The 68,374-nt window shown below is 61.7% G+C and overlaps 2 protein-coding genes across 2 annotated transcripts in view; one reads left to right on the top strand and one right to left on the bottom strand.

Annotated features, from left to right (window-relative positions):
• The first annotated feature begins 241 nt into the window (after positions 1 to 241).
• Positions 242 to 20,520, top strand: WNT9A (Wnt family member 9A). Its single transcript, XM_028095929.1, has 4 exons — positions 242 to 336; positions 17,119 to 17,375; positions 18,333 to 18,595; positions 20,038 to 20,520. The coding sequence occupies exons 1-4, from the start codon at positions 242 to 244 to the stop codon at positions 20,518 to 20,520; spliced, it is 1,098 nt and encodes a 365-aa protein (XP_027951730.1).
• Positions 20,521 to 66,430: 45,910 nt separating this feature from the next.
• The window catches only part of PRSS38 (serine protease 38), an 11,959-nt gene continuing 10,015 nt past the window's right edge, over positions 66,431 to 68,374 (bottom strand). Inside the window, exons 4-5 of the mRNA XM_088020486.1 lie at positions 67,115 to 67,257; positions 66,431 to 66,685 (exon numbers count right to left, since the gene is read on the bottom strand). Of these exons, the coding sequence (XP_087876612.1) occupies positions 66,431 to 66,685; positions 67,115 to 67,257 (398 nt within the window). The remainder of the gene's footprint in view (positions 66,686 to 67,114; positions 67,258 to 68,374) is intronic.

The following is a 68,374-nucleotide window of genomic DNA, read 5'->3' on the forward strand; positions in this document are numbered from 1 at the left end:
CGCGGGGCGCGCCCCGACACCCGAGGGGCCGGGCGGCGGCGCGGCGGAGCCGCGCGCTCGGCTCGGGTTTCGGCCCGCCCCCGGCGCCGGCGTGACCCCTCCTTGGGCGCGGGCGGGCCGGGCCCAGCTGGCCGGCGCCCCGCCCCCGGCCCGGAGCTCCGGGCGCTATAAGAGGGCAGCGGCCGCGGGGCGCCCTGCACGGGGCCGGGAGCGCGATGGTCAGCCGCCGAGGCGCGGCAAGATGCTGGATGGGCCCCTGCTGGCGCGCTGGCTGGCCGCGGCCTTCGCGCTGACGCTGCTGCTCGCCGCGCTGCGCCCCTCGGCCGCCTACTTCGGGTAGGTGCCTCGGCGGCCCGGCCGGCAGGCGGGCGGGCGGGCGGCGCGGGGACGGGGCGCGGGGCGGGCGGCCCAGGTGCGCGGGCCCGGGCCCGCTGGCGCGGGCCAACGGGTTGCCGGGCACTGTTTGCGGCGTGCGCGTCGCTCCGTCAGCGGGTCAGTGTCCTCGCGGCGCTGCGTGGGGAGAGGGGCCGGCATACCCGACGGGCTGGCACGGGGCAGTGGTCCTCGGTGACCCCGAAGTCGTCGTCGCTGACACGCGCCCGTGCGTGGGGCTCCCTGGAGCTCGGGGACCAAGTCTGGTCCTGGCGCTCTGTTAGGCCGCCGAGTTCTGGCGGAACGGCTGGAGCCTCTCCTGGCCCCTACCCACCCACCCCCCTTGCTGCTTCCCCCTCCTTTCTCTCCTCGAGAAGTTAATTTAACAACAACAAAAAAATACGTACAAAATCCAGATGTTCCCTGCACTGAGCCCCAAAGGGAAAAAAAAAATAACTCCAAGCTGGAGGAATTTATTTTTCTTGCGCTTTGCTTCTTACGCCCGCTCGGGCCCCGGCAGGAGCGCTTCTGTGGGACCCGGCCGGCTGCACAGGGCCCGACCCGGGCGTGAACGCGGCCCCCCGCTGCTGTCTCAGGGGTCGCTGCCCCCGCGCGCTTCTCCGTAGTAGCAGTCTGCGTGGTTTCGGCGCGTCGCTCTCCGTCGTTCATTCCTGCCCTTCCTCGTCCCTGTCTCCCAGATCTGGGATGTCCAGCCCAGAGACCTTTGGGGACCCTCCGTCGCTGTGCCACGCAGACGGGACCCTGAGGTCCGGGGTGGCACGGCGCGAACAGCCCTCTGGGCCCCTCAGCGTCAGCTCCTGCCGCCCAGGCACCGCCCCTGGAGCCGCGGCCCACCCTCGCGCCCTGGCCCCTGCGCTGGGCGCCCGGCGCCGCTCCTGGCCGCCGCCCTCTGCCCGTCACCTGTTCCCTCGCCCTGGGCCCGGGCGCAGTCGCGCGGCAGCTGGCCGGCAGAGGGCCCCGTTGGTCCAGAAATGTGCCACGGCCAGGGCGGGGAGAGGCCACTGGGCGAGGAGCCCTGCAGGTGTATCCTGTTCTCAAAGAAAATAAAATATTTTCATGGGAAACTTTCCCTTTGTGTTTTTCTTTCCCCCCTTTCTCCTTCTGTTCCTCTCTCCTGGGTCGTCTTCCAGGGTCAGCTCCGTGTCTCCTTCCCCTGGAGACCCCACCCGGCAGGCTCTCCTGGCTCCGGCTGTGGGCCCGGCCCTGCCTGGGGCCTGGGCTGTGCAGAGGCTCGCACGCCCCTGCGCGCCATCTGTGCAGCCTCGCCTCGCCCTCGCGCGCAGAGGGAGGGTCAGAGGATGGCCGTCTGGCCGCAGGTCCTCGGTGAGTCAGCCAGCTGTGCCTTCCCGCTCCGTCTGCTCACCAGGCTTCAGACACACCCTAGGCTTGTCTGCTCTGCGAGTCTCCCTGCTGCCGGCCCACAGAGGGGAGGTGGGGGTCCTGGCTCCTGGCTCCCACCCCCCACCCCTACCCCCGGCAGCATCGGGCACTTTGCACCCCTGGGGGAGTCTCTGAGCTCTGCCATTTAGCCAGTGGGCGAGTGGGTGGGATGCAGGGAGGCCTTGGTGCCCCTGTCACCCCTCTGGCCAACTCTCTTGCCCAGCACTTTGGCCCCAAAGGCTGTCCTGTGGGGAGCATAGGGGGCAGACGTGCTGCCCTAGGGATAGCTGGCTCCGCTGGGGCCCCTGCCACCTCCGGCACCGGGCAGGAGAGCTGGGTTCTGCATGATGGACAGAGGTCCTGGGGCGGGGGCAGGCCTGGTGCCAGCTGGACGGGCAGGGGAGGGTAGGGACCCAGCGCTGGAGGGGTCCTTACCCAGCAAGCTCCTCGGGGAGGTGATTCCCAAGGTGGAGCCAGATGCAGAAGGAGCGGAGGGGGCAAGATGTGCTCTGAGCTGGTGGTCTGTGTGTGGAGGCCCAGCCCTTCTGCTCTGGGGCCCTTTCTCCCGGCCCAGCAAAGTGGCAGAAGCTGGAGGGCTGGAGGGAGGAGATGGCCCAAGGTGGGCAGGGCAGGGCTGAGACCGGGGGCTTCCCTCCCAACCCAACCTGCAGTGCCAAAGGAGTAGGAGGACGGAGCGGGGATTGAGGCCCGCCTTCTCCCTTCCCCCCTCTCCAAAAGCTCTGCCTGGCACGGAGGCTCACAGGCAGGCAGGGTAGCTCCAGTTACAGCCCAGAAACCCAGAGAGGCTGGCCTGGGTGGGGGGGGGGGCGTGTCACGTGGTCGGCAGAGCCCTCCCTGCCCCCCTCCCCTGGGCTGCAACCCAACCCGCCCTGCTCCGGTTGCCCTCTCTGTCTATGGCCACTAGGCAAGACCCTCCAGGCCGCCGCCTGGCCGTGGGGAAGGGGCTCTTCCCTCTTCCTCTGTGGCCTGGCCCTGCTTCTTGGCAGTGTGATTAGCAGGTGGCGTTTCCATCTGGTTCTCCAGGGGCCTAGACAGCTTGGCCTGATGCCCTCCTGGAAGGAGGGGGTGCCTGGCTCCCAGCAGAAAGGGGCCGACTCGAGGTCTCCGGGCGAGTTTGGGAAACAGACTCAGACCCCCACCTCCCCATGCCCCGTGCACCTGGGTGGGCTGAAAGTTTGCCTGCGTCCGGCCCTGCCTCGGGCCTTAGAGGGGAGAAGAGGGAGCTGAGGGGTGTTCTGTGTATGCTGAAAATCTGTTCAGGAAGGGCTGCCCCTAAACCCAGGGTGAGGGGCCCTGCTGCCCCCCTGAGCATGGAGCCAGGGGCTGGGTCCAGCAGAGTGGGTACCTCAGTGCCCTTTTCCTCCCCACGTGTGTCAAGCCGACCCCAGCGGAGGCTCCCAGGGCGGCTACTAGACTTGCCTCCAGGGGCTGCCAGGGGAGCAGAGGCCTCAGGCTTCCAACGTAGGCCCTCTTCCGAGAACTAGGGCAGGCTGTCGTGGGCCCTGAGGCCCTTTCTTGGGATTGGTCCCAGCACCCCACATTCTACGGGAAACCTTTGCAGGCTGGCTTGGGGAAGCCGGTCTGGCTGTGGTGGGTGTGGTACCAGAGGGCTCCCTCCGCCAGGCCACACGTCAGTGCAGGAGGCGCTCCGAGCGGCGTGAAAGGCAGCTAAGGTGCCCTGGGCCACTGCGAATGGGGCTGGTTAGGGCCCACGTTCTTTCTGTGATGGAAATATAACTCCCGTCCCGTAAACTCACCCTGGTAGAGCATGCAGTGCAGTGGGATTTGGTACATCTACAAGGCGGTGTGGCCAGCACCACTATCTAATTCCAGAGTGTTCCATCACCCCAGAAACCTCACATCCTGTCTCCCCCTCCCCCCAGCCCCTGGCAACCGCTAATCCAATTTCTGTCTCTGTGGATTTGCCTGTTCTGGACATTTTACGTAAGTGGAATCATACAGCATGTGGCCTTTGTGCCTGGCTTATTTCAGCAAGGATAACATTTTCAAGATTCATCCACGCTGTAGCGTGAATCCATGCGCCTTTCCCTCTGTGACCGAATGATATTCGATTGTGCGGACACGGACTAGTTTTTCTTCCGTGCATCTGCTGGCGGACACCTGGGTGGGTTCCGCCGTTTGGCTCTTGTCATGCTGCAGTGAGCACTGGTGTACAAGCTTCTCTGTGTTTTCCGTTCTGCTGGGTAATCCCTGGAGGTGGAATTTCTGGATCCCGTGGTAACTCTGTTTCTGCTTTGGAAGAATGCTCCCACCGGCCACGCACCTCCACACAGTCGCTAGTTCTAATTGTTTCTGGCTTTTTGTTTTGTTCTGCTTTTTAGTCTAGCCTTCCTAGGGGGTGTGGGTTGGTATCTCATCCTGGTTTGATTTGCACTTCCCTGATGACTAGCGATGTTGGGCCTCCTTCGTGGGGATCTTACTCATCTGTACGTCGTCTTTGGAGAAATCTCTACTCAGTTTCGCTGCCCAGCCCTTGGCTGGGTTGTGGGTCTTTGTTGTTGATTTGTAAGAGCTCTTTATATGTGTGGATCTGTTCTTGGACAGAGGACAAGCTGAACCGTGAGCCGCAGACTGTCTCTCACGCGTGCGTGCAGAGGCTACTCGCGTGGGCCTTCACAGGCTACTGCTTGGCCCCCGGCATGACTGTGTGGTGCAGGTGACCATCTGTTTGCTGGGGTCTGGTCTAGGGGCCTGGTCAGGGGTTCTGGGGACTTGCAGAGGAGGCTTCCCTGGCCCTGCCCTCAGGCACTGCTGTCCTGGTGGGGGTGGCTGTGTGTGTGGGGTTTGCGTCAGGGTGTGGGTGCACCCTCTGTATGAGCCTGGGGCCCAGCTGGGGTCCTGTGTGGCCACATGCCTGCTGGCTGCCGAGAGGAGGGGTGCCCGGCCGGTCCCTGGAGGTGGTAGAAGAGGGAGGGGCTCCAGGGCAGGAGGAGGGAGCCCTGGCATGTTAGGCCTATGGAAGGCTGGGGGCTCAGGCTCAGCAGTGGGGGAAGCCAGCCCCGCGTGGTGAAGCTGGGGTGACCCAGAGCCCCCTGGGGCTGGGGCTGGGGAGGGGCTGCCCAGTGGGGAGGTGTCCCCAGTGATCCTGTGGTGGGGGGCCCGGGGTGGTGGAGCCATGAGCTGAGTAAGCAGCAGTCCAGGCTGACGCCCAGAGGACCCACCTCAGGACAGACATGCCGGGAGCAGCCCTGAGAGGCCTCAGGTCCAGCGTTTGGTGGGGAGGCCATGGAGAACTCCAGAGGCTCTGGAGAGCGTAGGCCTGCAGTGGGAGCTGAGGGAGAGGGAGGGTCCAGGCGAGTGGCCTTCTCCACAGTGTCCGGGGCAGCCGAGTGGCCAGCAGGGAGAGTGGCCCTGTGGGTGAGACCTCAGAGTGGTGAGCAAGGGGGGACGTGAGGTGGGGAGGGAGCTCCGGGAGGGAGAGCATGGAGGGGCCTGGACCCTGGGGCTGGGGCAGGTGTGGGGAGGCAGGTGGAAGGAGCAGGGGGGCAAGGGTGGGGACGCGCCCCTGGATCTCGGCTCTCCAGAGTCTGTCCTTCCTCCTCCCTCTCCTCCTGGCCAGTCGGTTCTGCGGGCTCTGCCCCCCCCCACCGCCCAGCACAGAGGCCAGTAGAGAGAGGCAGGTGCGAGCCTCAGCCCAGACAAGGCCTCTGGGCTGGGGGCCTCCCGAGGCTTCGTGGGGAACCTGAGGTGAGGAGGAAGCCACGGCCACCTGGCCCCCCTCAGCTGTGGGAGCAGATGTCCTGCCACAGCCGGCGGCCGTCTGGACAGGGGGACAGCTGGCCTAATCTTGCACTGTGGCCGGGACCCCACTCCAGAGCCGAGGGCACCCTGGCCCAGGGCACCGCCCGCTGCCTGCCCCGGGGGGCCCCCCATGTCGAGGACAATGGGAGAAGTGTGTGGGCAGCTTTTCTCCTGGAAAAGAATGCGTGCACACGATTCCTCCCCGGGGGGCAGTGGGACCTGGACTCGGGAGGCACGATGAGCTGATAAGGGGCCTGGGCTGGTTTTCCTGGCCCTCGAAAAATGACACCTGTCAGCACGGCCAGCACCCGGCCCCCTTAATCCTGGAGGGGCACGAGCTCCCTTTGTGTATTGTCCTGGTGGGCAGTGCGGGGCCCCTGCAGGGCCCGCCCAGGCTCGGGGAGGCACAGTTGTCTGGGAAGTGGGCAAGGCCAGGCCCCTGCGGGCTGTGGAACAGGGCTGTTGGCCTCCCCCTGCTCCAGGGTCTGCTTCAGCTGTCACCTCCTCCAGGAAGCCAGCCGCAGCCTCCCTGCAGCCGACCTCTAGCCAGCCCAGAGCTCTCCTCCAAGCTGCCCTGGGCTGGTGTGTCCACGGCCCGTGGGGGGCCCCGTTGCCCCTCTGCTCCCTCGCTCTGCACTCGGGAGCCCCTGTGCGGTCTGAGGGGCTCCTTTCCCAGGCTGGCCAGCCCCCTGCCCACCCCTGGCCCTGACTTCCCCAGCTGCACCCCCCACCCCACCCTCTGGCCTGCAGACAGTGGGCCAAGGTGCCCCGGACCTGCGCCTTGGGCCGTCAGATGGGGGCTTTGTGGGCCCCGTGCTGAGGGGTGGAGGCCCCTCTGGAGCCCCCAGGGCAGGGGTGTGGATCGAGGGCTTGGAGCACCCCCGGGTATGGGCGGAGGAGGTGGGGGCCATGGTCTGGGCTGGATGCAGGGCAGCGTCTTCCTGCAGGGGCTCATCATTAGGGCATATCCGGGGGGCCGGCCAGTGGCAGGTGGGCCGCGCAGGGGCCTCCACAGGGGGGCAGCGCCGACCTGGGTGGCGTGCTGGCCGCCTGGCTCCGCGACCCGTGGGCCCGGCCCGCCGTCCTCCCCGGCCCCTCCCAGCGCGGTTCCTGGCTGGCCTTGCGCCCTGGCCACAGGAGGAAACCTGGCCGCCCAGCTGGCAGGCCCTGCTCCTCGAGACCGGCAGCCGGACGAGGGAATGGAAAAAGGCAAGCCTCAAGCTGCGTTTGTTTTTCTTAGCGATACCTGAGGTAGACGCGGCCAGGGAAGTGGTCTGGCCCGGGACGAGAGGCTGCCAGGGCTCCCAGACCAGAGCACGTCAGAGCCGGCGCCCTCCCGGGCACCCGGGCAGCAGCTGTCCCAGGCGACCCCGTCCGCGCTGGGCGCGTGGGAGGCCAGCCCCAGGCAGCGAGGTGGTCATGGAGCTGACAGTCCTGGTGGCCTTCCCAGCGCGCCCACCCCACCTCCTGCCCGTCCCTCCTTGTGGCAGCTCGTGGGGACTTGGGCCAGGCCGATGGGGGCACCGGGACGGCCTGGGGACCCCTGTCCCTCCGTGAAGCCACAGCTCCCCGACCTCTCCCCTCGGCTGTCCGTGAGTCTGGGGCCCCTTCAGCCCGCCATCCCGGGCTCCAGGAAGAGGCCTGCAGGGCCTGGGGTCCCGGGAGTTCCCTTGCCCTGCTGGGGCTGAGCTCACGGACAGCAGGCCTCGCGTGGTGCAGTTCGCCAGGCGTGGCTGAGCCCTGCATCTGCCGGCCGACCCCCAGGCCTCACCAGCTTGAGCCAGGAGCTCCCCTGAAGCATCCAGGCTGCAGGCTCGCTGCGCCCGCGTGGACGCAGCCCATCAGTGAGGGAGCAGGGAGGGGGCGCCCTGGAATGGCGGGGCCCCGCGGCTCTCACAGCTGACGGAGGGGACAGGCTGTCGTAGACGCAGGGGTGCTCGGCCCGTCATCGGCATGGGCCCACCCTCCCACCCTGCTCCCCGGGGCCCGTGGCCCCTGCCTCCCCCTTGGCATGTCTGGGCACCAGATAACAGTGCCGCCTGCAGGGAGCGCCCAGGCTCTGGTGCTGTCAGCACCCCCACGTCCTGCGTGCTTGGCGGGGAGACCGGACAGGGCTCTGTCAGGCAGCAGGCCTGGGGAGGATGGAGGGTTAATCTCAGAACCAGCGTCTCAGCATTGGAATTTGTTTTGAATTTGATTCACACAGAAATTAAACGCCGTCTGGTGGGGCTGAGGTTTCCTTGGCTGGGCGCTGTGGCTTCGGCAACTCTGGCCTCTTCTCCCTCCGCCCAGCCCAGGGAGCTGGGTGTGTGGGCAGGGTGGCCCTTGAGATGGCCGGGCCTGTTGGCAGGAGGAAGGGCTGTTGGGATCTGCCCCCACTGCAGAGCAGAAAGAGCAAGAGCTCTGGGGACCAGGCCGACCGGGGCCCCGTGGCTCCCAGGCTCCTGCCTGAGGACAAGGACATCCCACACCCCTTGGCAGCAGCCCCCGTCCAGTCACCTAGCTGCCCCTGGGGGCAGGTTTGGGAGCGTGTGTGACCCGCTAGGTGCTCAGAGGGGTGGCCCTGTCCCCAGGCCGCCAAGCATGGCAGTCTCAGACCTGGCCCACGTGGGGAGATGGGTGCCTCGACTTGGCCGTGTCTGTCCTGGGTTATTTCCACTCCTGGTGGGACTGGGGTGGGGTCTCCTCGGAGCTGCAGCAGGCTGGTCCTCAGCAGCACAGAACCTAGTCCAGGGTGACCGTGCCTCAAGATCCTTATCTTAATTACATCCACAAAGGTCCTTATTCCAAACAGGGCGCATTCCAAGCTTCCAGAGGGTGTGACTTTGGGGACCTTTGTCTCCTGCCTCTGTGTTCAGTGACCAGTACAGGTCAGGGGTAGCTGGTGGGCGTGCATGGAGATGCCTCTGTGGGCCTCGGCAAGCGTGGCAGTGGACCTGTGAGCTGAACGTTGCAGGCCAAATGGAAGTTCTTGGTGTGCTTTCTGGAGTGCGATAAGCCTGGAATTTCTGCAAGGAGTAAGAGACCACAAAAACTGACCCAGCAGGTTTGGAAAAACCAAGTGGAACTGGGGGGAAACATGTGAGGTGCTGGTCGATTGGAAAGCAGATTAGAAATAGCCGAAGAGCATTAGCAAATTTGGAAGATGGGGCAGGAAAGGTTACCCCAGGCGTGGCCCGTGGGGGAGCCTTCACGCCTCCATGGAGGCCAGAGGCCGGACTCAGGGACTGGCGGACAGGGGTCCCATCTGAAGAGAATGCCGAGCATTTTCTGAAATTCTGAGAATTTGTCAGTATCATCTACAGGATTCAGGAGGAGTCCTGAGCAGAAAACACAAAAATCATACCAAAACATACAGAACCGGAACCACAAGATGCCCAACACAAAGAACCGTAAGAGCAGAGTCCGGGAAGACAAACACAGATGACCTCTCAAGGCTGGTCAGCCTGGTGGCGGGCTGCAGGGTGGCCAGCCAGGAACCTGCTGGGGGGTGGCTACCCTGCAAGGAGCTGAAAGAAAGGCATTTCTGACAAGCTACGAGCCGCTCTGAGGACAGTGTCCAGGAGCAGGTAACCGGGTGCTGAACAGCTTCTTGTCAGCTCCTGACAATGGGACTAAAATGCACACTAGCATGCAATTCGGGGAGTCCGCAGGGTTGTGTCCTCAGGCCTGGCATCGGCCACCCTCAGGCGTGTCCTTGTGAGGCAGCCATGAAGGTAATGGGAATGTGACTTCAGACTGCCAGGCGGAGATGGGGTAACAAGAAATAACCCGAAATGAGGCAAGACAGGAGGAACAGAAACAACGGGCAGGGCCAGCAGACAGTGGAGGACATGCCCCAGCTGTGAGGCTGAACACATCGGGGTTATAGGGGTGTCTTGGGTCTGATCACCGGTTCTGGGAGAGACACAGGGAAGCAGTTAGCATGGAGAATGCAGGAGGGTGGAGAGAGAACACACCAACTCAGTGGACCATAGGGAGAGAGCAAAGCCAGAGAAGAGACAGAGAAGAATGCACCACGATCCCGTCTCTGCACGGCCACCTGGGCCTTGATGCAGGCTCTGCACGGTGATGTGAGCTGTGATCCAGGCTCTGCACGGTGATGTGAGCTGTGATTGAGGTTGTACACAGTCTCCAGGCTATGACCCAGGCTCTGCACAGTCACATGAGTTGTGATCCAGGCTCTGCACAGTGACCCATGCTGTGATCCAGGCTCTGCGTGGTGACCTGAGCATGACTGAGGTTGTACACAGTCTCTAGGCTGTGATCCAGGCTCTGCACAGTCATATGAGTTGTGACCCAGGCTCTGCATGGTGACCTGAGCATGACTGAGGTTGTACACAGTCTCCAGGCTATGACCCAGGCTCTGCACAGTCACATGAGTTGTGATCCAGGCTCTGCACAGTGACCCATGCTGTGATCCAGGCTCTGCATGGTGACCTGAGCATGACTGAGGTTGTACACAGTCTCTAGGCTGTGATCCAGGCCCTGCACAGTCACATGAGTTGTGACCCAGGCTCTGCACAGTGACCTGAGCTGTGACTGAGGCCGTACACAGTATCCAGGCTGTGACTCAGGCTCTGCACAGTGATCTGATCTGGAGGCAGGTGCAGTAGGAGCTGGAATGCATTATTTGAGAAGTGGAGAGAAGCCTGGAAGCACTCAGCAAGTGTCGGTCACAGATCTGAGGAAACGAACAGTAGGCTAAATCCAGAGAAAGCAGAGGGAAGAAATTAGGAGCAACAAAACCCTACCTGTGCATTGGAGACGAAAGGAGCCCTGTGTGGCAAGACCCGCAGAGTTGGGCGCGGTGAATGCCTGCAGGAGCTGTAGACATGCGCACACACAGACATGTGGATGACTCCAGTGCAGGGCTTGAGCACTAGCTGAGCAGGACACGGTCTGTCCCTGTGCTGGGATGGTATTTGAAATGCAAGGGAGTGAAGCACCCGCTAACAGCAGCATGGGTGCACCCCGAAAACATGATGCTGCTGGTGCGAGTGCACTGTTACAGGCCACGTGCCGTATGGTTCCCTTCGTGCGAAATGTCCAGCACAGGCAAACCCACAGAGATAAAGTGGATTACTGGTGGCCAGGGGCTGGGGGGCTGGGAGCTAAAGGGGTGCATTTCTTTTTAAGACCATGAAATGCCCCAAAAATGACCGTGGCAGTGTTTGCACCCGTCTGAGATTATACTGCAAAACCCTGAATTGTAGACCTTACATGGGTGATTTTATAGCATATGATTTATATCTCAATAAAGCTGTTTGGAAAAGAGAAGGAAAAAGAAAAAAAGAAAAGTGATTGGATCAGAAGGGAGATCTTTTCATTCAGAAAAGGTCGGGCTGCGTGGCTTCGTGGCAAGTTCTCCTGAGCAGTTAAGAAGACGTGATTCTAACCTGACCCGTCTTCTAGGAAATTTAAAAAGCGAATTCTCTTGAAGGCACTGACACCCAGCAGGATGAGCACGGAAGAGAAAATTGCAAACGCAGCTGTGAAAGGCCTAGACACAACATCTTGGGGTTACAGCTGAGGGCATGGAGGAAGGACAAGGACACTGATGCCTAGCCTCAGGAAAACCAGTGGGTGGGATTCCTTGTTTTAGCAGATTAAAGCGGAAAAATCCCATGCCAACAGAGGCAGGGACCACATCTGCTGACCTTCGACATCCGTTGGTGAGTTTTGAAAAGCTCTTAGCAAACGAAAAGCAGAGGGGAGCTTTAACTTGCTGTGGGGTGCCCAGGAGACAGCCAGCGAACCTCAGGTTTGTCGGCGAAATGGCCGGAGCTTCCCTTTTATGTCCAGGAGTCAGACAGGGATGGCCGCTGCCACCCTCGTCTGAACCCGTGTGATGCCCGCTGTCCTCACAGACCCTCAGGCAGGATGGGGGTGTGTCTGTCCCGTGACAAATGGGCACATTCCCTGGCTCTGGCCTCTGGTCCTCCACCTGCCTGCAGGGCGTGGGCGTCTCCCACTGGCCGGGTCTGGGTGGCAGAGATGTGAGTTTGGGGGCATGCAGGGGGTGAGCGAGGGGGGAGTTCCTGGCACTGATGCCCATGGTTCTCTCCCACGCGGGGCCGCCTGCCCACAAGCTCCCTGGATGGCTCTGTGCCAGTGGGCGGCTGCAGAGCCAGGATCAGGGCACTGGGCCCCGGGGGGCAGTTGGCAGATTCTGCACCATGGCGCTCAAAGCCCTTGCTGTGGCAGGATGGCCTGGGGTAGAAAGAGAAAGAAAGCAGCCTTGTGTCTCGCCAGACCTACGGCTGTACACAGAGCATCTGAAAGCCATCCGAGGTGAATCACGGCCGGGGCGGTAAGTTGCACTTCTGTAGGTCCCACGTCATCACCCCTGGAATCTGGGGCAGACCTCAGGTGGGGAATCTACCTGAAGACCCTGGAGAGCAGCAGGAGGGACTTCCCAGCAGAGACTCAGTCTTGCTGCCCAGCAAGCCCATCGCACCTATGAGCCTCCAGCAGGTTCTCGGACCCCCCGCGAGCGTCAGCCCCCTGCCGGTTCTCAGACCTCCCCTGACTGTCAGCCCCCAGCGGGTTCTCAGACCTCCCGTGACCGTCAGCCCGGAGCGGGTTCTCTGACCTCCCGGGATCGTCAGCCCCCAGTGGGTTCTTGGACCTCCTGTGAGTGTCAGCCCCCAGTGGGTGCTCAGACCCCCCATGAGCGCCAGCCCCCAGCAGATTCTCTGACCCCCTGCAGGTGTCAGTCCCCAGCGGGTTCTCGGACCCCCTGCAAGCGTCAGACCCCTGTGGGTTCTCGGACCTCCTGTGACTGTCAGCCCCCAGCGGGTTCTCAGACCTCCTGTGACTGTCAGCCCCCAGCAGATTCTCAGACCTCCCCTGACTGTCAGCCCAGCGGGTTCTCAGACCCCCCATGAGCGTCAGCCTCCAGCAGGTTCTCAGACCTCCCCTGACTGTCAGCCCCCAGCAGGTTCTCAGAACCCCCATGAGTGTCAGCCCCCAGCGGGTTCTTGGACCCCCGCTCCCGCAAGTATCAGCCTCCAGCGGGTTCTCTGACCCCCCTGTGAGCGTCAGCCCCCAGCGGGTTCTCGGACCTCCCGCGACTGTCAGCCCCCAGCGGGTTTCTCAGACCTCCCAAGAGCATCAGCCCCCAGCAGGTCCTCTGACCTCTCGTGACTGTCAGCCCCCAGCAGGTCCTCGGAACCCCGCGAACGTCAGCCCCCAGCGGGTCCTCGGACCCCCTGCAACCATCAGACCCCAATGGGTTCTCGGACCCCCCGTGAGCGTCAGACCCCAGCAGGTCCTCGGACCCCCTGTGACCCTCAGCCCCCAGCGGGTCCTCAGACGCCCCGCGACCGTCAACCCCCAGCGGCCCCTCGGACCTCCCGCGACCGTCAGCCCCCAGCGGGCCCTCGGACGCCCCGCGACCGTCAACCCCCAGTGGCCCCTCGGACCTCCCGCGACCGTCAGCCCCCAGCGGACCCTCGGACCTCCCACGACCCTCAGCCCCCAGCGGGTCCTCGGACGCCCCGCGACCGTCAACCCCCAGTGGCCCCTCAGACCTCCCGCGACCGTCAGCTCCCAGCGGGCCCTCGGACCTCCCACGACCCTCAGCCCCCAGCGGGCGCTCAGATCCCCCGCAACCGTCAGACCCCAGCGGGTCCTTGGACCTCCCGTGCAAAAGCAGAGGCAGCAGGTGCCTGCAGGACAGGCCCCAGTCACATAGCAGGCCACGGATCACCCGCCCAGGGCAGAGCTCAGAGTGAGGTGCCGTGAGGCTGCAGTGGCATTGCAGGGCAGCGTGGAGACGGGGCCCTCAGGACCCTGCCCAGCCTGACATGCCGACCTTGGCGCCAGTGGATAGAGCGCGGGTGTCCCGGCGTTTAGGAGAAGGCGCTCATGACATTATGGTAGAGGCGGGTTTCCAAAGTGGGGTGGAAGAAGGGGCACCTACAGAAGAAAGTTGGACAGGAGAGAGCTTCAGTTTATGGGGAGACACTGTGAGGAGAAGGCCCGTGCTGTCTGGCCAAGGCATGTGCCCGTGTGGTCACTGTGGGGATCGGAGTGCAGTCCCCTCTGACTTGGGCAGGAAGGGACTCGGAGCTCCCAACGCCAGGCTGTTTCTTGAGTGACCTCTGCCTGGTTCCCAGTGTGTCACTCTGTCTTCTGAAAATACCTGTCACAAAGCACTGGGCTGCTGCCGAGACCTCCCGTGATGTCTCCCTGGAAAGTGCCGGCACTGGCCGAGGGCAGCGGGATGGGGTGGGGACGGGGAGGGTCCTGCTGCCCGCCCGCCGAGGGGCTGCTGCCTGTGGGCAGCCTGCCCGGGCTCACCTCCTCCGCGTGCTGCCTGCGCCCCTACGTCTGCCCACCTGTCCTGGGCCAGACGCCCGGTGGCGGGGGCAGCAGCTGCGTTGAGCCTGGTGGCAGGTGTGCTGGCGTGGGGTGGGCAGCTGGGCAGGGGCCTGTGCTGGGCCAGGTGGCCTGGGGCATTCTCTGGCCTGGAAGGTGCAGCCTCCAGACACGGGCCCCATGGTTAGAGGCTGGCTGCCCCAGCCCGGCATGCAGGGCCAAGGGCTTGTATGTGGAGCCTTGCTGTTTTAAATAGGCCAGCCATTGTCCCACCCATGTGTGATAAGCTCACAGGTGGCAGAGATAGGAGGGTGGTTCTTCTGCCCCAGGCCTCCTCTGTCCTGGGCTGCCCCATGCCTGCAGGCCCTCTGGTGCAGCCGGCCGGCTTTCTGGCCTCCACAAATACTCCACGGAACAGATGGACCCATTTGTTCAGCCCGGCCCTGGTCTCATGCTTCCGGGGATCTCGCGTCACTGTGGGTATTGGGTGCTGTGTGAACGATGTGAGTCTGTATGTTTTACGATTATACATCTGTAGCCTGTAATTCCAGAAGGAGCATTGTTGGGTGAGCTTTCCAGAATTCCAGCCGTGGAGGAGCATCTCTTCCCGTGTCCAAGACAGTCTTGATTTGTGCTCATCTGAGGAGTGAAAAATAACACCAGGATGGCTCGATTGCGTGTTTATGACTGGGGGAGAGCCTCTTACAACTCTGGACAGATGTGTTCCCTATCCCGTGTGCACTTGCAGCCGCTTCCTTTTGCTACTGATGCACAGGAAAAGCGCGCTCACGCACACCTACACGCGTGAACGAAGTCGGCTCTGGGTCTGAGATCCCAGAAGCAGCATTTCCCTGAAAATTGTCTCCTTTGCTGTGCAGACGCTCCTGCACTTTGAGAGGGTCACACTTACTACCGGATTCTGAGTGTCCCTGACAAAAGCCTTCCTGCCCTAAGAGTGTTCTGTGAACCTTTTGCCTTTCCCGCCCCCGGCACTTCTGTGGGCTCCTCTCCAATTTTGGGTTTCTGTCCTGGATGCCGCCCCCCCCTTCCCTCTTCCCCATGCACCGTCTGCCTGCTTACCCTCACCACCTGCCACCTCCATGTGGGTCTGTCCTCTGCCACTGCAGCCCCAGGCTGCTCTTGAGCTGAGCACACCGCAGTAGTTACGGGGGCTTGGGGCAGAGGCCAGCCTAAGTGTGGACACAGGCTGGATCCTGTGTGCAGCGCGGGCGCAGGCTGGGCCCTGGGTGCGGTATGGACCTAGGCAGCCAAGCACATCTAGGTGGGTTGCGGGGCTGGGTTGCCCACCATCTCTCCCCCTCCCCTTGCTCACACTCACCACTACCCTTACCCGCACAGCCCTAGGTACCCCTGGGGCGGCCTTGCCGTTGTTGGTCCTTTTGGACACAGGAATGTCTTGGCAGCAGCCTGGAGCTTGGCTAATCTCGGAGAATCTGGTCTGGGGGACGTGCAGGTTGTGGGCTCCAGCTCTGCCGAAGCACGGTGGCACACTGTTCTGGGCACAGCTGTTGACATTCCTGTCTGGGGACAAGTCTCCACCGTGTGAGCTGCCTTTGTGTGAGGACAGTGGTTCTTCCAGCCTCCAGTGCGGGTCCTCGGGCCCCTGACTGCCCCTGGCCCAGCTCGGCAGTGGTCCTTGTGCTTGGGGCTGTCTGAGCTCCGGCATGAGCCTGAAAGCATACGATGCTGCCCGACATTGACCCCTGCCACATCCCTGCGCCCTTGGGCATGAAGCCCGGACCCTGGGATGAGAAATGGGGGTGCAGGTCACTGCCTCCTCCCTCACCCACTGCTTTCCAGCAGTGTCCTGGCTCCGAGCTCACAGGTACCTTCTCCCCAAAGGCCTTGCTGCCCACATGGGGCTTGTCTGTGCCTTGGGGACCTTTGGGGCTTCTCCCCCAGCCCGTACCCATGCGGGTCACAGGCCAAGCTAGCCCTCTTGGCTCGAAGTGCCCCAGGCATGTGTCTGCAGTGTCTATAGGACTCAAGCTTGTAGGAACCCACCTCGAGTTCTGCTCACCAACACCCTTGTCTTCAGGGCCAGTTGGAGCCCCGCTCCCCTGCAGCTTCTCTCTCAACCCCGCAGAGCTCTCTGGTGCCGTGCTGACTCAGGGCACTCCTGGGGAGTAGGGCCAAAGCCTGGGGTAGGTCTTCCCAGGGTGCACACTACATCTGAGTGGGAAGAGGCTGGGAGGCATTGGTTCTTTCCCCTCTGTGTCCATCATAGGCCTCCGGCCTGCTTTCGTGGCTTCACCCTCCACAGTGTGTGTGCAGAAATGCCTCTCTCCCACCTGCCTGCCTGCTTCCCTCTGCACCCCAGGCCCAGCCCCAAAGGCAGGGGTTTCAAAAGCCAGGAGCCCAGGTTGTCTCCAGGGAGCCTGGCCTGCAGTGTTGCTGCTGGGGTCTGCTAGAGGGTGGGGTTCAAGGAAGCCCTGCCTGATTCTCTTCCCCAGTAGAAAGGTGCTGGGAGCCCACCCAGTGGCTACCATGCCCTTGAGGGGGCTTTTGAGGGGCAGCAGGAGGAGGGATGGGGCAAGGTGTGGGGATGCCTGGCACCCCTGGCTCCTCTGGGTTGGCTGGCTGGGATGGGGATGCTTGTTTCCTGTGATGCTCATGTGAGGGGATCTGAGCCCCACCCATGTCCAGCTGGGCACCTCTCCCTCCTGAGGGCTAAGGGTCTGGCCCAGGCTGGGCATGGGTGTGCCTGGAGCCCAGATGGGGCTTCACCCATATGGGGAAACTGAGAACTGTGGGTTGGAGCACACAGCAGACAGGAGGTCAGATCAATCCATCCCGGATGGAGCACACGGAATGGCTTGGAGGAGCCCGAGAGCAGGTGACTGGCTCAGATAAGAGCTGGAGCTGCAGGAGAGCCAGGAGCCTGGGTCCCGCCGGGAGGTCCTCGGTGGCCCAGGAGTTCTGGGAGACCCCACTGGGACCTGCAGGGCAAGCTGAGCAGGCTGCAGGAGAGCAAGGAGTGAGCCGGGACCCTCTCCAAGAGGCTTCAGGGTCGTGGTGAGGCTGGGCCATCCCAGCCGGTGTGTCGGCGGAGGGTGGGGGTCCTGCTGGGGTGTGTCGGATGTGGTCCGCTTGTGGCCTGGGATCCGGCAACCCTCCCTGCCCTTGGCGCACACCCTGTGCTGGGCTGTCCTCCGTGTGTGTGCCAGTCGGCGCTTGCCTCCGGGGCGGCCCTCACCCTGGCCTCTCTGTGCCCAGGCTGACGGGCAGCGAGCCCCTGACCATCCTCCCGCTGACCCTGGAGCCAGAGGCCGCCGCCCAGGCGCACTACAAGGCCTGCGACCGGCTGAAGCTGGAGCGCAAGCAGAGACGCATGTGCCGCAGAGACCCAGGCGTGGCGGAGACGCTGGTGGAGGCGGTCAGCATGAGCGCGCTGGAGTGCCAGTACCAGTTCCGGTTCGAGCGCTGGAACTGCACTTTGGAGGGCCGGTACCGGGCCAGCCTACTCAAGCGAGGTGAGTGCGCGAGGGGAGCGGGCCGTGGGGGCAGGACCTCCCTGCCTGCTCTGTGCCCCTGGCTGGGTCCCCGGGGACCTGCGGTGGGGTGGGGGCCTGCGGGGCTTGCCTTTCCTCCTGCCCCGCTCCCTCGTGGCTCCTTCTCCACTTGATGCGCCCTCCTAACCCATCCCTCCCTCCTCCGGACCCCAACCACCTGCAGCTCGGTCCTCCTCATGCTCCACCCTGCTACATCCACCTGCCCGCTCCCGTCTCCCGCCCCGCCCCCCGCCCCTCCCCCTGTAGCCTCCTCCTCCCTGCCCCGCCCCTTCCTTCTGGCCCTCCCCTAACTCCTACCCTGCCCTCTTCCCACCCCGCCTCCCGCCAAGCCCCTCCTCGGGGAACAGTTGCTGGCCGCACGAGGGGCATTTGGGCAGCTTTGGCAGCTTTGACGCGGCCGAGGCCGCTCTGATGGCTCTTGCCACGTGGTGGTGACCGAGGCCCAGCGGCTGGGCATGAGGGGCAGAGGTCCAGCTGGTGCCCTGAGGAGGGAGCCTTCTTTCTCATGTCTCCTTGGGACTCTCATCTGAGCTTCTCAACAGCCTCGTTTAAAAACTGGGGCCCTGAGGCCTGGGGCAGGGCAGGGCGGGGTTCGCCAAGGCCCCTCGGCCAGTCTGGTGGGTGGGAGACCCAGAGGACGGAGTCGCTGATCCCTGAGCAGAGCCTAGGTCTCCGTGCGCCTTGAGTTCTCTCTACCCCGCCACATCCTGTGCCTGGGGCACATAGGAGCGCCTCCTCCCTGCAGGTGCTCAGGGCAGCCCAGGCAGGTATGCCCACCCCCCCCCCCCCCGCCCCTGGGAACACCAGCAAGGATCCTTTCCGTGGACCCTTCCCTGTGCTCAGAATTCAGCGCTCCAGCGGGAATGCCGTGGCCGCCGGCTCCCTGGCCCTAAGGTCCCTGTGTCCCATCGCCCCCAGGCTTCAAGGAGACCGCCTTCCTCTATGCCATCTCCTCGGCCGGCCTGACGCACGCGCTGGCCAAGGCGTGCAGCGCGGGCCGCATGGAGCGCTGCACGTGCGACGAGGCCCCCGACCTGGAGAACCGCGAGGCCTGGCAGTGGGGTGGCTGCGGGGACAACCTCAAGTACAGCAGCAAGTTCGTCAAGGAGTTCCTGGGCCGGCGGTCGAGCAAAGATCTGCGAGCCCGCGTGGACTTCCACAACAACCTCGTGGGTGTGAAGGCAAGCGGGGCGGGGCGCGGAGGGGTGTCAGTGGGGACGGCGCGCGGGGCTGCGGCGCCTGGGGCTCTGCTCCCGCCGCGCGGTACCAGCCAGGGCCTCGAGTCGTCCTGCCTGGAGGGCTCCTTGTCCTACAGCGATGACACGGTGCCGTCATGGTCTTTTGTGGGATGGGGGGTTGGGGGTGTAAGCTCTTTGGCTGGACCCTTCTGGGGGCTGCTGGCTGCAGGCGGGCTGGGTCTGGGGGTGCCTGGCTCCCCGCCATCCTCCACCCTCCCTGCAGCCCCTCAGCTCCCGGGCCCACACCAGCGGAGGAGGCACCTCCTCACTGTGGACAGAACAGACAGCCCAGATCACCAAACATCCCCTGAGGCTCTGCCTGGCTGTGGGATGGTCAGGGGGCTCGGCGAGCTCCCCAGGCAGCCCCTGGGATGTGGAGCCCCAGCCTGGGAGGGGGTGAGGTAATTAGAGCCAGCCCTGCTCTGAGCCCCTCTTTATTGAGAAACCAGAGTTCTGAGTCCTGCACTTATTAAAGAATCAATTTCCCCCTTTTCTTCAGAGCCTTGTCCCTCCTTCTGCCCTCCGGGGAGGGGCGGGAGCAGATTAAATCCCCAAGCGAGGCTACTTCTTTTCTTTCGAGTTCTCTCCTTTGTAAGCTATTAATGAAAAGTCAGAATATGGAAAGTGCTCCATTAGCTCTGCGGGGCCTGGGTAAGCAGCGCTTTAATTAAATTTGTCCGGGTTTCTCAGCAGAGTGTCATTAAATGTGACTCTTCTATTGCTTGACCAGAGGGCAGCTACATTTCCTAATCCCCCTCAAACCAGCCGGCCCTCCCTGGGGGCAGCGTGGGAGCTCAGGCCTGTCTCGGGATGGGGCCCACTGGGGAGGCCCCTCTCTGCTGCCAGGGACCCCAGTGTGGGTGGTCAGGCAGGAGGCCCCTCAGGGCAGCCGTGTGTGTGTGTGTGTGTGTGTGTGTGTGTGTGTGTGTGTGTAGGTGGGGGTGCCACCCCCCTCCAGGGCTGACACGGAGGATCCAACGGCCAGTCCTGCCAAGTGGGCAGGCTAACTCCCTTGTCCTCACTTCTCCAGGAAGCAGGCTGCTGTGACCAGACTGGGAGGTCCTGGTGGGGTGTTGACAGCAGGGCGACAGGGGTGGTGTGCCCAGTCCCTGCAGAGGGCAGCCCTGGACGCAGGGAGGGACTGTCTCCACAGGAGGCCTCCAGGCTGGAGACCACGGGACTGGATGTAGGACTTCTGTCCTCGGCCACCTGCGGCTTGGAGGAGAGAGGGACAGGCGCATGAGCTGGGGAGCCTGGGTGATGGGCAGTGGGGATGCCCTAGGCTGGGCTTGGACCTGGGGGAGCTGTGGGGTCCGGTCATCTGTAGGGGCCGTTCCCGGCTTCACAGCGTGGCCCTCATGCGCAGCTGCCCTCCTCCCTACCAGGTAATCAAGGCTGGGGTGGAGACCACGTGCAAGTGCCACGGTGTGTCGGGCTCCTGCACGGTGCGGACATGCTGGCGACAATTGGCGCCCTTCCATGAGGTGGGCAAACGCCTGAAACACAAGTACGAGACGGCCCTCAAGGTGGGCAGCACCACCAACGAGGCCACCGGTGAGGCCGGTGCCATCTCCCCGCCTCGGGGCCGGGCGGCCGGGACAGGCGGCAGCGACCCACTGCCCCGCACGCCGGAGCTCGTGCACCTGGATGACTCGCCCAGCTTCTGCCTGGCCAGCCGCTTCTCCCCGGGCACCGCCGGCCGCAGGTGCCACCGGGAGAAGAACTGCGAGAGCATCTGCTGTGGGCGTGGCCACAACACGCAGAGTCGGGTGGTGACGCGGCCCTGCCAGTGCCAGGTTCGCTGGTGCTGCTACGTGGAGTGCAGGCAGTGCACACAGCGTGAGGAGGTCTACACCTGCAAGGGCTGAGCCCCCGGCCCCGCCCCCCTGCTGCGGGGGCGAGGCAGTGCGTGCAGCGCCAAGGGTCTACACCTGCAGGGGCTGAGCCCCCGGCCCCGCCCCCCCTGCTGCGGGGGCGAGGCAGTGCGTGCAGCGCGAGGGGTCTCCACTGGCCGGCCTGGCTGTCTCTGCCCCTTCGTTCCCCCCCTTGCAAAAACCCAGAGGCGGGAGGTGGCCCTGGTCTGGCCCCTGCGTCCCCTCTGCCCGCCCCCACCCCCATGACCTGAGAGCGTTGTACGATGCTTTCCAAGCTCTGTCCGTCCCTAAGAGGCCAGTTCCTGCAGAGCAGCGCCCCTTCCTGCTCTGGGCTCCTGCCGAGAAGCAGGGGGCTCACCTTTGTGACCGCACAGGGCTGTCCTGCTCCGGCACCGGCTTAGAGAGTCAAACCACTAGGAGAGAGATAGCCCGGCCGCCCAGGTGTGCGGGGGTTACTGCCGCCCCCGCTGACAAGGAGCGCTTCTCTCGGGAGTGACAGCGGTGACTTTTAAATTATTTTTATTTAACTAATATATAATTATTATTTGTCCATCCCTGCCCTGTCTCAGGCTGTGACTCCCCTATTCTGGGTGGAGCCCGGTCTGGAAGGCCCCTTTCCTCCGTCCCCTCCGTGTCCCCTCCTAACCTCTGCCTGATCTGCTTTGTCGTTTGAAACCACTAAATCAAGAGGGACAGTTGCTGTTGTTGTGCTGAAAGTAGTAAAGCAGGCTGTGTCTGGCCACTGCCCTCAGGGCTTCGGGAAGCCAGGTCCCTATAGCCCAGGCCCGGTGCCCCCCCCCCCCCGTGAGGCTGTCCTGGGAGGTGGGTGGAGCCTGCCATCCAGGCCCTTCTGTGTACGTTTGGAGACCACGGTGGCTGAGGGTGGCCTGACCTCCCCCCAGGCGATGGCATGGCAGAGGGGAAAGGCCAGCCCCTTGGAGGGGTCCTTTCATAGCTTGCTTTGTGTTACTGCGGGAGGAGGCAGGGCTGAGGACGGAGGTGGATCGGTAAGAATCTGGGGCTTAGGATTTGGCAAACCATAGGCTGTTCTCCTTGGCCATGCTGTTGTCTTTGCAGGGAAAAAAAAAACGGATGGGCTACACTGACCGGGTTTGGTTTGAGTGCGTGTGCATGAGTGTGCCTGAGTGTGCATGTGTGCGTGAACGCACCTGCATGTCTGTGTGTTGTGTGCATGTGTGTGACACGTGTGTGCATGAGCGTGCCTGTGAGTACGTGGGTGCAGTATGCACGTGTGTGAGTGTGTGGTGTGTGTGTGCGAACGTGTGCATGTGTAGTGCATGCCTGTGGGTGAGCAGGTGTCCCCGTGTGTCTGTGGGGTGTGCGCCTGTTCGCGCTGTGCTGGCATGGTCAGTGGTCAGCTGGGGCCTGGCCTCCGCCCAGGGCCCTTCCTCCGCATGAGGCTGTCCTTGCCATGTTGGTGTGAACAGCAGCCTGGGCTCCTAGGTCCTCCGGCTCGGGGCCTGTCCGGCTCAGCTCTGGCTGTGTTCTGGTGGGGCACAGCTGCTGGGTGGCAGTGCAGACACGGGAACTACTGAGTGAGGGGGTCCCTTGGGGTCCCCGGGCTCCAGGAACCCTGGGGACTGTGTTTTTAGAAGAAAACCTATTTATGTCGATATGGGTCTCTTTGTCCCTCTGTTACAGTGTAAATAGGAAAGTCTATTCTGTGGTTCCAAGAACATCCCCGAGAATACTTAGTACTGACAGGGTGGGGGCCGGGCCAGAGCTGCTGGAGCCGCCACACCCCAGGACAAGACTGTCTGTCGCTCAGTCACTACTGGGTCTGCAAAGGCAGCCCGTCGGAGGAAGGGTCTTGTTGTAATCAGATACCACATTTAGCTCTGTGTCATAAATATAAAGGAAAGTATTTTCTGAAACAAGGCAGACTGAAAACGTCTGCTGGCTGGTTTGTTTATATGTAAGTATATATCAGAATATCTTGCTAAGCGAAGAGGCAACTCCTCCTGACAGAGCCTCTCTTCTAGCCTGCTTCTCTTCCGTGCGGGGGAGAGCCTCTAGAAGAAACTGTGTTCCATGGCACAGAGCCCCCGGGGTCGGCCTCTCTGGGAAGGGGAGCGGGCCACAGGGAGGAGCCACGCTGAGGGCCAGGCAGGTCCCGGCCACCTGCTCCCCACCAGCCACACAGACGTGGACTCCTGGCCGGGTTCGGCCAGGTCTGGGCGGGGCGGGAGGAGAGGGGCATTCACACACGAGAACGCTCGTCTCTGTGCGGGGTCTCGTGCGAGCCTATCGATTTCTCTACCTCATCTGTATAGCGAGTAGGTGTGTACTCGAGTGACTTGGAGAATGTATTTATTTAACGGCCTTGTGTAACAGAACAGAAACAAAATGGACACTAAATAAATGTATTTTAAATTATAGCCCCTTCTGAGTCTGCTGCCTTCCGAGGGGTTCTGGATGGCCTGAGGGAGGAGGACCTGAGCAGGGCGGAGGAGGGTCTGAGGGAGGAGGGTCTGAGGGCGGAGGGTCTGAGGGGGGAGGAGGGTCTGAGGGAGGAGGGCCTGAGGGCGGAGGAGGGCCTGGGGGAGGGTCTGAGGGCGGAGGGCCTGAGGGCGGAGGAGGGTCTGAGGGCGGAGGGTCTGAGGGCGGAGGAGGGTCTGAGGGCGGAGGGCGGTCTGAGGGTGGAGGGCCTGAGGGCGGAGGAGGGCCTGGGGGAGGGTCTGAGGGCGGAGGGCCTGAGGGCGGAGGAGGGTCTGAGGGCGGAGGGCCTGAGGGCGGAGGAGGGCCTGGGGGAGGGTCTGAGGGCGGAGGGTCTGAGGGCGGAGGAGGGTCTGAGGGCGGAGGAGGACCTGAGGGCGGAGGGTCTGAGGGCGGAGGAGGACCTGAGGGCGGAGGAGGGCCTGGGGGAGGGTCTGAGGGCGGAGGAGGGTCTGAGGGTGAAGGGCCTGAGGGCGGAGGAGGGCCTGGGGGAGGGTCTGAGGGCGGAGGGCCTGAGGGCGGAGGAGGGTCTGAGGGCGGAGGGCCTGAGGGCGGAGGAGGGCCTGGGGGAGGGTCCGAGTGGGGAGGAGGTAGGGCTTCAGGAGCAAGCAGTCCCTTGCAGGCCGGGCACCCCCCAGCCCACCCCAGAGCTGGGAGCGTGCTGTCTCCCTGTTCACACGTGGGGCGGCTGCACCTCCGCTGTGCACGGGCCCCTGTCAGAGGCCCCATGGATCCCCTAACAGGCCGACCAGTGGCGCGCGGGGGCCCCTTCATGCCCTGCTCCTTCCAGCTCAGCCTCTGGTCCCCGCACACCCTGCAGGCTCTCTTGTATGCAGGCAAGGCCCCGCCCACGTCTCCCTGGAGCCCCTGTGTTAGTGTCCGGGGCACAAGGCCACAAGTGAGGGCTTCCAGCAACGGGGATTCCTCTCCCACATCTGGAGGTCTGAGGATCAAGCTGTGGGCTGGGCCTCACTCTGTCCAGAGGCTCCAGGGAAGGGTCCTTCCTGCCTCTCCCCGTTGCTGGAGCCCCAGGCTGTCCTGGGCTCATGCGCACTCCACCCACCTCTCCTGTCCCTTCCTGGACACCTGTCACGGGAGGTAGGACCCAGCAGAATATCCAGTATGCTTGTCTTGGCATCATTAATCACATCTGCAAAGACCCCATTTCCAAATAAGGTTACATCCTGGGGCTAAGGTGGGTGTGAACTTGGTGGGGGGGGGGAGGCAGGACAAAGGCCGGGCCCTGGTGGGGGGAGGAGGGTGCTCTCTACCAAGGAGGGGCTGAGATGGGCTGGACCCAGCATACCTCCTTCTCTTTGTGGTCCATGCCCTTTTTGAGGAGAACCCTTGGGCTGCTAGGGGACAGGCCTGTCTCCCCATGCACTGGGCCCCTGCCCCAGCCACCCTCTCCCTGCCCTGTGGGGAGGTGACCCCAGCTCTCCCTCCCTTGCTCCGAGCCTGGTTCTTCCTGCCTTATCCCAGCGCTGGGTCTCTGACATGGCCCGTCCGTTTGTCTGGCCGCCTTCTGAGTCTGGGGACTTCTGGACATAACCTGCCCTCCCTCCAGGTTGGACCGCAGCGCCCCGCCCCTCTGCTGGCCTCTTTCTTCCTTTGAGCTCACCTTCTGTGACCCCCACAGCTGTGCCCTGTCTTGCTGGACCCCGTGGCCCCTTTCCTGGGAGATTGCTTCCTTGCCACCTTGGTTTTCATCGGTGCCCCCAGAGCCCCAGGGACAGGAGTTGCCGCCTGATGAATGTGGGATGATCTGCGCAATCCAGGTGCTCAAGAAGAAGGCTCATGGCGCCTCCCCTCTGGACCCATGGACACTCCCAGTAAGAAGAGGCAAGGGGCACTGGCTGGCGTCAGACCTTCCACCAGGCTGCAGGCGAGGCCCCTCAGCTGGGCACTGGGCTCTGCAGGTGAGCTGTGGCGATGCAGCGCAGTGGAGGGGGCCTGGGCCCTCCCATAAGCTCGCGGGCTCCCAGGGACAGCACCCTGGGGAAAGCAAGGCCCCCCGCCAAGCTCTGACCCTGAGGTGCAGGCAGGGGCTCGGCCTCTGTGTCTGGGCGGGAGGGGACTGCAAGGGGGGACCGGGCCAGGGAGCAGCATGCCCGAAGGGCCATTCTTCCTGTGGTTGAAACCACCCTGATGCAGGCAGGTGGGGTGGAGGCCTCGGAGAGAAGAGGGGGCTGCAGGGGCAGGCTAGGCTGGACAGGCCACTGTGCAAGCCTCCGGCCACCGCTGACCCCCAGGCCAGGAGCCCTGTCTGGACACCTGGGTCTCCTGTCTACCCTGGGCTCCGGGTACAGTGGCCAGTGCATCTGGCTAGTCTTGCATACGCCTGTGTGTGTGCCAGCGCTGTGAGGGTGCTTGCTGGGCTCTCCCCCACCCCGTCTCTGGCCTCCTCCGGCTGACAAGCTCCTACAGGTCCAGCCCAGAGCCTGAGGTGGAAGGCCTGGCCAGTCTGACCACATCAGCTGGGTGGGCAGAGACACCGCAGAGGCAGCAAGGTGCTTCCTGCCCGCCTGGGGCAGCAAGGAGGCCCAGGAGGTTCCAGAGGAGGGGCAGGGCCACCTGGGGTGAGGAGGGCCACAGGGCTGGGGCTCTGGCTGGGAGGCTGCCCAAAGGCACTCCCCGCCTGCTGGCCTGCAGTGGTGCTGTTCACAGGTGCGGCCGGAGGCAGCTCAGGACACACAGGTGGCCCTGGGGGGGGAGGCAGGAGATGGCTGGGGGATTAGGTCAGAAGGCCCAGTTAGGTAATGTCTCAGACGGGAAAAGTATTCAGCTGCATCCCACCTGCTTTCCAGGCTGACTTCAGAGACTGAGGATGAGGTGGAGAAGGGGGATGAGGGGGAGGAGGGAGAAGCGGGGGAGGAAGAGAAGAGGAGAGGAGAGGAGAAAAGGAGGCTAGCGCCTGGACAGGCCACAGCAGGGCCCCAGGTCCCCTCGCTGTGGGACCAGGGATGGGGGGGTGCCCTGGGACCTGTGGGACCACGGGAAGGAAGCCTAGGTGGGCCCTAGCCAGGCTGCACGAAGCAGGTGCTCCGGGGTCCTCTAGAGATCAAAGAAGGAGGCCAGCCGGAGGGCCCTGAGCATGGAGGTACTGAACGCTTGGAGGCTGTGAGGAGGTTGGGGTCACTCTGGCCCCATCCCAGCAGGCACAAGGCCCCATCAGAGACCCAGTTCTGGGGGGGTCTCTGTCCATGGTCTGAGCTAACCCCAGCCCTCCTGAGATGGCCTCCGTGGGAAGGATGGACCGTGTGGTAGGCTGGCGTGCCAATGCCTGGACCTGCCTCCTGCATTGCTGGCCCCATCCCCTTCCTCTCAGGGCCTCCCCGTGTGATGCACCCCCCGGCACACCCGACTGGTTGCTGTGCTCCCTCTGGAAACAGCCGTGCCCTCCGAGCCCTTCCCACTGCCCAGAATTTCTCTCCCGGGACGGGACCCGCTCAGCCCACTGACCCCCGGGCCGGAGAGACGCTGGGCAGAGTGGGATGGGGCTCTGTGCTTGGGGCCCCTGCCACCTGAGCTCCTAGGCTGAGGGAGACCCCAGTCTGGGAACAAGTGTTCTGGTTCTTCATGGTCTTGCCTCTGCCTGGGACCTGGGCCTCAGTTTCCCTGTGCGTACCTTGGATGTGGGACAAACGGTCATGGCTGCGTCCTGACAGCCTGGGGTTCTGCACTGGGCAGGGCCCCGGGGCCACGTGTGCAGTAGAGCTGGGGGCTCAGGGGCACCTTGCTGTCCTATACCAGCCCCTTGGACCCAGTGGAGGAGGGGTCTAGCAGGTCGCCACAGAAACAAGGGCCAAACAAATAGTGCCCCCCAAGCCTTCAGGGCCCCTGTGGCAATGACTTCATCTGCCCACCAACCCTGTGCGGTGGGGGGTCCTGGGCTGACAGGGAGCGCAACATCCCATGTTTGTGTTGGGCCCTTGTCCATGGAAACGGCTGGGGCTGGGGGGACGGGCAGGGCAGAGCCCAGAGGCTCCTGCTGTGGTTGTTAGCAGGGCAGGGAGAGAGAGGGAGGAGGAGGGGGAGGGGAGAGGGAGGGAGGTGGAGAGGGGAGGAGGAGGGGAGGAGGGGGAGGGGGAGAGGGCAGAGGGAGGGAGGTGGAGAGGGGAGGAGGAGGGGAGGAGGGGGAGGGCAGAGGGAGGAGGTGGGGAGGGGAGGAGGAGGGGAGGAGGGGGAGGGGGAGAGGGAGGGAGGTGGGGAGGGGAGGAGGAGGGGAGGAAGGGGAGGGGGAGAGGGCAGAGGGAGGGAGGTGGGGAGGGGTGGAGGAGGGGAGGAGGGGGAGGGGGAGAGGGCAGAGGGAGGGAGGGGGAGAGGGGAGGGAGGGGGAGGGGGAGAGGGCAGAGGGAGGGAGGTGGGGAGGGGAGGAGGAGGGGAGGAGGAGGGGAGGAGGGGGAGGGCAGAGGGAGGGAGGAGGAGAGGGGAGGAGGAGGGTAGGAGGGGGAGAGGGCAGAGGGAGGGAGGTGGGGAGGGGAGGAGGAGGGGAGGAGGGGAGGGGGAGAGGGAGGGAGGTGGGGAGGGGAGGAGGAGGGGAGGAAGGGGAGGGAGAGAGGGCAGAGGGAGGGAGGTGGGGAGGGGAGGAGGAGGGGAGGAAGGAGAGGGGGAGAGGGCAGAGGGAGGGAGGTGGAGAGGGGAGGAAGGAGGGAGGAAGGAGAGGGGGGAGAGGGCAGAGGAGGGAGGAGGAGAGGGGAGGAGGAGGGGGGAGGGGGAGAGGGCAGAGGGAGGGAGGAGAGGGGAGGAGGAGGGGAGGAGGAGGAGGGGGGAGAGGGCAGAGGGAGGAGGTGGGGAGGGTGGAGGGGTGGAGGAGGGGGAGGGGGAGAGGGCAGAGGGAGGGAGGGGGAGAGGGGAGGAGGGGGAGGGGGAGAGGGCAGAGGGAGGGAGGTGGGGAGGGGACGAGGAGGGGAGGAGGAGGGGAGGAGGGGGAGGGCAGAGGGGGGAGGAGGAGAGGGGAGGGGAGGGTAGGAGGGGGAGGGGGAGAGGGCAGAGGGAGGGAGGTGGGGAGGGGAGCAGGGAGGGGAGGAAGGAGAGGGGGGAGAGGGCAGAGGAGGGAGGTGGAGAGGGGAGGAGGAGGGGGGAGGGGAGAGGGCAGAGGGAGGGAGGGGAGAGGGGAGGAGGAGGGAGGAGGGCAGGGGGAGGGGAAGAGAGAGGGTAGGGGAAGAGAGGGGAGGGAGAGGAGGGAGGAAGAAGGGGGGAGGAGAGAGGGCCTCCCAACCCCCCATGCCCTGCATCTTTCACCAGATCCGTCTCTGCGAACGTCCCCTGGAGAGAATGGTAGCGCCACCGCAGCGTGTCCCCTGGGCAGGACCCCGCGGTCCTCCCCATAACGCAGGACGATTCCACACTGCCAACGATCTGTTTGGGGCCCTCATTTCCTGACCTGGGACAGGGTCAAGGGTGCACCTGTCGGCCCTCCGGGGACGCCCAGGTGGGTCCTGGGTGCAGGTGATCGCTGCCTTTTCTTTGTGCGGGGCAGGCGTGTCTTCTCCTCGGACGGGGAGCGGCCACACCGAGGCCAGTGGTCCCGGCACGCACGGGTGCTCCTCTGCAACAGCGATTACCCCTGAGCGAGGGGGATTTCCTGATTCCTGCCCCTGTCCTGTCAAGAACATTCCCTCCCCGCCGTGTGTGTGCTTCTCACGACTGTGGAGGCCACGTGGAGTCTTTGAAAATCCAGGCCACACCGTTCTTCTTCGTGGGCTTCTGTCTGTTTCTGCGAAATGGGCGGGAAGGACACCTCCAAGTCAGCGCCTCTGTCCTGCCGTCAGTGTGGGCAGGCTCCCCCGCTTCCCGGATCTCAGGGGCTTTATTTATTTTTTTTATTTTTTATTTTTTTAAAAACAGCTTTATTTTTTTTAAGATTTTATTTATTTATTTGAGAGAGAGAGAATGAGAGGCAGAGAGCACGAGAGGGAAGAGGGTCAGAGGGAGAAGCAGACTCCCATGGAGCAGGGAGCCCGATGCGGGACTCGATCCCGGGACTCCAGGGTCATGACCTGAGCCGAAGGCCGTCGCTTAACCAACTGAGCCACCCAGGCGCCCTCTCAGGGGCTTTAGACAGAAGTGAAAATGTTCACAGACTCCCTCTCGGAAGATGCACTGGAAAACGACACCGGAAGTAGTAGAAATAATTCAGGGCCCAGAAGGGATCTTTAGAAAGATAACCGAAGGAGTTACGCACAAACAAGAATGGAATCTACAGAAAGAAGAGACGGCAAGACCTGAAGCGAACTACTGGAAGTGAAAACACGGCGAGGGAATAAAAACTCCTCTTTGACCAAAATTGGAAAGATAAAGCCCCAGAAATGGGGGTCTGTCTCCCAGGCCTGGTGCCCCCCCGACAGTTTTGGCCACGGGGTGTAGGGATGAATACGCTTCCCTAATAAGAACACCGAGCTTGCTTGCCAGGAGAAGGCCCGTCTGCCGGGCACGCCCACCTCCCACCCTTCCCTGCCTGGAACAGAAGCTCAGGGAGCATGGGCACAGAGGCCAGCATGAGGGATGACGGAGCAGAAGCGGAGAGGGGCTGGGATCGCCAGGGACCCTGTAAGGCTCCTCTGTTCCTGCTGTGTGTGTCTGAGTGAAAACAGGGAGCGTGTGTGGGCCTAAAGCCCCATTGGGTGAGTTTTGTTTTCCACCCTCCAGAGCATTCCTGTGGGCAGGTGGGTGCTGAGGATCAGACGGACATCGGACGCAGTCAGCAGTGCGGGTGTCCCAGGCCTGAGGTTCGGACAGTCCTTTCCAACCCAGAAGTCCGCGCCCGGCCAGCTGGCATAAGAAAACCAGGATGGAGGCATTTGGGGCAGGCAAGTTCTAGAAACTTCACTTCCGTTCCATGCCCTTCCTGCAAAATTCACAGAGCAGTTCCAGGACGCGGAGGGAGGCCAGGGAGGATGGGGGTGGGGGCAGGGGACCCATGGGCTCGGGGAGGGGGAGGTGCCGGGAGCAAGGGAAAGTGGCAGGCGCCCTGTGGCGACAGCGGAAGAGGTTCAGCACCTGTGGGTCCTCCCGGAAAACCACACAGTGCCTCCCGCCACTGGGAAGACGGTCAAAATACAGAGCTTGCAGGGGAGACAGGCCTGGGTGGGGTGAGCCTTGAGCCCACTTATAGACACCCCGGGGCTCGACCCTGGGGGAGTGTGGGGGAGGCCCTCTGACGCCCCCGCTGGCTGGTCCACCCACCCCACCTCCTCATTCTCGGGCTTGCTGTCCTTCACCCTGGGGTCACTTGGGGACCCCCGTCTCACCTGTCGGAGGATCCCAGGGGCAGCAAGCAAATCCCTGGCTTTCCCCCTCCCCCTCCCCCTCCCTTCCTCCCCAGCTCCCCCTCCCCTGCCCCCCCTTTCCTCCCTCCCTCCCTCCCTCCTCCCTCCCTCCATCCTCCTTCCCCTACAGGGTTCCAGGGAAATCATTTTCAAGGAAATGCTGCTGAAGTCAAGCAGCTCTGTAAGGAGACTCTAGGTAGTTGTGCCTACACGTTGGTCCCTGGGTGGTGTTTGAGGGCTGGACCTCCCTTCCCGCTCACAGGCCAGCTTCTGGGGCAAGGTTTGACTCTATTTAACATGTGAGTCCGATCGACTTTAATCCCATTGCAGCTCTAAAGTAGAACCAGTCATTCTGAAGGTGAAGGGCCTTGACCAGGGCCTGGGGTGCTGAGCCCGTCCTGCAGGGAGGGGGCAGGGGTGGAGGAGGGGCGGGGGACAGGGTGTGCCGGCGGGGCCCTTTCCGTCATTCACTCACTCACTCAGAGGAAACTGTCAGCCTCAGGGAGGAAAACGTGTTTGTGAAAGGGTGTGAATGCTCCATGAGACGAGAAGCCACAAGGAAGAAACAGACCGCTGACCCCGTTGTTTCAGGGAATTTTCTCCGGCCACAGTAAGTGGCCGGGACGCCTCCTGTGTCCGCCCACAGACAGCTCCTGCCAGTGCCCAGAAACACCCCTGTGAACAGGAGGGCACCCCCCCCAGGGGTCCTCCCGGGGCTGGCCTTACGGAGTGTGAGGGCTGCTGCCCCCCCAGACCCTGCTGAAGGGACAGACGGCAACGCGGGCAGGACTGGAGGAACGGGTCAGGGGCAGAGGGAGGTCTCGGTGCCGCGCTGCTCAGGTAAGGTAAAAATACACAGATGGGCGGGAAGACCCCTGCCTGAGCTCAGCACAAACTCAGCAGAAGGGCCCCTGGAGGCAGGCGTGTGCGGGGAGGGCGCCCCAGCCAGCTGCACAGTGCTGTGGGTGAACGGGAGCCAGAGAGCAGGAGGGAGCCCCCTAAGAGGGGAGCGGGGCAGGCGGAGCCTCTCCCGGCCCTGGGAAGGGGCACCACCCGGGCTGGGCCTGGCCACCTGGCTGTCCAGGTGCAGACTGCGGAGGTGTGTTGAGGCCCCACGAGAGTGTGGGGAGCAGGGCAGCTGGGTGTCCCCAGAGAGGCCGTCAGGCAGACGTGGAGGCACAAGGGACAGGGGCCTGGTGAGCAGGGCGGAAAGGGCTGCAAGCAGTACTCCTGGGGATGCCAGAGGGACGGCCTCGGGTGTGGCCAGGTGGTGGCCAGCAGGGGCCGTGTTCGGGACAGCGTTTGTTCCCAGCACTGGAGCCACGGGTGGGCGTGGGAGAGCCCTTTCCCATCCACTGGCAGGGTCCGTCTCTGAGGCAAGCCCCCCCAGAGGCATCTCCTGGATCCCCCATCCAGAGCACAGCCAAGCGAGGCGGTGGGGAAGGTCCTGCCTTGCAGGCGGAGCCCCCCTGCCTGCCCCCCAGCCCCTAGACCTGGAGGCGGTGGGGCTGGTCAAGGGGCAAGGCCGCCGGGGGCGCTCCCCGCGTGGAGTGACAGTGTCCCTGTCACTGTGCGCTGGACTGCTCGGGGTGACCGGGGAGGTGTCCTCTGAGCCTGGACATGACGCCTGAGGGACACACCCCGTGACCTCCATAGGAGGCACGAGAGGACTGGGGCTTCTCTCAGTGAGGCTGGGGGCGTAGGTGCCCCTGGTCCGGGGCGGTCATGGGCTGTCTGTAGGGAGGCGGTGCAGGGCCCTGGGACATGTGGGCCGACCCAGGGCGGCTGGGGGAGGGGGTCGCGTGTGTGAGTGTCTGAGATGACTCAGAGGGACACGCCCTGGGGATAAGGGATGTGGGGCTGGAGGTGCTATCAAGCCCGTGGGGCCCTCAGGATCTGGAAATCTGCCTGGGCAGCTGGACCAGGATCTGGAAGGTGGGGTTGGGGCCACACCCTTCGGGCTACCCTGGGAAGGTGATGGGGAGACCCAGTGCCAGGAGCTCAGGGATCCCACACAGGCTGAAGCGTCCTGCGAGGGAGGGGCAGTGATCCTGGGGGGCAGGTGGGGCCTCAGTGTCACCATGACTGTTTCTCGGGGCGGCCGTGACTCTGCATTTAGACCCACAGTCTGGTGCTCGGGGGCACCCACCCTACAGCACTCCCCCAGCCCCTTGAGTGTGGGCTGAAGCCCGGTCTCTGCTGGGCGGGGGAGACCCTGACGGAGCTCATTTCTGGGGGGCGACCCAGAGAGGGCCGGAGCTCCCCAAGGCTCCAGCAGCTGGGCAGGAGGGGACGGTGGTCGCTGGTCACTCTTACTGGTGATAGCCAGTGATGTTTATGTTGCCCCGGGTGTGTGTGTGTGTGGGGGGGTGGTTTCCGCGCCAAATAGCTCACTGGGGCCACATATGACGAACCTACGAACCTGAGGACAGCGCGGGGGCTGTAAAGGTTTTATTACAGGGTGTCTGGGCCCGCGTGGTCCGCCCCCTGGCCGCCCCCTGGCCGCCGCCCGGGTCTGATTTCTGCCAAGTATGTGACTCGTCATGCTGGGGAATGTCTCAGCGGCTGAGGTTGGGCTGGATTCCTGTGTCCCTGCAGGGTGGTGGTGGGGGGGGGGCGCTGCTGGGGCTCAGTGGGGTACACAGTGGTGCTCGATGCATCCTCCTAGGTGGAGTAGACTCAGAGAAGACAGGCAGGGCCTGGGGAAGCCAGCCCTCCTGGAGGTGGGCAGCTGTGTGAGGTGCCCCGCGCACCAGCCCCCGCCTGTTCTTGTCCACTGAGTGTAGCCGACGGCACCCAGGAGCCATGCCGCGCAAGGGTCTCCCCAGGTACCCCCAGGCTCTGTGCATGAGACTGGGTCCTAGCCTGTGGCAGCGACACCCCCCAGGCTGGCTCTGCGTGGGGGCTAGCCAGGCCTGTCCCTCTAAACCCCATCTCCTGCTGTGGGCCCTGCTGTTAGACCCAGGGAGTCAGGAGGGCCATTCCCAGCCTCAGGCGGGCAAAAGGTTCTTGAACAGCTGGGGCTTGGCCTGGACTGGGGACACGCTCCAGTGCGCGCTGGGAATGCAGGGCCTGCCTGCTGTGTGCTGGCTGAGTCCTGCGCCTCCCCAGGCCCTGAGGGTGGGAGCCGGCTGGCGGCCACATCGAGGTCACAGCCTGGAAAGGGCTCGCTTTCTGGCTCGGGGAAGTATCTGGACCAGCCAGCCCTTCTGATCGCAGCCAGAACTCGAGACCAGACCCCAGAGCAGGGCCATGACCCTTGACCAGACCCCAGGGCAGGGCTGTGCTTCCCAGACCAGACCCCGGGGCAGGGTCACGATCCCCAGACCAGACCCCAGGGGAGGGTGATGATCCCCAGACCAGACCCCAGGGCAGGGCCAGGGTCCCCAGACCAGACCCCAGGGCAGGGCTGTGCTTCCCAGACCAGACCCCGGGGCAGGGTCACGATCCCCAGACCAGACCCCAGGGCAGGGCCAGGGTCCCCAGACCAGATCCCAGGAGAGGGTGATAATCCCCAGACCAGACCCTGGGGCAGGGTCACGATCCCCAGACCAGACCCCAGGGGAGGGTGATGATCCCCAGACCAGACCCCAGGGGAGGGTGATGACCCCCAGACCAGACCTCAGGGCAGGGCCAGGGTCCCCAGACCAGACCCCAGGGCAGGGTCACGGTCCCCAGACCAGACCCCAGAGCAGGGTCACGATCCCCAGACCAGACCCCAGGGCAGGGCTGTGCTTCCCAGACCAGACCCCGGGGCAGGGTCACGATCCCCAGACCAGACCCCAGGGGAGGGTGATGATCCCCAGACCAGACCCCAGGGCAGGGCCAGGGTCCCCAGACCAGACCCCAGGGGAGGGTGATGACCCCCAGACCAGACCCCAGGGCAGGGACAGGGTCCCCAGACCAGACCCCAGGGGAGGGTCACGATCCCCAGACCAGACCCCAGGGGAGGGTGATGATCCCCACACCAGACTCCAGGGCAGGGCCAGGATCCCCAGACCATGTCCCAGGGTAGATCCGTGATCCTCAGACCTGAACCCCACAGCCGACGACGTAAGGACAGGTTGCAGATTCTCTGAGGCTAGCTTTTTGTGATTCTGCACTAATGGCAAGTAGAGCCTGAGACCTTGCGGCTTTGGGGAGGTGGGAGGTGGACCGGGTAGGAAGTGTGCCCTCAGCCCTCCATGTCTCTGGGCCGCTGGCCTCCAGCCTCAGCCTGGTGCAGCTCTGGGGGGTGGGAGCTCCTTGCTCACCCCGGGCAGCCCGGGTCTCCTCGGCGTGCCCACACCGGGGGACGGCATCCCAGTGTCAGCTCAGGCTGCTGTAGCAGAGAGGTCTGGGTAGGGTCCAGGACAGCCCCTCCTGACCACAGCCTCTCTGCACTGGGCCCAGATTGGCAGTGAGCACCCCTGGAGCCCCCTTGGGCCTGTCTGGGTTGCCAGAGGGGGCAGCCGCAGAACACGCAGCTTCTTCCCACCCGACTTCTTCCAGGGGTCAGCCAGCTTGGCCCAGAGGCTCATCTGCAGCCCCCATCTCTCCTGGGCACCCCCCCCACCTTACTGGTCTCCACAATCTTTCCCCAAAGCTGGGGGGGCTGCCCCTTCCGCACTGGCTGGACCTTCAGGTCTCTCCTGATGCTCTGGCCCCGTGGCCAGTGTCCCCTCCTTTCCTGTGGCCCCTTCACTCTGCTTGGACTGTCCTGAATCTCTCCTCTGCCAGGGGAGTCCAGCACTCAGGACTCCAGGCTGCATCCTGCAGACAGCCATCCCAGATCGCTGCTCTGATGGAGGGGCACCTCTGAGTTCTCAGTGGGGCGGGTCTGTCCTGCCCGCAGGGGTAGTCCTCTGGGGAGGGTGCCTGGTGGCGATCAGGTGGGCTGGCCACGGAGAGCCGGGAAATGGGCTCCTGGCACTCTGTCTGTTGGGGTGCCTCCCCAGCTGGGCTTGCACATGGGGGGAGGCCTAGTTGGCTGCATTTGCAGCCTGGAGAGCAGCCCCAGAGACAGCGGTCTGGGCCGGTTGCCTGGAACCCGGGGTGGGAGGGGCAGGGGGGGGCTGAGCAGCCCCACAAGACCACGGCGTCTCTGCCTCTCGGCGTCTCTGCCTCTTGGCACTCCACTTCCAGGGGCGGGGGGGTTGCTGCTGAGGGGCCTGGAGTGACCACGGCTGCCCAGGGCAGGTGGCCTCTGTGTGCTGGAGCGGAGGGGCCGGGGGCGGCCAGGGGGAGCCTGGGGTCCTGCACTCCTGCCTGCGCCCCAGCTCTGGGCCCCGCCGTCCTGCATCCGCAGCTCAGGAGGGTCAGGGAGCCCCGTGTGAGCGGGGCAGCGCTGACAGGGAGGCTAGCATGGGAGAGGCTCTGGGAGGCTGCTGGGCACAGAGGCCTGTGCGTGGGTCAGGGACCGCCGGCCGCCACGAGGTCGGAGCGAAGCTGGTGAGCGCCTCTGTGGCCCTGCCGCCTGCTCCCTCAGGGCGAACCTGCGAGGGTCCCCATCTGTGCCCCCTCTGACCCCACCCATGCTGGGCTGGCAAGCCCCTGCCCTGCGTGGTCTGATGGGTGCGCATGCGAGTGTTGTGTGTACGGGAAAGGGTGCGGTCGTGGGTGGCCTCGCGGTTCTGCGTGGGGCCGCACAGCTGCAGGTGACGGGCCATCCCATCTGGGCCCCACGGCCACCCCAGAGGACAACTGCTCAGGCCCACCTCACAGGGAGGAAAACTGAGGCATGCAGGAGGTCCCAGGGGTTCCTCCTGCCACCCCACTTCAGGGTGGACGGGTGAGGGAGGAGACTCAGAGGCGTGCGGGGCGTCGGCCGGGAGTCTGGAGGGCTGGGTGCGGGACGTGCCCTTGCTGGGCCCTGTGTTAGCCGCCCGGACCCCAGGGGCCCAGAACAACAGATGCCACATTCCGTCCTCCTGTAGGTGGCTGAGAGGCCCGACGCGGAGCTCCTCGGAACAGCTCAACCCTGAGGGAGGACATGGCCCTGTTCCCGCGCGAGGCGCGAGGCCCGCCCTGCTTGGGGAGCTGGTGGTCCCCGGTCTCGGGGAGGGGGACGGTGCCCCAGATCCACGAGCTGCTCTCCCCGGGGCCGGGGAGCCTACAGGATCTCTGTGTGGCGTCAGCAGGATGCGGAGCCCCAGGCTGAGCTCTGCAGCTCCGTCCCTGCATGTCCCCCACCCGAGGCCCCTCCCTCCCTAGCCCAGGAAGGAAGGGATTCCCCACTGCGCTCGGCAGATGGTGTGGGGCCTGCCATGGCTGGCAGGCCCTGGAGGGCAGCTCGGGACCAAGACAGCAACTTCTGAGCCTCCAGGGGGCTGGTCTGCACGGTGGGGGCCCTGTGCCCAGAGCAGGGCCAGCGCCAGAGAGGAGGGTCTCACGGGCATCTGCACACCTGTGAGGGCTCCGCTCTGCACACTGAGGCCCCACCTGCTCTCCGTGCTTCCCCCGGGTTCTGGCTCCAGCCACTCAGGACCTCAGGGGAGGCCCCAGGGCCTGGACAGGGCCCTGCTTCTCGCAGGGGCCCCCCGGGGCCCAGGGCCAGCATCCTGTACCCCGTGATGGTGGCTAAGCACACACTGTGGCCAGGGGTGTCTGCCGCCGTGGAGGGTGCCTAACGGGGGGCTCCGCCCAACTCTCGTGCAGGTGGCCCCCCTGCCAATCCTGGAGTGCCTCACCCTCTTGGCCACTTGATGAAGCCCCCCACCAGCCCCTGGACCGCCCAGAGCCGCTGCCCGAGAGTCTGTGGGGCCCTGCCAGGCCCGTGGCCCCACAGAGCCCCCCAGGACGGGGCTTATCCCATCCCCTCCAGCACCAACTCTGTTCCCTCTTGAAGGTGGCACCTTCTCCAGGCCGCTTTCCCAGACCCGGGCATTCTTCTGAGTCCCGGTCTCCCCTGGGCTCCGTCCCAGTCACCTCTCCTCGGGCCCTGAGGGACCCGGCAGAGCCCCCGGGGCCCAGAGGGGTTGCTGGCAGGTGCTGGGAGGGGCCTGCCCTCCTGCCTGGGTGCAGCATCTGCCAGAGAAAGCAGGCTCTGTGGCCTTCGTCCTCCCGTCCTCAGGCTCGGGATAGGGGCGTGAGACTCATGGGTGAGAAGGGGGCCACAAGCACCTCGCTGGGGGGCGCTCTGTGTCTGCGGCGTGCCCAGCCCAAGGGGGGAACCTCCTCTGGAAACCCCCCAGCAGGCCCAGCCACTTCCTTCTAGCCCCCTGCCTGAGGGAGGTTTCCAAAATCCTATCTGGCATTTCTGAAGACGAAACGCTAACGTGATTCGTTAATACTTGGGAACCGGCAGTTCTGCTCCAAGTGGGAACAGGAGCTCAGAGGAGGGAGACGGAGCGGAAATGGGAGCTCAGGGCTGCTGCTGCTGGGCTTGGGCCCGGTGAGCCGCAGGGAAGGGGGCGGCCAGTGGGGCCCAGGTGGGCCCGGAACTCTCTCTGTTTGGCCTCCCTTGTGGGTGGTAGAGTCTCCAGGAGCGACCCTGGACCCCCAGTGGTCCCCAGAAGACCCACTCCCAAGCAGGGGCCCCTCCTCTTGAAGGGCCAATGGGCTGGGACCACCAGGCCAGTGTACTGGGCGCTGTCTCTGTGTCCCCCGGGGCCTGTGGTGGGTGCGGGGAGGAAGGCGGGGCTGTGGCTTCGGAGGAGGAGAAGGAGACAAGGAGGAGGAAGGGGGTCTTTCTGACTGAGCCTCCACGGGCCTACCCTGCCCTTCTTGCCACCTTGGGGGGCTGCCCGGGCCTCTCTGACCCTGGCTCAGACCTCAGCAACAGGACCCCAGAATCCCCAGCCCCTCAGTGCACCTTCATGCCCCTGAGCTGCGCAGAGCTGCGACCCACACTTCAGAGCCCATCGCCCATGTCCCCTTGCCTGGCTAGCTGCCCTGACCACAGTCCCCAGAGGCAGGACTGGACGCTTGCCCTGGATGCTGGCAGGTCCGTGGACATTGCTCTGTCCCCACCTGCTGTGGGCCCTCCAGGGTGGGCTGGGGTCTGAGCCCCTGGGGCCTTGCATGGGGTCAAGTGAATGAGCCGTTTCGTAAACGAACCAATGACCGAGCAGAGCAATGGTGCGCCACCCTGATGGGGATCCTGAGTCTCGGGGGGGAGGGAGCCCGTTGAGGGAGCCCGTTGAGGCCGCACAGAGCCCTCCCAGGCCCTCCCTCTGCTCAACACACAGACAGACATGCTTTGCCCTCTCCCTGGGCTAGCTGGCAGCCCAGGCCCTGCTCCTGGGGTCACGGCGGGAGGGACTCCTGGACGCCAGGTACCTTTGCCCAGTGAGACTCCCGGTGGGGCCTGGTGTGGGTGCCTGGTTCTTGCACGCTCGGTGAGAGGAATCCTGCCTGTGGGATCTGGCCCCCGGACAGAATGCGAGAGATGAGGCCCCAGGGGATGCGGCTGCACCATGTCTCCCTGGCAGGCCAGGCTCGAGCTGAGACTGCCCGGGCACCAGAAGCCCCGCAGGGGGAGTCATCAGACTGGGAGCGCCAAGCACACTCCTGAACATGGGTCACCAGCAGGCCTCTGAGCCACGGAGCACCCCCCACGTCACGTCACAGGCTGCTGTGGGCTCCTGGACCTCTGTGCACCGTGTGTCTGTCCCCCTCCCACTCGGTGACACAGAGGAGGCCCCCATGTGTACGCACAGCGGGGTGGGCTCTGCGACCCGTGGTCGTGCGCATGTACTCTGTGGGCGCCCTGCATCCTCAGTGGATCGTGGGTGCGCCCTCCGTGGACGTGGGCGCCGTGCATCCTGGCTGGATCGTGGGTGCGTCCTGGCTGCGTCCTGGGCACCGGCAGGGGCATCTGTGCTCCGGGGCCCCCTGGCTTGAGCCCTGTCCTACACCAGGGGCTGCAGCTGGCTCGCCCCACTTGCCTGCCTTCTCGCATGGAAGAGTTCCACTTCCCAAGCTGACGTTCCAAAGGCACAGGTTTACGTTTCCAAGGTTCAGGAGAAACTCGTCTAAGATGCTCCAGGGGATAAGTTGCTCCTTTCTACTTGTTTTTGTGCTTTCTCCTTGCTGTTTCCAGAGGCTGAGTGTTTGAGCACTGGGCCTGGTGGGTGGATGGAGAAGCTGGAGGGGGCCAGTGCTGGTCTCCCCCACCTTGGGATGCCGTATTGCAGGCTCCCCTCCACTTGCCCTGGTCTCCCCACCCCTGGGTGGCTGCTCAGGAGGTTCCTGCAGGAGATGCTGAAGGGGCCAGAATGCTGCCCACTGGGTCTGTGGAGGTCAGCGTGGCCGAGGGGAGGGAGGCCCAGAGAGCTCCCAGCGCCAGGCAGGGGATGCTCAGGCCTCAGCCCGACCTCTGTGCCAGCTTCACGCCCTCCCGGCTCTTTGTGGAAGTGTCCGTGCCGAGGCCAGCAAGTTCACTCCTAACTCTGGCGGGCTCACCCCTGCCCCCAGGGGGGCTTTCAGACAGCCTGCACGTGCTATGGGGGACTCGCTGGGTGGGTGGCAGAGGGCCAGAGCGAGGGCCTCTTCCTGTCTCTCAGCCTCATGGGCTCACCTCCGGGCAGGGCCACGGCCAAACCCCTGGGCACCAACCTGGGAGGACGACGGGACCCCTGGGAGGTCCCCCATGACCTGAGGGATGTCTTTCCTCTCCGCCTTCCAGCATGCCCTGCACACCCACCTTCCCCCCCTGGCCTGGAAGCCCAGAGGGACAAAGGCTCTCCATGAGGGCACGGATGTGCTGAGCCAGGGCACAGCCCTGTGACCACACACGCGCTCCAAGAACGCCCCAGTCACTCCCGCTCTGCACTGGACATCAGGCCTTCGCTCCTGGGCCCCAGCGGTCCTGGGGCTGCTGCCCTCCCAGACCTCCTGGAGTCACGTGCTGAGCTAGCTACAGGGAGCTCTGGCCTTGGCTCCTGCGGGGACCCTGGCTGTGGCTTGCTTCAGGCCCCGCCCTGCAGGCTTGCCCTGGACTCTAAGCTGGGGCCTTGGGTGGCTGGTCCTGCCTCACCTTTGCACCTGGACGCTGGCCCTATGCTTTCAAGGACCTAGGGAGGCTCGGGGCCGGAGGGACCCGGGCAGGGAAGGCCTGTAGGAACAGTGAGGCTGTCTCCGGGCTTTGGGAGGCAGGCCCCAGCGTGGCCTGCGCCTGGGAGCAGGGAAGTGCCAAGCAAGGGGTTAACAGTTGTTTCTTCTGGTGAGAGAAACGGAAGGAAGAAAAGTCCACTCTCCTCCCCCTCCTCCTTTTCTTCCTTTCTTCTCCCTGTGAATTCCGGGAATTCCTTCTCAATCCCCTTTCGTGCTGGGTGTGATTGAGGGCGGGCACTTCTCTCTGAGTCCTTGCCCCGTGGCCTCCAGGCTTGGAACTCACCGCCTGACTCAGCCATCCGAGGTCCAGGGTGGGGCCTGGGGAGGCCTGCCCCAGGCGTCGGGGCCGGGCCCCACACCCTGCAGCCACAGGCAGTCGGGGCCAGGCCGACCCAGGGGTTGCAGGCTGGAGCCTGGACTCCGCCTATCTGCCACCAGCCTGAAAGACCCAGCTGGGGACCCGGGGGTAGAGCTGGGGAAATCGCCTTGAGCTCCACCCACCCCTGCTGGCCAGTCTCCAGGCCTGGCCCTTCCTTTGTGCGCAGACAGTGAGACCGCTTATGCTCATCCCTACCCCCACAAAAGATGTCTGCCTCACTGGGGGCAGGCGGGAGCCCTCCAGGTGTCCTGCTCAGTCACCACCCACCCTGCCTGCCCCCCCCCCGCCCTGGCTTCTTCCAGCCCCAAACAGGTGCCATCTGGCTGGCTGTGTCCTTCCAGAGCTGGCCCCCGCCTGGTCCAGGGGGCCCTGAATGCAGTTCCAGCCGCCATCCCAGAGCTGCCACTGCTTCTGTGTGATGCAGACCAAGTCCCTAACCTTGCAGGGGCTCTCGCAGTAGATGGGACTGCGCAGAGGTGGGCTGCGCCCCAAGGGCGGGTTTTGTGGGTCAGCTGCCAGGAGGTGACCAGAGACTCTACTGGGGGCCCCGGAGGCTGAAGCCTGGCATGTCTCTGGCCAGCTCAGGAGGGTTTCAGGAAAGGGGCGCAGACCAGAAGAGTGCAGACGTCGGCTGGGTGTCAGCCTAGGCCTGCAGGCTCTACCACCCCCACCCGGCGCCCAGAGGGAAGGGCCTCTCCTGCTGGCTGTTGAACCAGGGCCTGCGCAGGCCCTGACCCCAAGACACACAAGGCTGTGACGTGGACCAGGCGCCTTGCAGGGCTTTGTTTAGACTCTGCATCCTATTGCCTCTTAGGTGAGAAAACCAGCCTGGGCAACGCCCCTCCCCTCCCCGTGGGGATGATGCTCCTCCCTGGGAGATAGTCCTGCCCATGGGGATGATGCTCCTCCCTGTGAGATAGTCCTCCCCGTGGGGATGCTCCTTCCTGTGAGATAGTTCTCCCCGTGGGGATGATGCTCCTCCCTGGGAGATAGTCCTCCCCGTGGGGATGATGCTCCTCCCTGTGAGATAGTCCTCCCCGTGGGGATGCTCCTCCCTGGGAGATAGTTCTCCCCGTGGGGATGATGCTCCTCCCTGGGAGATAGTCCTCCCCGTGGGGATGATGCTCCTCCCTGTGAGATAGTCCTCCCCGTGGGGATGCTCCTCCCTGTGAGATAGTTCTCCCCGTGGGGATGATGCTCCTCCCTGTGAGATAGTCCTCCCCGTGGGGATGATGCTCCTCCCTGTGAGATAGTTCTCCCCGTGGGGATGATGCTCCTCCCTGTGAGATAGTTCTCCCCGTGGGGATGATGCTCCTCCCTGTGAGATAGTCCTCCCCGTGGGGATGATGCTCCTCGTGTGAGGTAGTCCTCCCCGGGGATGATGCTCCTCCCTGTGACACAGTTCTCCCCGTGGGGATGATGCTCCTCTCTGTGAGATAGTCCTGCCCATGGGGATGATGCTCCTCCCTGTGAGATAGTCCTCCCCGTGGGGATGATGCTCCTCCCTGTGAGATAGTCCTCCCCGTGGGGATGATGCTCCTCCCTGTGAGATAGTCCTCCCCGTGGGGATGATGCTCCTCCCTGTGAGATAGTCCTCCCCGTGGGGATGATGCTCCTCGTGTGAGGTAGTCCTCCCCGGGGATGATGCTCCTCTCTGTGAGATAGTCCTCCCCGTGGGGATGATGCTCCTCGTGTGAGGTAGTCCTCCCCCGTGGGGATGATGCTCCTTGTGTGAGGTAGTCCTCACTGGGGGAATGATGCTCCTCCCTGTGAGATAGTCCTCCCCGTGGGGATGATGCTCCTCGTGTGAGGTAGTCCTCCCCGTGGGGATGATGCTCCTCCCTGTGAGATAGTCCTCCCTGTGGGGATGATGCTCCTCCCTGTGAGATAGTTCTCCCCGTGGGGATGATGCTCCTCTCTGTGAGATAGTCCTGCCCATGGGGATGATGCTCCTCCCTGTGAGATAGTCTTCCCCGTGGGGATGATGCTCCTCGTGTGAGGTAGTCCTCCCCGTGGGGATGATGCTCCTCCCTGTGAGATAGTCCTCCCCGTGGGGATGATGCTCCTCGTGTGAGGTAGTCCTCACTGTGGGAATGATGCTCCTCCCTGTGAGATAGTCCTCCCTGTGGGATGATGCTCCTCCCTGTGAGATAGTCCTCCCCGTGGGGATGATGCTCCTTGTGTGAGGTAGTCCTCCCCGTGGGGATGATGCTCCTCCCTGTGAGGTAGACCTCCCTGTGGGGATGCTCCTTCCTTTGAGACAGTCCTCCCTGTGGGGATGCTCCTCCCCATCAGACAGTCCTCCCCGTGGGGATGCTCCTCCCCGAGAGACAGTCCTCCCGTGGGGATGCTCCTCCCCGAGAGACAGTCCTCCCCCGGAGACACGCTCCCTATGGGGACCGTCCTCCCCCTGGGGATGCTCCTCCCTGTGAGATAGTCCTCCCCGTGGGGATGCTCCTCCTTGTGAGATAGTCCTCCCTGTGGGGATGATGCTCCTCCCTGTGAGATAGTCCTCCCCCTGGGGATGCTCCTCCCTGTGAGATAGTCCTCCCTGTGGGGATGATGCTCCTCCCTGTGAGATAGTCCTCCCCGTGGGGATGCTCCTCCCTGTGAGATAGTCCTCCCTGTGGGGATGATGCTCCTCCCTGTGAGATAGTCCTCCCCGTGGGGATGCTCCTCCCTGTGAGATAGTCCTCCCTGTGGGGATGATGCTCCTCCCTGTGAGATAGTCCTCCCCGTGGGGATGCTCCTCCCTGTGAGATAGTCCTCCCTGTGGGGATGATGCTCCTCCCTGTGAGATAGTCCTCCCCCTGGGGATGCTCCTCCCTGTGAGATAGTCCTCCCTGTGGGGATGATGCTCCTCCCTGTGAGATAGTCCTCCCCCTGGGGATGCTCCTCCCTGTGAGATAGTCCTCCCCGTGGGGCTGCTCCTCCTTGTGAGATAGTCCTCCCTGTGGGGATGATGCTCCTCCCTGTGAGATAGTCCTCCCCCTGGGGATGCTCCTCCCTGTGAGATAGTCCTCCCCGTGGGGCTGCTCCTCCTTGTGAGATAGTCCTCCCTGTGGGGATGATGCTCCTCCCTGTGAGATAGTCCTCCCCGTGGGGATGCTCCTCCCCGTGGGGTTGGCCCCGGGGAGGTGGAACCCCGGTGTGAGGGATGCTGGCCTCAGAACCACCGCTGAGGGGTACATCTTCCTTGTCCTCACAGGGACGAGGTCCGCAACGGCCCCCCCTCCATGTCACTCCCGCCGCCTCGCCACAGTCTGAGGCCGTCACCAACACAAGGGCCATGCTCCCGGGGACAAGTGCTCAGCCTGCTCCGGTTTCCACCGTGGCTGCAGGCCTGGTGGGCTCTCCCAGCGTGTCCCTCTTCTGCAGCCCACCCGTGGCATGGCATGTCCTGAGGGGCGAAGGGAAAGCCCATCAGGCGGCCCCTGCAGAGCCTGCCCCGCGCCGCACCACAGCCCAAGCAGAGGGGCCTCCGGGTTTCAGGGGTCCCCATACAGACCTGGGCCCAGACACAGCACCCGGGTGCTCTCAGCCCGGCAGACGCTGAGATGTGTGTTATTTCACCTGCGGGGTCCCAGCGTTCCTGAGCAGGGCTGGGGAAAGTCGTAAAAATGGTGCGGTAACCTATATATTATTTTTATGCCAGTGCTTAACACGGCGCCTTTGACACACATGCGGGAGCCCTGTCGTAAATCAGGCCCTGGGGTTCACTGTGCGCACACGCAGGAGGCCGCCTGCGCCTCACACGTGCGCTCTGGCCCCAGCGGCTGCCTCTGGGGAGCCGGGCCTCGGGGCTGGTGTTTGAGACCCTCCGGCCTGGGTCTGGGGTCCAGCTGCCGGCTGGCCCCCCTGCCTCCCACAAAATTTCCTTGAGTGCAGGGGCAGGGAGGGGGCCAGCGGTGACAGCTTTCTCCAGCTCCAGGCCAGAAATGGAGGGAACGCCCACACTGCTTTTGGCAGCCACGCCTGCCTGCCCCTGTGAGTGTGTGTTCTCCTGGAATGTGTGTGTGCCTGTGTGTGCATGCATTCTCCTGGGGGTGTGTGCATGTGTGAGCGTAAGTGTGTCTCTGTGCAAATGTGGCTGAGCCGAGGCCCGGCGCCTCTACCCACTCAGGCCAGCCTCCAAAGCCTGCTCCACCTGGACCAGGCTCCCTACCTCCTTAGGGTTGCAGCCATAGGCTTTCCCCTGGGCAAATAGGCGGATGGTAGCTTTCCAAAGCTCTGGGGCATCTTCTGGTCCCTTGACACCTTAATGACTCAGGCTGTCTCTCCTCACTAGACCTCTGGGCTTCAGCTTCATCTGCACACGGGGCTGGCTCTGGCCTGGGTGGCGGTGCTGAGGTGAGGGGCTGCAAGGAAAGTATACCCTTGTTTCTGAACCAGGAATCTGGAGGGCCATCCTGGGGAGGTGGACACGGATGGGTGTGCAGGTCATCAGGGGAAGGCTCTTGAGGATGAGCCAGCTTCTTCATGGGAGGTGTGCATGGCGAGGTCAAGGTCCCGGGCCTTCCCCTGCTGCCCCTCAGCTGCACACTTTGTAGGTTGTCCTGGTTCCGTACGTCAAGGGTGAGGCCCCAGGGCAGGCCCTCTGAGTGCTGTGGTCCTGCCTGCCTCCAGCACCTTCTCTGGGCTCCTGGCTGGCTGTGCCCCAGGGTTCTGTGGGGTCCTGAGCCTCCTGCCCTCCCTCCTCTCTGCTGGGGAGGCAACTCCAGCACCCCATGGGGGCCCCCACATCACACCCTGGCTGGGAGACAGGCGGGCAGACAGATCGTCTGTGTGCACACCCGTGTGGCACGGCTCCCCCTCCAGGATCTGGAGGCAGGTCACATTGACAGAGCCCTGGAAAAGCACCCAGGGAGGACTTGAGGAGGATGTTTTCTGATGCATAAGGACCAGCCCCAAACTGAATGCACAGCACAGTAACCCACATTTGCTCACTGCCTGCTAGGGGTGTGGCTGGCGCCTCCCATGGGCAGCTGGGGGTGCATCTGCCCTGTGAGCTGGCCCCTGAGTGACTGCCAGGCATGAGGGCCTGGCTCAGGGCCCAGCAAGCTGCAGTCCCCTGAAAAGGGGGTCCTGTCTTTCCAGGCCTGACCCCTGCAGGATGACAGGGAGCCCCTTCCTGCTAACAGGCTGGGAGTCTTGGGGGGGTGAGGGGCTGGGACGTCTCCCTCCCAAGGCTACCTGCTCCAGCAGGGTCAGGTGGGGTCAGAGACCCTCCCGGAGCCACTCTGGGCAGCAGGAACCGTGGACGCCCTCTACCCCACCCAGGGGCCAGCAGTGCGGTTGCGATGGGTGAGTGTGGGAAGCATGGGGCAGGGCAGGAGCCCACTGGGGCTGAGCTTGGAGGTGGCCAGTGCCCTCAGGGAGGGCAGTGTGCAGGCAGGAGAGCATGGGCGGGGGCAAGACTCAGACCTGTGGGGATTGGTGGCTGTGAGGGCCTTCCTGAGTGGGCGTCCTAGGAGCGGTGGCCGATCGGGCAGGGGCCCCCCTTAGGGTTTGTGGCTGGGTGCGGGAGCGTGGGGAGAGAAGCAGCTCCATGCACACACACCCCAACGGCCTCGGGGACAGCCTGCTGGGCCTCAGGCAGGGTGGGCATGGGAGGGGCTGAGTGCGGCCCCCACCATCCCAGGCAGCCAGGCAGCCAAGAGGCACTGGGCTGCCCGATAAGCTATCTGTGTGGAGTGCTGGACAGCAGGCCTTACCAGCACCTGCGGGAGGACAGGCTCCTGGGGAGATAGGTGCAAGCAGCCAAAGGTGACACCTGATGAAAGCCCCCATGCCTGGCTGGGGTTGGGGTTGGGGATGGAGAGCTGGCCCGACCTTGCACCTGCTGGCCCTCCTGTTCTCTGGGCCTGGGGACAATCTTGTGAGCATCTGGCTGGTCCAGGTGCCACCCTGACTTGGTGGGGGTGGCCTTTCTCCTGGGCCTGGGCAGCGAGTGGCCGAGGATGTCTGTGTGGAGGGTGTGGAGGGGCAGCGGACGTGAGCTCTGCAGGAAAAGCCCAGAACATTATGACACACGGTGGCTGGAAGTGGGAGGAAATGTCCAGGTACTGAGGCTCGGGTGGGGGCTCCCCGCTCTGAGGGAGGCCTCACAGCCCTGCCACGCCCCACACCAGCCCTGCAGCGGCCGGCACCCTCACACAGGCCCACACGGGCTATCGGCCACAGTGCAAGCCCAGAGCTGGGGCGTGGAGAGCAGCCCTCCGCCCCACCGAGTCACTCCCCCGGGACGCCGGATTATTCCTTGAACCCTGTGCTCCCAGCCCTGGGGAAACCTTGCCCAGGATCCCGGAGCAGAGGGCCCCACCCTGTCCCGGGTCCCAGGCTGCGTGTCCTTCAGCTCTGCACCAGGTGGGGAAGGGCTGGGCTGGCCCCTGTCTGCCAGGCTCAGCTGCCCGCATGCGCAGACGTCTGGGGGCCTCCAAAGCAGGGCCCTGAGATCCGTGGGGATGGAAGGTGGGGGCGATGCACGGGCCGGTGGCCCGGCTGGGGAGCCGCCTGCCCACAGCGCGCGCGCGCGCGCGCGCGCGCGCGCACACACACACACACACACACACACACACACACACACGTGTTTTGTAAGCACGTAGGAGGTGCCTTCTGCTCTCTGCTCCACGGCATTTCAGTTAAAAGGTAGAGGGAAGAAAGTCAAATAAACAGTGGTTCTCACAAGGACCACACACGTGGCACAGGCTCGTGGAGGGGGGCAGACTGCATCCAGCGGGCACGTGTCTGCCTGTGACATTTGCTCCTGACCCCCCCAGGGGGGCCAAGGGGGGGGATTCTCATTCATGGGTCCCACTGGCCTCAGCGCAGGGCTCCACGCTCACTGCCCACCTGCTGACCTGGGCCTGGAGCCTGCGGCCTGGGGTCCTGTGCAGTGAGCCTCGCCTGCCTCTTACCCCCTGGGCTAGTTCTGGGGGAACCTGCCTTGTTTGCTCTGAGCCCCCACATACCCCCAAACAAGACCTCTGCTGAAGATGCCTGCAGCGCTGGGGCCTGTCACAGTAGTGGTGTTGGCATGGTGCTGATCCTGCGGGGACCTGCCCCTGACCCCTCACCTGCAGGTCAGCCAGCCCTGGGCACCCCCCCCGCCCCTGACCCCTCACCTGCAGGTCAGCCAGCCCTGGGCACCCCCCCCGCCCCTGACCCCTCACCTGCAGGTCAGCCAGCCCTGGGCACCCCCCCCCCCCGCCCCTGACCCCTCACCTGCAGGTCAGCCCTGGGCACCCCCCCCCGCCCCTGACCCCTCACCTGCAGGTCAGCCCTGGGCACCCCTCCCGCCCCTGACCCCTCACCTGCAGGTCAGCCAGCCCTGGGCACCCCCCCCGCCCCTGACCCCTCACCTGCAGGTCAGCCAGCCCTGGGCACCCCCCCCGCCCCTGACCCCTCACCTGCAGGTCAGCCAGCCCTGGGCACCCCCCCCGCCCCTGACCCCTCACCTGCAGGTCAGCCCTGGGCATCCCGCCCGCCCCTGACCCCTCACCTGCAGGTCAGCCAGCCCTGGGCACCCCCCCCGCCCCTGACCCCTCACCTGCAGGTCAGCCAGCCCTGGGCACCCCTCCCACCCCTGACCCCTCACCTGCAGGTCAGCCAGCCCTGGGCACCCCTCCCGCCCCTGACCCCTCACCTGCAGGTCAGCCAGCCCTGGGCACCCTTCCTGCCCCTGACCCCTCACCTGCAGGTCAGCCAGCCCTGGGCACCCCCGCCCGCCCCTGACCCCTCACCTGCAGGTCAGCCCTGGGCACCCCGTCCGCCCCTGACCCCTTACCTGCAGGTCAGCCCTGGGCCCACTCTGCTCCTGGAGTTCAACTCTCTCCTGCCATCAGTTCAGACAGACCCTCGTTTGGTTTGCTCTGTTATTTATGGGCTGAAGCCCCCCCTCCCCGGACCCCTGAAGCCCCAGGCTCAGGTGGGTGGGTCAGTTGTGGGGGGAGGTGGACGCAGCCACAGTAAGGGCCAAAGCGGGCCACAGCCCACAGACCATGCCCCAGTGGGCCTGGCAGCATCCGGGAAGGAAGGGCTTCCCACCCCCAGAAGAGGAAGGGATTTGGGACCCTCAGGTGGGAGGGCGGGGCAGGCAGAGGTGGGTGGGAACAGCTGGAGGGCCTGGCCTCGGCTCCTTTCCCAGGGAGTGTCTGCTCCTGGGTGAGGGGTGGGCCCCGGCAGAGGGGAGGGGTGGCAGCCCAGAGCCCCCCCCCCCCCCAAGGGCCAGGGCAGGAGACGGGCTGAGGACCTGGAAAAAACGTTCTCATTGTGAGTGTAAACAGGGCTCCGCCTCTGCCAGATGTTCCCGGAAAATGTTTAGGATCTGCGTCAACATATTGCCATCAAAGTTTTATTAATCAGAGGCATTTGTTGTCAAGCCCCGCCTGACCCCTCTGGACAGTCCAGGAGGGGCCTGGACCTGGGGGGCTCTCCAGCCTGGCCTCGGGGTCAGCGGGAGGGCGTGCGGCAGGGCTGGGCTGCCGCTGTCCCGCCCACACTGTCCAAGGCCACAGCGACCCCAGTGACCAGAGACCCAGCAAGCACCGGGGTTCCCACACTCAGAGCAGACCCTCTCCCAGGCTGCTGCAGACCGCAGCCACCGTTTCCAGAGGTTCTGGGCCGCACACAGCCATGACCCTTTTATGGGGTGGGAGACTCGTAAAGAACCAAAAGCCCCACTTAGGAGCTGACAGCTGGGTAGGCTCCCTGGCTAGGGAGAGGGAGGCCAGTGCAGGACTGACTCCTGGGGGTGGGGCTCCTGGGGGAGGAGGTCCTGGGGGAGGGGAGTCCTGGGGGAGGGGGGTCCTGGGGAGGGGAGTCCTGGGGAGGGGAGTCCTGGGGGTGGGGGTCCTGGGGAGGGGAGTCCTGGGGGAGGAGGTCCCGGGGGAGGGGAGTCCTGGGGGAGGGGGGTCCTGGGGAGGGGAGTCCTGGGGAGGGGAGTCTTGGGGGAGGGGGTCCTGGGGGAGGGGAGTCCTGGGGGAGGAGGTCCTGGGGGAGGGGAGTCCTGGGGGAGGGGGGTCCTGGGGAGGGGAGTCCTGGGGAGGGGAGTCCTGGGGGGAGGAGGTCCTGGGGGAGGGGAGTCCTGGGGGAGGGGGGTCCTGGGGAGGGGAGTCCTGGGGGAGGGGAGTCCTGGGGGAGGGGGGTCCTGGGGAGGGGAGTCCTGGGGAGGGGAGTCCTGGGGGAGGAGGTCCTGGGGGAGGGGAGTCCTGGGGGAGGGGGGTCCTGGGGAGGGGAGTCCTGGGGAGGGGAGTCTTGGGGGAGGGGGTCCTGGGGGAGGGGAGTCCTGGGGGAGGAGGTCCTGGGGGAGGGGAGTCCTGGGGGAGGGGAATCCTAGGCCCTGGGGGTGGGGGTTCTCGGGGGTGGGGTCCTGGGGAGGAGTGTTGGGGAGGGGGTTCTGTAGAGGGGGATCCTGGGGGAAGGGATTCCTGGGCGACAGTGTCTAGGGGCATCCTGAAGGAGCTCTAGAAACCACCCAAGCAGCCCCTCCTCCTCAGGGCTAAGCCGGTGTGCGAAGGAGCCCTCAGACCAGGAGTCCCACCAGCCCGCCTGGATCCTGCCACCTCTCTGCGGCACAGCCCTCCCCCGTCCCCTGCCCCTCCCCCAGGCCTGACATAGGGGTGGGAAGTTCTCAGTTCTCTCTTCTCTGGGAGGGAGAGCTGGGCTCCCAGCCGTCCTGGGAGAGCATCCCAGAGACGGTGGAGGTGAGGGGGAGGCTGGGAGCTGATGCTTAATTCCACACGGAGATACTGTCTGCTTTCGCAAGAACTACATGTATGTACATATGTATCTTTGCTTGCTCTGGCCACGGCTGGGGAGCTGGTGGACTGTCAGAACAGTCCCCCATCCCTGCTGGGGCCACCCCAGCTGACTCGATGGCCCTCTGGGTCGGACTTGGAGGGAGGAAGCACTATGTGATCTGCTCTTGGGTTCTGTCCTGGCCCCAGCCAGGGAGTTTGGCAGCCTGGGTCTGTTTTGGGCATTAAGCTACGTGGAGAGGTGCAACGGGCTGGAGCATGGGGCGGCTGAAGAAAGGGCTGTTTTTGTGATCAGTGGGGCCTGGGTCACTGGGGAGATGGAGCCTGAGAGGGTCCTGGGTGGGCAGGTGGGAGCCTGGCACAGCCCAGCTCCTCCACGACCCCAGCAGTGCCTGCACACTCCATCTCTGCTTTGGCTGTGGGATGGTGGGCCTGGCCTGAAGGTAGAGGGCATGAGGTTGGGCCTGGGGTTAGGGGAGTCCCTGCCCCCTCTGTCTTGAGGTCCCAAGGCCTTGGGCTGTAGTGGGTGCAGCACTTACCATGGGCCTCTCTCTTGAAGGAGTTCTGGGACAGTCAGGGTTTGAAGACCCCCCCCCACACACACGGTGGTGGGGGAATTCAGGCCGGTGGTGGGGGAATTCAGGCCGCTGTGGGTGGGTGAGGGGGTGACGGGTGAGCCCCTCTGCTGTCCTCTATTTTCCCTGGGGTGGGGGGTCTGGCTCCAGCCCTTCTGAAGGTGGGGCAGTCAGTCCCAGCGCTTAAGCACTGACTGTATACCGCACTGCTGGTGGTTTTGGGGCGGAGGAGTCTTGGTCGGAGGGAGTCTAGGGGGATTGTCTAAGCCGGCTGCCAGGTGTGCATTCCCGCAGGTTACTCACCAGCAAACGGGGAGAGGGCATTTGCCTTGGGTGCGCAGGTGCCTCTCCGGTACAGGGTCCCTCAGACGGAGGGCTGGTAGGGTGGTGCGCCCGCGGCAGCGCGCACTAGACCTGAGCTTTGCGCAGAGGACGTATATTACATTCACATCCGCCACCAGGCCCGCCCCCGGCCACCGTCCCAGGAGCAGGGAGCGAGCGACTACCCGGCTTGGTGGGCCTGCGAGGGGGCGGGGCGAAAGGCGGGACCTCCAAATGGGGAGTCCCACGAGAGGCGGGCGAGGGAGGCTCCCAGAGGGGAAGGGTCTCTAAAGGGGAAGGTCCCGGGAGGGGCGGGAAGAGGGGAGGGGCTCTCCGGAGGCAGGGTCCCGGGAGGGGCGGGGCGAGGGGAGGGATCTCGGGAGGGCCAGGGCGACAGGGGCGGGCTTGGGGTCCCCCGGGGAAGTGGCGAGGGCGGGGGCGGAGGCTCCTGCAGGCCTAGGGGTGTTCAGAGCTTCGGCGTAGCCACCGCACCAGGGCCAGGGGCGGGGGTCCTAGGCGGCTGCAGGCGTGCCTATGTTCTCCGAAGCGGGGACGGGGAACGGAAGTGGGGCCACGCCCGGCGCGGTCGGCCAATTCGGCCCTGAGCGGCGGCCAGGGGCTTTTCGCCTCGCAGACCCGGGGTCCTTGCACACTCTGGGAGAGAAGGGGCTTGCCTTGATGGGATCCCAGGCAGGCAGCACAACACAGGGGGCACACTGGAGTCTTGAGGGGGGCGGCTGGCGCGGGCTGTGTGGCCCTCCTGTTCCCTCTCCCCCTCTCTTCCCCACCAGGGGTAACATCCTGGCCCGGATGCGCACTGGGCAGGCAGGGAGGGGGCGGTGCCTCCCCATGAGGTTTGGCTGCGCACAGCTTTCTCTGAGCAGGTGCAGCCGACTCGAGGGACCATGTCATTACTTAGTTTGGGCGCCTAGGGGCCAGCTGGGTCTTGATTGGGGGTGGGGACTGTCTGGCATTTGGGAGCATTTGGGGGCCAGAGAGTATCACTTCTGTTGAGCTCCGAGACCTTCTGAGGAGTGGGACCCCATGGACGCCACTGTGTGAGGTGCAGAATCTGGTGGGGAGCAAGGGGGTCAGCAGGTGCTTCCACCTGGGCTTCCGACAACGAGGTGCCCTCCACGCGTCCCCACCAAAGGCATGGTCACCTGAGGCTGGGAGAGGCGGATCAGTCAGCCTGGGTCACAGGAGGTGGGGCTGGAGGGGAGCTGGCCCGTCAGACGATGGGTGTCCACTGCCGGAGAGACAGAGGGCTGAACTGATGGACAGACGGAGCAGCAGGGCACAGCTCTTTCCAGACCGCCAGCCGACCTTGCACGCCCAGCTGTCTGTCCTCCTCTGCCTGGAGCAGCGTATCCCTGCTGAGTGGCCATCCTTGGCAAGCCTGGGGTGGGCACGACTCCTTCTCTCGCAGACTGTCCTGGGGCTGAGGCCTCCACCCTGTCGGGGACCCCAGTCTGGGTGGGTCTCAGACCTGGGCGCAGGAGCCCGCATGACGGCAACCTCATGCCAGAAGCGTGGGGCCGGTGGTCTCCCAGGGTGTGTGTCCCTCTGCCCAGTGGGGACTTGGGAGTGCACTTGGGCCTCAGTCCTGCACCCCCTGCACCCCCTGCTGGCACAGGACTGCTTTGCGGAGCCCCATCCCTGCAGCGGGAAGCCCGTTTTGCTCTTGCCCCCTGTGTGGTCACTGAACACAGTGTGTAAACTACATGTCTGGTTGCAACTGGACGAGCTCCCACCACGCCCAGGCGGCCCACCCCCCTGCCCCTTGTGGCGCTCCTTGCCTGGCCCAAGACCCAGCACTCCCCCAGCAGGGCCTCTGGCAGGTGGGCAGGGCAGACCAGAAGTGCCCCTCCACGATGTGACCAGGGCCCTTGGCCTGCTCAGTGTCCTGGCAGGACTAAGGGCTTTATCTGGTCCCCTGGCTTGTCCAACTCCACGGGGGCTCACCTCCTAGGTTTGCACTGCCCTGAGGAGCAGGGGTGTCCTGGCTTCTCCATTAGGACCAAAGAGGCCTGGAGGGACCTGTGAGGCTCCACTGAGACCCAGCCCAACCCCCACCCGTGCTGCCCCAGGGGCTCCCACCTCTGGCCTTCCCATCGTCCCTCTCCTGGTCCCCCAAGACGGGGCCTCCTCGGGTCAATCCGCCCCTCCTTCTGTTCCCCACTGCCCCTTCTCTCCCTGCCCACCCTCTCCCTCCTCCCTTCTTCTCCCAAGGCCCGCTCCTCCCCTTCTCACCCACCTGCCCCCTTCCGGCCCTGGCCCTCCTCCGCTGCTCCCTCCTTCCCTTTGCCTCCTTCTCCTTCAGATGGCTCTTCTCCCTCCTCCCCTTCCCCCTCCTCTCCCCATCCCCCTGCCCTTCCTTCTGCTCCACTCCAGGATATTCTTGGGAGCTTGCAGGGTTTGGGACAGAGTCCCTCACTATCACACGGGCCCACACCTACCTTAACCTTACCGCACAAATTACACGTGAGCAACGCAGATGCCTGTTGCTGAGACTGGGACACATCCCAGAACCCCCAGGCCCTCATATCCCTCGGAACTGGGGACAAATCAGCTTCTCAGAAGCATTGGTTATTTGAAAACGTCCAGGAAAAGAAGGTGTTTGTCCGCGTTTAAATGCCACACGACATTCCTCTGCTTCATGACCCTCTATTTGTCTCCCTGCTGGACCCGCCCAGGGAACTCACCCTTGAACACCAACCCGCCCGCCCGCCTCCACCTGCTGAGTCCGGGCCCGCGGGGCCCGCCGCGCTCTCCGCCCCAGTGAGACCCCGCCCCCACCGAGGGTGAGCCCCGCCCCAGTCTGGCCACACCCCCACCGAAAGTCAGCCCCGCCCCGCCTCGCGGAGCGTTCCCCTACCCGGGCCCGGGCGGGCACGTTCACTGCAGACTCCCTAGGAGCCGCAGAGGGTAGTGTGAGCACCAGCCGAGGGTGAGGATGATGCGGCAGGTGGTAGGTGTGGCGGCCCAGGCGGACCTGCCAGAGCCACCTGCCCAGAGGCGCGTCCTGGCCCTGGATGACCTTGCCTTGCGTCTGCGGGGCTTGTCCGATGCTCCGGGCAGGGGTGGGGGGGCGTCTTCACCAGCCTGCAGCGCTGATGACCGTCCAGCTTATAAAAAGACCTCAGCCGCCGTGCCCGTCTTCAGAAGGCTGTGCGCTCCCGTCCTCCCTGGGGTGGGGGAAGCAGGCTGAGGCCGCCGCAAGGTGACCAGGCTGTCCCAGTTCCTCTCGCTCCTCCTGTGGAGCCGGTGGAGCCTGCAGCCCTGCGGGTCCTAGGCTGTGTGTGTGCGGAGGATGGACTGGCCGTGGCCCAGCGAGGCCTCCCTCCGGGCTCAGTACCCATCTCCGCTGTGCGTCCGCCCTCCCCCATGTTCCCGTGACCAGAAGGCTTTCTTTGGGCCAGTCCTTGCCTGATGCGTCTTTCCCCATGTGCTTGCTCTCGACATCCCGGCATCCAGCTGGGGGCTGTGGCTTCTTATGAAACGTGGCCCCACACTGTCTCTTCGCTGGTCAGCAGCCCCCGTGCTTACAGTGATTATGGATTTGCTTGGACTTGTTCCTTTCGTTTTACACTTTGATTCCACTTTTACCCATTTTCCTCTTATCTACTTTCTTGCCTTGCTTTTTTATTTATTTATTTATTTATTTATTTATTTATTTATTTATTTTGAGAGAGAATGAGAGAGAGAGCACATAAGAGGGGGGAGGGTCAGAGGGAGAAGCAGACTCCTCGCTGCGCAGGGACCCCGATGCGGGACTCGATCCCGGGACTCCAGGATCATGACCTGAGCCGAAGGCAGTCGCTTAACCAACTGAGCCACCCAGGCGCCCCTATTTATTTATTTTTAAAGATCGTATTTTTCAGGAATGTGGGGCTGAAACTCACAACCCCAAGATCAAGAGTCCCACCCTCTTCTGACTGAACCCGCCTGGCCGTTGCCTTGCCTTTTAAATGGCAATTTTGTTTTAATATTCTTCCCTCCCTTACTGATTGCCCCCCCCCCCCCCCCACAGGCTTGAGGTTTGTACCTGAGGGTTCTATCTGTTCAGTGCTGGCCCGCGAGCTGTGGCCTGCCTGTTTCACAAAGACCTAGGTAGCACCTGACCAGTCCCAAGGCAAGAAAAGCCCAGGAGAAAGTTGGAGCTCCCATTACCCCATTTTAACCTGACTTTCACTCCCAGGTCAGACACTGGACAATGTCCGTTTGCAGTCATGCACACGTGCTGTTCTGTTGTTCATCTTCCTTCTCACACGCTGGCCTGTCCCTCCAGGGTTATGTTCCCTCCCAGAGCCCTTATGTGACGGAGGGCTCTGGTGTTAAGTCCCCCTGTTTTTGTTCATCTTGAAAGGGTTTTATTTTGCCTTCGTCCTGGCGGAGCAGATGTGTTCCATACACAACTATAGGCTGGCGTGTTTTCTCTCACAACTTCACGGCTATTCTAGTGCATCGAGAGTTTATTGCTGCAGAACAGATGAAGCTAATACTCAGTGACTCAACACAGTTATTTTCTGCCATTTCTGTGGATCGGAAATTGGGGTGTGGGGCCCTGGTCTGTTTTGCCTCTGGCTCTATCAAGGAGGTTGCAGTTGGATGTGGGCTGGCTTCAGCGTCTGGGGGCTTGAGCATCCTGCAGACCTGCTTCCAGGGTGACCCACTCCCGTGGCTGTTGGCTGGAGGCCTAGTGTCTCTCCACGAAGACCCCTCCAGGGCTTGACTGAGTGCTCTCCTCTGGAGGTGGTGGCTTTCTCCAGAACCTGCCCCCCAGCATGCATGCTGCTCTACCTCCAGCCTCCAAGTCACATGTCACCACCTCCCCACACGGGGCCCACTACCCAGGGAGGGGCCACACAAAGGAACAGGTGAGGTGCCTCTGGGAGGTGACGCCAACAGCACCATCGTAGAGTAGAGGTCTGCATGGCTCTCCTTTACTGCAGATTTCTCCTCTTTCTCTGGGTTCCTACAAGATAGCCTCTTTGTTGTTGAGGTTCCTCAGCTGCCTTGTAGTGTGTCTAGGTGTGCTTCTTGCATCTGTGGATTTACATTTTTCTTCTCCGTTTTTTGGCAGTATAATTAACACACAGTGTTACGGTAGTTTCAGGTGGGCAGTACAGTGATTCAACACTTCCACACATCACCAGGACTCATCACGACAAGTGCCCTCCTCAATCCCCATCACATGTTCCCCCAACCCCCCACCCACCTCCCTCTGGTCCCCATTAGTGTGTTCTCTGTAGTTAACAGTCTTTCTTTGTTTGCCTCTCTGTTTCATTCTTTTTTTCTGTTTGCTTGTTTGTTTTGTTTCTTAAATTCTACATATGAGTGAAATCATAAGGTATTTGTCTTTCTCTCACTGACTTATTTCACTTAGCATAATACCGTCTTGTTCTATCCGTGTCAATGCAAATGGTAAGATTTCATTAATTTTATGGCTGAGTAGTATTCCATTGTATATACACAACATCTTCTTTATCCATTCATCTGTTGATGGACATCTGAGCTGTTTCCACAGTTTGGCTATTGTTGGTAATGCTGCTATAAACATTGGGGGGCAGGTGCCCCTTCGAATCACTATGTTTGTATCTTTGGGCTAAATACACGGTAGTGCAATTGCGAGTCATAGGGTAGTTCAATATTTAACCTCTTGAGGGACCTCCATACTGTTTTCCAGTATGGAAAACAGAGTGGCTGCCCTGGCTTGCATTCCCTCCAACAGTGCAAGGTTCCCCTTTCTCCACATGCTCACCAACACCCGTTGTTTCCTGTGCTGTTAATTTTAGCCATTCTGGCAGGTGTGGGGTGGTATCTCATTGTGGTTTTGGTTTGTATCCCTGATGATGAATGATGCTGAGCATATTTTCATGTCTGTTGGCCATCTATGTCTTCTTTGGAAAAATGTCTTCTGCCGACTTTTTAATTGGATTATTCATATTTTGGGTGTTGGATTGTATAAGTTCTTTATATATTTTGGATACTTACCCTTTTGCTGTGAAGAAACTTATCCTAATGAGGTCCCAATAGCTCATTTTTGCTTTTGTTTCCCTTACCTTTGGAGACATGTCTAGCAAGAAGTTGCTGTGGCTGATGTCAAAGAAGTTGCTGCCTGTGTTCTCCTCTAGGAGTCTCATGGATTCCTGTCTCACATTGAGGTCTTTCATCCATTTTGAATTTATCTTTGTGTATGGTGTAAGAGAATGGTCAAGTTTCAGTCTTCTGCATGTGGCTATCCAATTTTCCTAGCACCATTTGTTGAAAAGACCTTTTTTCCTGTTAGATATTCTTTCCTGCTTTGTCATAGATTAATTGACCATAGAATTTTGGGTTTATTTCTATGGATTTACATTTTTCACCAGGTCTGGAAAATTCTCTTTATATATAATTCTCTTAATGGATATGGCCATTCCTAAATAAATGCTCACCACTGTCTTCTTCAGAGTTTCTGGAAAGACACAGATCAGACACTATGACCTTGTGTCTCTCAGTGTCTCATATTCTCTAACCTCTCTGCGGCAATCTGGACAAGTTCACTGGGCATGCCTTCCACTTCACTACCTCTCTCTTCAACTATGTCTAATGTGCTGCTGAGCCCATTCACGTGTTTTTAAATTTTTTTCAGTGATTACATTTTACATTTTTAGAAATTATGTTAAAAAGTCTGTTAATTCCCGAAGGTTTGCTTTTGTATGTTAGCTGTGTAATTGTACTGTTCACTCCTCATTTCAAAAAAATTCCATTTGAAAAATAACATTGTTACAGAAATTAAAAAAAAAGATTATGCAGCTGAAAGTTGTCATAAAGGAATTGCTTTTATGGTGGGAACTCCACCCAGATCAAGAATAAAAGTTGATTGGTACACCAGCAGCATCCTGATAATTCCCTCTTTCCTCCTTAAGACTTCCTCCAGGCAACCACTGTCCTGGCTTTTTAGAATCAATTTCCTTGCTTTTCTTTAAACCTGCATTCCTGTACACCAGAGCTCAGTCTTGCGTGCAACTACATAGTATATGTTCTGCTGTATTCAGCTTTTTTTTTTTTTCTCAATAATAGAGTTGCTGCATAGTGTTTTTTTTTTTTTAAGATTTTATTTCTTTCTTTGTCAGAGAGAGAGAGCACAAGCAGGGAGAAGGGGACACTGAGAGGGAGAAGCAGGCTTCCCGCTGAGCAGGGGAGCCCAATGCCAGGACTTGATCCCAGGTCCCTGGGACCATGTCTTGAGCTGAAGGCAGACGCTTAGCCAACTGCTGCATACTGTTGCTTGTCGTGGCCTTTTCGTTGCTACATAGTATTCCATTGTATGAATCTACCACTATTTTTTTTAAAGATTTTTTAAAAATTTATTTGAGAGAGAGCACGAGTGGGGTGAGGGGCAGAAGGAGAACCACACTCCCTGCTGAGCAGGGAGCCCTCTGCAGGGCTCAATCCCGGGACTCCAGAATCATGACCTGAGCTGAAAGGCAGATGATTAACTGACTGAGCCACCCAGGCGCCCTGAATCTACCACTATTTTTAAAGGCCTTCTTCTCTTGCTGGTTATTTGGTTTTTCCCATGTTTGGAACAATTGGGAATATAACGAGGCTACGAGCATACCTTCTTCGTATTTCTCAGTGTACACGTGCATGCATTTCTTTTTGGTGTATACCTAGATATGGATTGCTGGGTCAAAGGATGAAAACATATTTAACTTGAGTAGGTAATGCCAAACCAGTTGAATCAATTTAAACTTTCCCTAGCAGTGTATGAGAATTCTAGTTGTTCTACATGGTCAGGTTTTATTTTGTTTTTAGAATGTTAGGTATTGTGGTGGGTATGTCCTTGCATCTCATTATAGTTTTAATTTGCCTTTCCCTGATAAGTAATGATGTTGGCCATTGGGATAACCTCTTTTATAAGGTGTCCATTTAAGTCTCTTATCTTTGGGTTGGGTTGCATTGTCAGTCTTTTCTCAATTTTTGGAATTTCTTATATTTGTCAGTTTTACGAGTTACAAATAATTTTTTCTTAAACCCAGTGGCTTTTCCCTATCTTATTAATGTCTTCTGATGAGCAGAAAGTTTTAATTATGTCAAAAGTTTCCTATTTTCCCTCATAGCTAATGGTTTTTATGTGTGCATACACCTCTTTAGGAATTATTTGCCTACAACCAGGTTATGAAAATATTTTACATTATCTTCCAGAGGCTTTGTTTTGTCTTTCACAGTTGGGTGTGTGTGCACCTGGAGCTGGCAAGGTGGGAGCTATGATTTGAGCTTCTCACTGTCCAGGCAGTAATGGAAAGCACGACCACTCTTTCTCCACCACCAGCATCAGGTGTCCACGTGCAGAATTGTCTGCCCCTCCACTGTCTGTTCCATTCCTGGCTCATGTGTTTATCTGGACGCCAGCACCTCCCTATCTTATTCACTGTGGCTTTGCTGTATCCAAAAGAATAAATGTTCCCACTGTGCTCGGGGGCTGCAAGCATGTCGTGGCTGTTTGTGCCTTTGCACTTCTATATAAATTTTAGAAGCAGCTTGTCAGTTTACACAGCACGATGGGATTTTTATTGCAATAGCTTGACTTTATAGTCCAGTTTGGGAAGACTTAACAGCTTGCAGTATTGGGTGTTCCTACTCATGCACACGACATGGCTCTGTGCTTGTTTAGGGAATCTGTAACTTCTTTCAATATTGTCCCTAGGTTTTGAGGATAGAAATCCTGCACATATTTTGCTACATTTTTTTCCTAAGCAGCTATTTTTTATTCTGCTGTACATGGTAATGGGTCTTAGGTTGAATTGACTGAATTTGTTAAAGCAGACTCTCTCAGGAAAAGGGGCGTGGGTTAACAGCATGGGCAGAAGGGGAAGCCAAGCCATGATGTGGTCCACACTGAAGCGCCAGGGAAAGGTGAGGCCCGAGAGAGCTGGGGGCATTGTTGCTGCCACCTTGAGGCCAGGTGCTGGCCATCCCTCGGTCAGCCCATGGTCCCTGGCTGAGGCCTGCCCTGCAGGGGCAGAGCTATCCTGCCAGGCCAGGCACTCCCACCGGGGTGAGGATAACCCTCCTGAGAACAGACAGTGGTGAGCTCCTCCAGCCTGCGCCCCAGAGGCAAGCTGCAGGCACCTTGGCTACCGGGGGGCCTGGGGGGGAAACCATGGGCATCCACCACACCTTGCTTCTCTTATTAAACCACTCTCCCTGCCCACTTCCTTGGGATTCTGTTGGTCATAATTCTGAGAGAATGTTGAAGACGTTCAGTGGGATAAGCCATAACCCTGCTGCTGCTGTTGGTCCTGAGCCCTGTGGTGTTCACCACTGCTTCCTTTAGCCCCCATTCCAAATCCTGCCCACCTTTGCCACCCTGGGCTGGAGGCAGTTTGGGCCCTCATCCATGAGGGGTCTGACACTTGCCCCTTCTGCTCACAACTGGGCATGGAAGGGCCAGAGATGCCCCAATTGCCTGGGCCCCAGGCACATCCTTTCTGCCCCTTCCTTCACTGTGGGGCTGGATCCTGAGTCCTCCTGTTAGTCCAGGCCCACCAGCCCTGACAGCCCAGAGAGTCAAGCAGGTGCACCCGGAGCCTGGAGTCTGGCACAACTCTTACTCTCTCCCTTTTGGGGACCAAAACCCTGCGCCGTATGGTGGCTGCTATAGTTCTCCCTCCTGGCGGGGCTCTTCCTCCAGCACATTGGCTCACTGCACCTTCTAGGTGGTGGGATGCTGGATCCCATGGTCGTGCTGTAAAGGGGGCACATGGTGAGGTTCTGTGGGACCCCACGTAAGTAAACGTGACCTGGGTATGCTGAGATGGGTGCTGCTGCACCACTGTGGGTGGCAAAGGCAAGCCCATCCTGGGGACTCAGGTCAGCCTGGGTTGGAAGGAAACCTTGTCCAAGGCAGGCAGTTGTTGGGTCTCTTTGGGGGGTTGTGCCACACAGGACCTCAGCCTTGGCCTCTCTGGCCAGCAGTGGGCGCTCATGGGTGAGGCAGGCCCCCCTCCCTGTCTGCCATCACGGCAGCTCCAAAGCTCCCTGCACAGCACCTGGTGGTGGTGGATGCTCTCAGGCGGGCCTCACGTGCCTCTTCCCCAGACCTCCTCCTCCCTGCTCTCCAGTTTGCTCCCTCCAGCTCCCCGCCCAACTAGCCTCACCATTTGCTGCTTATATTTAACCAGACTGCTCTTCTGCACCTTTCATACCCTTATCCTGGACCTTTCCCTAGCAGTGTATGAGACCTGGACCGCAGGTGCCCTGTCAGGAGCTCCGCCCATTGGGAGGCCCTTTACCACTGCTTTCAGGGCCACCCTTGGCTGCGGTAGCAGTCTGCTCTCTGAGCCAACCAGCTGGCTTTGTCTTCTTCTCTCAGCTGCTCATAGGGCCCCCAGGAGGTGGGGGCAGGGGACTGAGGATCTGTGTCCATACAATAACAGCATGGGTGGCACCTGTCTATGCGGCCTAATGTCCCCTCTGGACTTGCATGGACCCAATCCCACTGAACCCCTGCGGTGAGCAGTGGGGCTGCCTCACTTTGACATGCGGGCTCAGCCCATTTTGGGCATCTCTGGTCACATGGCCCCTCGAATTCCATGCCCAGATGCCCCTGGCAGGGTCTGTTGCATTCCAGGGACTGCCGACATGGTGCGCAAGGAGGGGCTGCCCTGCAAACTTCCACCAGGGCTGGTCAGATGCTTGGCACAGTGCCTGTCTGCTCCCCACAGGTATCTGGTGCCATGGGATCTGCTGAGACACCCTGTCTGGTTGGCCAGGACCACATCCAAAGCCTTTTCTTGCCTGGGACCCCACGTGATTCAGCATTGCTGGTGTGGAACATGCTGCCCCAAAACGCCAGAGGGGACCTCTGTGTCCTCCCTGGTGGGTGGAGGTGGAGGGGCAATGCCTTGGCCCTGCTTTGAAAGGAAGTCCCAGGCCACGGGGCCTTCAATCCCACACTGACTGGGCAGGTCTCTGAATCTCTTACCGTCCACCCTGCAGAATGCAAGTGTCTTTACAAGGCACCCAGTGCTCCTGGCTTTGTGGAACTTGGAGAATGACCGTGGGCGAAGGCACTGGGACAGGCCTGGACCAGTACCTCACCTGTTCTTACACCGCATACGTGCCTTGTCCGTCAGGAGGGCCGGGGGGCGCTTTGAGTCCCCAGCCGTCAGAGTGGCCCTGGACCCTGGGTTCAACAGCCGTGGAAAGACCTGGGGGCTGCCTCTCCCTGAGATATGATTACTGTGTAAAGGGTATCGATCATTACCACTGTACCTACACTCTTGCCAGGAGGTGCCCAGGTGCTGGGTCTGAGAACTGGCTCACACACGAAAGCAGGGGTAGAGACTACACTTCACACAGGGATGGCTGGCTCTCTGCCTTTTGCTCATTCCGATTTTGTGTATTAGCTGTTTCTCTGTCCTTTCCCAGAAACACCAAGTTCTCACTGGGTTCATCCCCACGGCCCCCGAGGGTTACATCCCCCCGGCCACCATTCTGGCCCCACTACCCTTTTGGTAATTATGCCCACCTGCTCCCGATAGTCGTGAGGTGCCCTAACCCCACTGTTCCAGGGCACAGCTCCCCCACAGTGACTATGGAGCCCAGTTTGGGAGCAGCATCCCCCACATTGAGCTCTGCCCAGAGAGAGAGGCTCTCTGGGGCATACTGTGTGCCCCTGACACGTGCAGTGTGTCCTGGGTCCTCCTGTGGAATGTGGCCGTTGCTGGTTTCTGGTCTCATGTAACTCACATATTCCGGCATGCCCACTTCTGCAAAAAGGCCATTGGGATTTTGACAGGCATTGCATTAAATCTTTAAAGAATATTGCCTACTTAATAATATTAAGTCTTCTGATCCATGAAACCGGGATGTCTTTCCATTTATTTAGGTCTTTTAATTTTTCTTTTTTTTTATTATGTTCAGTTAGCCACTGTATAGTAGTATATCATTAGTTTTTGATGTAGTGTTCAATGATTCATCAGTTGCGTATAACACCCAGTGCTCATCACAGCACGTGCCCTCCTTAATGTGCATCACCCGGCTACCCCATCCCCCACCCCCCTCCCCTCTGAGGCCCTCAGTTTGTTTCCTGGAGTCCAGAGTGTCTCATGGTTCGTCTCCCTCTCTGATTTCTTCCCAGTTTTCCCTCCCTTCCCCTGTGGTCCTCCACGCTATTCCTTATGTCCCACATATGAGTGAAACCATATGATAATTGTCTTTTTCTGCCTGACTTATTTCACTTAGCGTAATCCTCTCCAGTTCTATCCATGCTGATGTGAATGGTAGGTGTTCATCCTTTCTGATGGCTGAGTAATATTCCATTGTGTATATGGACCACATCTTCTTGATCCATCATCTGTTGAAGGGCATCTCGGCTCTTTCCACAGTTTGGCTATTGCGGACACTGCTGCTATGAACATTGGGGTGCACATGGCCCTTCTTTTCACTGCATCTGTGTCTTTGGGGTAAACACCCAGGAATGCGATTGCTGGGTCGTAAGGTAGATCTATTTTTAACATCGTTTTTTTTTTAAAGATTTTATTTATTTATTTGACAGAGACAGAGACAGCGAGAGCAGGAACACAAGCAGGGGGAGTGGGAGAGGGAGAAGCAGGCTTCCTGCGGAGCAGGGAGCCCGATGTGGGACTGGATCCCAGGACCCTGGGATCATGACCTGAGCCAAAGGCAGCCACTTAACGACCGAGCCACCCAGGCGTCCCTATTTTTAACGTCTTGAGGAGCCTCCACACTGTTTTCCAGAGTGGCTGCACCAATCTGCATTCCCACCAGCAGGGCATGAGGGTCCCCTTTCTCCACAACCTCTCCAACATTTGCTGTTTCCTGTTTTGTCAATTTTTGCCATTCTAACTGGTGTAAGGTGGTATCTCAGTGTGGTTTTGATTTGAATTTCCCTGGACTCCTGTCTCACATTGAGGACTTTCATCCATTTTGAGTTTATCTTTGTGAATGATGTTAGAGAATGGTCCAGTTTCCTTCTTCTGCGTGTGGCTGTCCAATTTTCCCAACACCATTTGTTGAAGAGACTGTCTTTTTTCCATTGGACATTCTTTCCTGCTTTGTCAAAGTTGAGTTGACCATAGAGTTGAGGGTCCATTTCTGGGCTCTCGATTCTGTTCCATTGATCTATGTGTCTGTTTTTGTGCCAGTACCATGCTGTCTTGGTGATGACAGCTGCGTAATAGAGCTGGAAGTCCGGAATCGTGATGCTGCCAGCTTTGCTTTTCTTTTTCAACATTCCCTTGGTGATTCAGGGTCTCCTTGGTCTGGGAGTGTACTGCATCCATGACAAACTCTATTTGGCCATGCCGAATTCATGCACACGTGTGCACACTTGGGTTGATCTTCCCGAGAAATAGACTATGTTAACATTCATTTAAATCTACTTTTTCTTCTTTCCCCCCAGGAGCATTTTAAAGGCTTCTTCATATGGATTTTCATGTATCTTGTTAAGGCCATAGGCATCTACTCTCTTTTGCTGCTAATGTAGTAGGTGTCTTCTCTTCTGTTATAGATCTTCTAGCAGGAATATGTTCTGCTTTTGTCATGTTTTGTCGAGTGGCTTTGCTGGATGTTCTTACTGCTTCTGGGAGTTTCTTGCTCTTGTCTGGTTTTCTGAGATAGCTTCAGTGACTCTGTCCTGCCTTCCTGGATGTTTCTCTTGGGCAGCTGTGCAGCTACTCTTCCAACAGGTAGGACACAGGAGCGATGTCCGGCGACCCCTGCCTTAGCAGGGAGGTACTGTGTCTCCCCACAAGGAAAGGGTGGCTTTTAGGCTGAGGCAGGAGTGTATCGTATTATCAGGTGATTGCTATCTTTTCTCTTTTTTTTGAAAATGGGTTTTGAGTTTGTTAAAAGCCTCTTCATTAATATTACTCTCCCTAGTGAATTAATTACTATGTGAATTATATCTATGGGTTTCCTCGCATTACTGGAATAGCGCCTACTTGCTTACAGAGTGCTATCTTAAAACAAAGTTGGATTCTGTCTGCTAGTCCTTCACCGGGGTTTCTGAACCGTAAGCTGCTTGTGTGTGGTCAGATATGCTCATGCACACGACGTGACTGTGAGTCTGGAAGGCCCTCCCTGGGCCGCGTGTGGGCCGCGTGGGAAGCACAGGGACGGCCCTGCAGTGGAAGGTTTGATGGGTTCCCAGGGAAACCATCTGAACCAAGGGCTTCTACTGGGAGGGGATGTTCTTTCTGAAATGTCTTCATTTCTCCACTGGACTCTGGCCAATGTACACCTTCCATCTCTATGGGGGTTAGCTTTGGTAAGTTCCTGTTTTCCTAAAAATTGAAACTTCTCGTTTTACATTTATTTACATAGGATTATACAATATCTCTTATGCTTTCTGAAATTATCTGTGTTTAATAGATATTTCCTCCTTGCCGTTTCTTGTTTTGTGTGTTTTCGGTCTCATCTTAGATCTTGAGTAGGTTAGTGATTTCTTAGGTTTTTATTTTTTTCTCAGAAACCAGACTTTCAGAATGTCAGTATTTCCCTGGTGTTTGGCCCAGTGATTTCTGCTTTCATCTTTTTTGTTCCTTCGGTGTGCCTACTCTCAGCTCACATCTTCCAATTTTCATATTGGATTTTTAGGTCTTTAGGAACTCCTTGCTTGTGACGGGTCTGAGCATGTAAATCAATGACCCTCCCTCTGTCTGGCTTTGGTTGCACCTGGACACCAATGCTTGCATGGCCGTCCTTTCTAGATGGCTGGGTCTGTGCTTCTCACCCTGCCGCCTGTCACCCCAACAAGGCCACTGAGCACCAGCTGATGGACACGCTCTCTCTTCGTGAGGGAGCCTGTGCTCTGGGTGGACAGATGACGCAGGACTTCTGGGATGCTCACTTGGTAAACATTTAATATATTACCGAATCTCAGCCCGGAGCACTGAGCCAAGGTGCTCTGCACTTCTGTGGTGAGGCCTGGCCCCACATCTGGGCCTGGCTGGTGGCCCTCAACTTGCTCAGGTGTGAGAAAACCTGAGGGGCTGAGTTGGATGGGGACAGAGTTTCATTCTTCTGCATGTGGCTGTCCAATTTTCAGTAAGAAGATCCAGCGTGAGGAGGCCAGGATGGGGGCCTCAGCCCTCATAACATTGACAGGACAGCCAGCATGGTCACAGGGACGCTGACGGTGGCCCCCACCATGAGGGAGAGGGCGGGGAGCGGCTGAGAAGGCAGGGGTGTGTGCTCTATGTAATAATGGATCCACTTTGAGAAATAGGAGACCCGGGCATAAACTGCAGGATACACAGGGTATGTGCAACCACGGCCCCAGCTCACTACTCCAACCTGCAACCAGGTATGGTTGAAGTCACAGACGAGTGGACCCCCAGAGTCACCCTGGAAGAGAAGAGGGTTTCCCGTGAGGGGGGAGTTCAAAGCCTGCAGCCTCCTGCACGAGGGGGGTCCCTGGGCACCGCCAACACACTTGGCCCCATCTCGCCAGTGCCGAGGCTCTGCTGTAGGTGGGCTGTGCTCATGGCACTGTCCTGCCTGCTCAGGGTGGGTGGTGTGGGGTGGTGGGCAGCAGGCAAGGCCTCCCGGGCAGACGTGGAACCCTGGGCTGTTCCAGCAGCACCGGGGTCCGTGAGGCTCTGGGCACGGACTGTGGTTACATAAGCCACCCCAGGCTCTCCCACCCAGCTGAAGGCCACGTGGGGATGTGCTTCCGAGGCCTGCAAGGAAGAGGCCATCCAGGAGTACTGCCCACCCAGAAGTGCCCCTGGCACGGTGCAGATAAACTTCGGGAAGCCCCTCGGGGGGATGCACCTCGCACACGGTCCTCACGTTCCAGACGTCCCCGGCGCACAGCATGTCCGACATAATGTGTGACAGGTGTCCGTAGACCAGTTGGCACAGGGGCAACGAGATCAGAGGCATCTGTGTCTCCTGCAGCTTCTCTGGGATGCGGCCTGTCGGAAAGGAGAGCAGGCCCAGTGAGAGGCCCGGCAGGCTCACCCTGTGGCCCCTTCTGTTGCTCCTGCCCTCCACATGGCTCCCTGTCTGCGCGGGGCATCCGACTTGGGTCAGGGAGTGTCAGTGTGAATGTCATGTGACTCTTCCCAAAGGAGCTGGAAGAGCCATCCCCTCCCACCGCAGCAGGTCCGGAGCACAGGCGCCTCTGTCCATGGGGCTCTGGGCACGGACTGTGGTTGCATAAGCCGCCCCAGGCTCTCCCATCCCGCTGAAAGAGGGGCTGACAGTGCTTGCAAGAGAGAGCCTTTGGGTTCTGCACGTCACCCCATGTGGCCTGGTCTACCCTGATGGGCACAGTAATTGGTCCCCAAAACCTGTGCTCTCCTGACCAGCGTGTGTGTGGGTCCCACGGCTCTGGCCTTGCTTCAGCTGGAGAGGGGCTGTTTGCACAGGCCTACAAGGGGTGCAGGGTGCTTGTTTGGGGAAAGGCAAGGAGCTCCCGGGGAATCAGTTTTGGAGCTAATGAATGCGAACCTGGAGGGAGGGCGGCAGAGACCTTAGCCGTTAGCTGGGTTTGTGCTGCTGCTGGCTATGGGGGCAGGGTAGTGTCAAGAGGCAGATGGTGCAAGTGGAAATGCAAAGCAATAGAGAGCCCATGATCCCAGGGTTTGCAGGGCTGGAAGAGGCTGCCCAGTAAAGAGCATCAGGAAATCCTGTGGCCCACCACGCCCGTTAACCACCTGCCCAGAGCCTCCGCCGCCGTGGTCAACCAGGGTAATGGGGAGTGCACTTCCCCATTCTGGGAGTGCCAGAGGTAAGTGCTGACCCAGATACGGGGGTGGGGGACTGTTTTCCCACTGGGCACGAGGCAGGAGCACACAACACATGAGGCGAGGCCTGGAGGACCCCATGCCCCTGCAGGGGCGCTCCCCAGGCTGCGACATGATGAGGCCCCCAGGCAGCTGGACCCCCAAGGCGGACACCAGGAGAGGGGCATTTCAGAGAGGAGGTGGCCCAGACGGCCCTGGCGCCCTCAGCCTGCTGCCGGGCCCTGAGCCATCCATGCAGAGGGTGCAGGGAGCGTGGGGTGGGCAGAGGGCGGCAGCATGGACT

This window comes from Eumetopias jubatus, unplaced genomic scaffold (genome assembly GCF_037043125.1).
Source record: "Eumetopias jubatus isolate StellerSeaLion01/CBP00866 unplaced genomic scaffold, mEumJub1_p1.0 scaffold_30, whole genome shotgun sequence".
Classification (NCBI taxonomy): Eukaryota; Metazoa; Chordata; class Mammalia; order Carnivora; family Otariidae; genus Eumetopias; species Eumetopias jubatus.

Bases quoted from the DNA above. Each gene is read 5' to 3' on its own strand.
- WNT9A (XM_028095929.1), top strand. From the start codon at position 242: ATGCTGGATGGGCCCCTGCTGGCGCGCTGGCTGGCCGCGGCCTTCGCG. The intron at 337-17,118 runs GTAGGTGCCTCG...CTCTGTGCCCAG, and splicing joins CCCTCGGCCGCCTACTTCGG to GCTGACGGGCAGCGAGCCCC. The intron at 17,376-18,332 runs GTGAGTGCGCGA...CATCGCCCCCAG, and splicing joins GGCCAGCCTACTCAAGCGAG to GCTTCAAGGAGACCGCCTTC.